General features: G+C 45.4%; 1 protein-coding gene across 6 annotated transcripts; it reads right to left on the bottom strand.

The window, feature by feature from the left end:
• Window positions 1–655: 655 nt before the first annotated feature.
• On the bottom strand, window positions 656–59,278 carry CABP1 (calcium binding protein 1). Of its 6 annotated transcripts, XM_038374038.2 has the most exons (8): window positions 33,117–33,240; window positions 16,126–16,244; window positions 10,494–10,670; window positions 6,348–6,378; window positions 5,622–5,765; window positions 3,870–3,979; window positions 3,174–3,321; window positions 656–2,357 (listed from the first exon to the last, which is right to left on the bottom strand). In XM_038374038.2, the coding sequence occupies exons 2-8, from the start codon at window positions 16,168–16,170 to the stop codon at window positions 2,332–2,334; spliced, it is 681 nt and encodes a 226-aa protein (XP_038229966.1). In that variant the 5' UTR covers window positions 16,171–16,244; window positions 33,117–33,240; the 3' UTR covers window positions 656–2,331. The 6 variants fall into 6 exon arrangements, with proteins under 6 accessions (XP_038229966.1, XP_043353934.1, XP_038229963.1 ...); XM_043497999.1 differs by lacking the exons at window positions 10,494–10,670; window positions 33,117–33,240 and adding an exon at window positions 59,195–59,278; XM_038374035.2 differs by lacking the exon at window positions 16,126–16,244 and having other exon boundaries at window positions 33,117–34,211.
• Between the last annotated feature and the right edge of the window lie 682 nt (window positions 59,279–59,960).

Genomic DNA, 59,960 nt, shown 5'->3' with positions numbered 1-59,960 from the left:
GAATGTGCCCAGTGAGTGAGATTATGCATTCTGGGGAATCCTGTGCAATTTGGACTCTATGCAACCTACATGAATGGGTTTATGTTTTTAAATAAATTAAGACAATGTCCCACCATCTGTCGCTGCAGGCAGAGGAGCCTCAGTGCAGAAACAGGCAGCCAAAGAGACAGTTACTGTGACTACTTTACTCATTCAGTGGCCACACGCATGCAAGCTCATTCCCATCATACACCCCCCCCCCCCGCAATGTTCCTATTGCTCAGTATACCACGTGCACGCACACTTACTCTTATCACACACACATGCATCAAGTTCCTATCACTTAACACCTGTGCAGGCATTCCCATCACATGCACACTCCCTCTCATCACTCACACATACACACGCTGTTCCATCACTTCACACATTCCCATTGTGCACACACAGAGAGGACATTCAAGCGCACATGCTCCCATTGCTTAGGGACATGCCTATACAAATACTCCCATGCACACATACACTCCCACCATACACATACCACACCCATATAACTAGCTAGGGTTCTGTGCTACGCTCATCACAGCAGTATCTGTGCACAGCACACACACATCACAGGCCTGCATGTTTGCTTGAGCATCATGTGCAACTATTTGTACATACGCTTTCCTTTCAGCTCTGGTGGGCATACGCTTTCCTTTCAGTTCTGGAGGGCATACCCACATACCTATAGCAGTATTGCGCGTGCACACACAGAGATCTCTCATGCAAATAGCCATGTGCCCACCCCCATGCATTCCCTACACACACACACACACACACACACCCTTCTGCCAACACCCTCCTTTCCAAATACTCTCATACACGCTCCCACTGCTGGAATGTCAATTACTGCCGCAGCCAGACTGACTGGCACAGCAACAAGCAAATGGAAGCAAGAGAACATCCTCATTCAGGACATTGTGCCTTTGGGACAGAGAAGAATAGCAACACTGGGCTAGTCGGAGGCTCTTGTGCCTCAGGTCCTATCCTGGGAAGAGGGACAGACAAGGAGAAGAAAATGCTCCCAGGAGACTTGAGAGAAATCCAGAGAGGGGACAATGCCCCTTGAACTGCAGGAGGAACTAGGCCCAGTGATCTAGTGAGTGACTGAAAGCCCCAGCCTAGAGAAATGGGGATGTGAATGGGGCAGCCCCAGCATCTGCCTGAGACACAGAGAATGAGGGGAGGACAGGAGAGTCCAAGGGAGAGCCTAGGATACAGAGAAGGAAAAAACAGAGGGGGTAGCACCTGATGCTATAAAAGAGGGATAGGAAGAGCCTGGGGGCCAGTATCATGGTACATACTGCAGAGTCACATGCTGCGTTCTAGGGTACACTTCTTAGTAGGCAACAGACAGTCTCTGTGTTCTGGATGACTGTACAGCCTCAGACACTGGGCCAAAGTAATCCCTGGTGCAAGTCCACTGACAAAGGGATTTCCAGCAAGGAGGAATTTGGCCCATTAAGTCTTTGGAACCTGGCAGTATGTATACCTTGTGTTTGTATTACGCTGTCTGTGGCTAGAATGGCTGGAGGTATCACTCACGCTGAACCACCTAGTCACCAATCCTGCAACAAGCAGCCTCTACCTCCCCTGGCTCCAGCTCGTCCCCCCAGCCACATCATGGGTCCCAAAGTAGTCTGGTTAGAGTGGATCGGTTGGCAGATGCTCCTCCCTCCAGCCCGCCCTTCACCTCACACAGAAAGGCCAGGGCTGCGCACAGCTTCAGTTTGCACATTTATCACCTTTTTTTTTTTTCTTCCAAACATGTATTTCTAGATGCTCTTGGTAAACGTAGCCACAGGAGACACGAGAATGTACCAGGGAGGCATAAATAACTCCAGACAGACACACAGCAAACACGGACACAGTTCACCAAGGGAATCCAACAGGTGCAGAGCACGACCTGCTGCAGCTACCAATCCCAGATGGCTTTGCTTTCATCCCCCAATCCAAAAGGGTCTCTCCTTCTCTTGCTTTGCAGCAGTTGGTAGGAGAATAAAAGCAGGAGGGGAGGAATCTAAAGTTGCAAACATCTCATGAAAAGATCGTGGCTTGTCCTGGCGCTGCAGTTTCCTGCTGTCGCCTTCTCGGAGGAACAGTTCCAGTTATAGGACGTTATGAGTCTTTCACAGTGTGAAAGGGTGGAGGGGTGTGGGGACCACTTTGGGGCAGGAGAGGCGGGTCATCTCGCACTGTCTCAAATGCATCCAGCCTATAAACCTTTGCATGGGAACATCAGGGCTAGATGCTCCACTCAGGTCTCTTCTGCCCTCACTGAGGTGCTGGTTCCTCTTCAGATGAGCGTAACCTTCAACGGGACATCATCCTAACAAACTCTGCAGCCATTGACAAACAGAGAGGCTAGAGGAGAACACACCAATGACACCAACACATTCCCATCCCACCTCTCATCATCCTGAGACACCATGCAGCCAACAGGAAAGACCCATCCCCACTGCTCACTGGTTTGGTTTCTTTACTGATCTTGGAGTGTTTACGCAACAAGGTACAGGATCCCACTAGCCAGGGCAGTTTATCATTTGGGACACCTGCGCTAAAACAAGGTAATATCTCATTTCCACACTAAACTCTTTGGTGGACACTGACACAGTATGTCTACACAGCAGCTGGAAGATGTGATTCCCAGCTTGAATAAATGTAAATGCACTAGCTCTACTCAGGCTAGCACACTAAAATAGCAGTGTGGCCACGGCAGCATGGGTAGCAGCTCAGGCTGGCCACCTGCATGTGTACCCAGGGGGTATCAGGGAGGAAACAGAAATCCACCATTGGGCTGCCCATGGCCACAGAGAGGTTTCTGCTCTGACACAGGGACAGTCTGTCCTAGTATGTGATTCATGGAGACAAAGTTAACACTGAAATGCATTGAGAAGAGTTGTACAGCCAGACACTACTAACCAGGAATTTCCTACACCATCCATCTCTCCCCTAATAGCCTTATCCTAACTAGGGAAAATCCCAGGAGATTCTGACCCAGCTGCCTCTCACCCCATTTCACAGATACCTTGACCTCTTAGAACATAGAGATCTTTTTCCTTCCTCCATTCCTGGAGCAGGGCAATGAGCCAGTCTCTGATCCAAAATCCTGCCTGACCCCCAGTGAAGATGGACAGTAGCGCATTCTCTCTCACCTTCAAAATCCACATGCCCATCTCCATTCAGGTCCACATCTCGGATGATCTCTTCAATATCCCGATGGCCCACCTGCTGCCCCAGCAGCTTCTTCATGGCCTCCCGCAGCTCGCTGGTGCTGATCTCTCCATCGCCATTGGTGTCAAACTGCAGGGAGGTAAACAACAACAACAGAAAGAGCACAGTCAGCTGGAGTGGACCCTGGATACCCACAGTCTCCAGACTTGGGTCCCATGTTTTCCCCTTTGGAGTGCACATATTTGTCTATGAGGTCCACTGAGTCCCTCTTGGCTCCCTCTTTCCTTCCTTAGGCATCTTCTCTCCTCCTGCTCTGGGGCCAGTCTGTTCCAGCAGGTCCTTTTCCTCTCCTCACAGACCCCATACATTATTACTGTTCTTGGCACATCTTCCCCCTTTGTTCCCTTTTGGGCCTTTGCTCTCCTTGTTTCTCTCCTTGTGCTCCTCTCCTTTCCATACTTGGTGTCTCTTCTTCCCTTCTTAGGGTTCTCTTTACTATATATGCTCGCTCCTCCTCCTCCTCATTCCCCCACTGGTCTTTTCTCTTTCCTGCCTTTGCTCTCCCCTTCTCTCCACTTTTACTACATGAGAGAGGGCGCTCACCTCTCTGAGGGGGTCCCGCAGCACAGGGGGCGCTCACCTCTCTGAGGGGGTCCCGCAGCACAGGGGGCGCTCACCTCTCTGAAGGCATCACGTAGCTCCTTTACACCAATCATATCTGCAGTTTCTGCCAAAAGCTTTGGTCCCATCAGCTCCACAAAATCTTCAAAATCCACATGGCCGCCCACTTGGGACCAAGGGGAAATTTGTGTGTGAGACATTAATACGCCCTTTTTCCTTAACTCAGCCGAGCACCCAGGGTAACACATCCACACATGGCTTCCACTAGAGATCAGCCACTCATGGGAGGCACAGCACAGAGAGTGCAGTTCAGGGGGAGGAGAAGCAAATGTGACTTTACACCATCTCTGCACCTTCTGGATTCTGGGCAGGGCTGAAAGGATCCCAGCTCCTCTAAATTACAGCAGCCCATCCCAGGCTGCCTTTGAGCTGCAGGCAGTTCAGAATCCCCACAGCACTGTGTGCTATGGATCTGCTCCCAGCATACACCATACCTCAGGACATGGCAGCCATGTGGATGTGTCTGAACAGAGGGAATTCTGCCTCAGCCAGTTGTATCTCTTATATGGGCCCTATACTGCACTGGAGCAGGGGAGAAAATCTGCCCCAGAAATTCAATTCCACAGCTGGACAAGCTATTTGTAACAAACAGTGTATTCAACAAATTAATGCATTTTCGTGTTTATGAAGTAGCTGCAATTGGTGAGTAGTTCCTCAAATTCCTACCTGTTTGTCAGATCACCAGCCTGTGGATCACCAGACAGCCTGACCTAATTATACAGCCAGTGGATCACCAGACCGCCTGACCTAATTATACAGCCTGTGGCTCACCAGACTGCTGATCTAATTATGCAGCCTGTGGATCACACAACCATCTGACCTAATTATACAGCCTGTGGATCACCAGACCACCTGACCTAATTATACAGCCTGTGGCTCACCAGACTGCCTGATCTAATTATACAGCCTGTGGATCACATGGCAACCAGTGCCCTGATTATCTACTATTTGTTATGTGTTATTCTCACATGGTACTGTTTCTGCTCCCTCTTTGGATGATTAATACTTTCTAGCCCAGGGAGTACAACAAATAATGCCTAGTGAATACTCCTGTGGGCACCATACAGCACTGCTGCAGACAGGTGTAAGGACAAAAAACTGATGATAGAAGGAAAGGGCACAAATACAGCCATATCCAATCACAGACATGTTTGTGAATACACTTCCCCATAATTCCACCTTTCGTGTGACAGCAGATGGACAGAGGGGAGCCCCTCAGCTCATCATTACCCACACACTAGAGCTATCTCCTCAATACACTCACACCTCAAGCCGAACACCCCAGCACTCTGCTCTGGCATAGCATCACCCTCACACCGAAGGATCTCCCTCCTCTTAGCAGCCAGTCTCCCTCCTCAGCACAGACCACCTAGAGAACAGGTTCCATATAACAACATGCAGCAGCTGGACAACAATGCCTTAAACATCCTTAAAAAGGCAACAGTTGACGGTACACACGCCAAGGGAAGTCCTATGTTGGTGTGTCTGTCTCAACATATTGTTCTTATTCCTCACTATCTACAAACCCAGATAGGTTGGTAGGTTGGAGACAAGCAAACTGACTGATGCCCAGAGAACTAGGAAAATAGACAGATGGACTAGCAGAGAGAGGGTGACAGACAGGCAGGCAGCCAGGACAACAAAGGAAGAGGAACAGATGAGAGCAAGAGACTGACAGCGAAAGCCCAATGCACGGAGGCAGAGAATGGCAGTGAGAGGGGAACATGCAAGTGAGGGGTCACACTCACAGTTCATGTTGATCTGCTGGGATAGCTCTATGAGCTCCATCTCGGTAGGCATGTAGCCCATGGTCCGCATGCAGTTCCCCAGGTCCCTGCAGTTGATAAACCCATCCTTGTCTTTATCAAACTCCTTGAAGGCTTCTCTTAACTCTGTCAGGGTGAATCCGATAAGGACAATGCTGTCAGTGATGGTGTTAGATACAGTTCCCAGAACACCCCCAACAAGGAGTCAGCAGCACTCTGGCATGCTAGGATCTCAGAGATGTTCTTCAGGAAGGTGCACATTCCCCCTGCAGATTCCCCGGAGAGAAGCTGGAACTGGAGGAGCTCTGAGCTCCACCACCACTAGCACTGCTGCACCATTCCCCACAGCAGTTCCTGCTCAGATTGCAGAGTCTCTGACTGGTCAGATGGTCAACACTCCTATATTATGTTCTACAGCCCTCCTGCAGGAGATGGAGTAAATGTGATCTCCCCCAAAATCATCACTCCAACACTACACTCTACAGCCCTTCTGTCAGGAGGTGGAGTGTATGTGACCTGTCCCAAAGTCAGCACTCCTGCACCAGTCTCTATAATGTCTTCGGCAGGGAGTGGCTAGCATGGGAACAGCTATGAGCTCATCTACCTAGTTTTACCCCAGATTTCTCCCCCCTGTGATCAGTCTGGCCAGCAGTATGTTTTCACTGAGCAGAGAGAAAGTGAGACATGGAGGAAGGGTCAAAGTTTTACCTTCAATTTCTTCTGGTCGCAGTTCTCTGTCCTGCAATGAAAGAACATCTCCTGTTAAACCCAACCATTTGATAGGAAAGTGGTCTCAGAATAGCACTCATGAATACAGGCAGGTCTGGGAGCATCATGCACAAGCAAGAAAGTGACAGAAGAAACAAGAAGGTGATGACATGTTTAATCCCATCTACCTGGCAAGGCTTTGACATCACTCCCTTTCCTATTAGGAGGGTGCCAGCAGCTGCCTGCACACTTTTCTGTGGAAGCCCATCTCCATTTCGCCTGCTGGCCAAGTGGCCAAATAGAAGTATTGTTCCATACCTCAGGTCCAGGGCAACACAGGCTTCTCAAACGGACTCCAGCACTCCACTCCAGATGGATGAGCTGGCACTGAGAGCCTCCACAGTGTGCCTGTATCATTCCCCTACAGAGACTCTGTGTGGCAGAGTCTGGCACTGCTGTAATTCGGAACTCCTCTGAAGCTCTTACCGTATTCCCTATGCAACTCCTGCTGGGAACATCTGGGTCTGGAAATAGCTGTGAGCTGCTTCACAACCAGCAAGTCTATAGTGATTGCTGTTGGGAGGGAGAGCAACCATGAGCTCTCCCAACCCTATTCCCTAGAGCCACTCCTGTAGGGAGGGACTGGAACTGTAGAAGCAGTGAGCTCACCCCAGATACAAACATTTCAAACCCAAAAAGAAAAGGAGTACTTGTGGAACCTTAGAGACTAACAAATTTATTTGAGCATAAGCTTTCGTGAGCTACAGCTCACTTCATCGGATGCATTCCGATGTAATGCATCTGATGAAGTGAGCTGTAGCTCACGAAAGCTTATGTTCAAATAAATTTGTTAGTCTCTAAGGTGCCACAAGTACCCCTTTTCTTTTTGCGAATACAGACTAACACGACCGCTACTCTGAAACATTTCAAACCCAGGAAGAGAAACAAAATATACAGCAGCAAGATCATCTACAAACAAAACAGGACAAGGATTCACCATGATCAGGAAACACTGCAACTTCAAACATCCAATTTGGGTGTCGTTTTTCAGAGAGGGGAGGGATGTAAAAGAGTATAGGAAAACTCCAGAGACTGCATCAAGAGGAAGAAAAGACAAGCATGGAAATGCACTGCTTTCTGGTTACTAAAAACCTCTTCTAACTCCACTCATGGCTCCCAGGCAAATCCAGAATATCTGAGAATTTGGAAATGGAGATGAAATTTCCCTTCTTGTGTGAGTCCTGGCTTCTCCCCTCATCTCCCAGGGGTCTGCAGCCTCACCACAGGGCCCTGGAGACTGTGCCCTTGATCTGTTTCATAAGGATGAGCTCTTGCTAATTAACCACACGCTTCTGTGGTAACTCTAGCGGCAGCTACCCGGAGAATACAGCAAAGTAGGACACGCACTGGTTTATGTCTGTGCAAACAGGGGCTGTGCCAGAGAAGTGATCAGCTTGTCATTCATAACCTTCCCAGAGGCATCTCTGTGCTGCATGGAACTTTCAGAGCGCTCTAGCTCTGCAGTTTCATCCTTCACAGATCTGGTAATTTCAAACATGTCATCCCATTTCTTCTGCTTTCATAGACACTGATTTGTAAAAGAGTTCACATTCTTTAAAGCAGGCAGAGGAGGCCTCATTGCCTTCCTCTCAATGGTATCATAATGAATTACAGAGACACATGATCAGTAACATAGTGCTTAATCTGTGCCAGGGCTGAGCCCCATCCCCTCTGAGCTTGGCAGTTCAAAGCCCCGTACCTCTGGGCTTGCCGCGTCAGTTATGAAAGTAAAAAAACTGCTTGAGCCCCGGCACCTCTTTCATTACACATTAAGCACTGTATGCATATCTCCGGCCAAGAGTCTCCAAACTCTTTTTGAACTTTAATGACCCTAGGAGTCCTTCTTGAGCACCACCAGTCTGATCAGGAATGTTCAAGATACAGAGGTATCATCATCAACTCCATTTTACAGAACAGTGAATTGACTCATGCCAGGTTACTCACTGCATCTGTGGCAGCACCTGGCTGAGAACGTAGATCTCCTGCCATCTAGGCCTGTGCTTTAACCACTAGACCAGGCTGTAGCACAGTAGATGTCTGAAACCCCATTATAGCCAGCATCATTAACACACCAGAATGTTCAAGAGGAAGTCTCAAGACTTTTTCAGCCTGGCCTCTATTTTTGCACATAGAGGCATTTCCATGTGCAGAGATGTGAGCACTTCTTTGTGTGTGCAGATTCTATCATTAGAGGGGGCCAATGACTGTATGTACAAAAGAAGAGGCCACTCCAGGTCCCTTGGAAAATCTAGCCCAAGCTGTAACTAGTGTTATGAGGAGATTTTCTGTTTTAAAGTCCAAGGAAGCTCCCTTAAAAATGATTAAATAGGAAAACATCTGCTTAAGAAGAAATCAGCTGAAGCAGTGTAAAGCTTTCTGAGGAGAACATATGGAAAAAGGGATACACCTGTTCAAAGAGCTCAGGTCCTAGAAATACACTAGAGGTGATCGTCAACCACTCCATCATAAGAAACTTTCTGGCATTAATTTATTTCTGTCCTATGCACACTAAATCCTGCTGGTCTAAAGAGTCAACGAGAAGAACAGCTGTTTTAAAATACATTCACTCTGCACCAGGGCTGTTATCAGAGATGTCTGTGCTCCTCTCTCTGGAGCCTCCTAGGATATTATGAATTTCCAGGCTCTGAACATGGTGGATATAGTCACCCTCAAGCTATTGACATTCTAAATGGAATTTGGATCCAGTTCTTTATATAAGCACATATGATTTGGTAGATGTGTGTGTGCACTTGCTTGAGAATATTTCTGCATGTGTTTTAATGTACTGGCTAATGGAATATGCTGTGAGCTGCTTCCCAACCAGCAAGCCTATAGTGATTGCTGTTGGGAGGGAGAGCAAGTGTCACTAGTGGTTGGAGGCTGCAGAGACTAAAAATTTACAGTGAGCAATAACTTGCCTTCAGCTCAAGTGGAAGGTGACTAGGTTTTGGAACTAAAGGTCCTTGATTCTATTCCAGATAAGGACAAGTGTGTCTTTGCATGTGAGTATATAGAGCAGAGATTTATTATGGAGGGATTCCTGACAACTGGATTTTAACTGCCACGAATCTCAGACTTTGAGGACGAGCTTTGTTTGACTGGAGGAGCATTTAATGTACTGGATGAGTATATGCAAGTGTGTACACTTAATCACATATATGCCTGTATGTGTGTTAATAATATGGTGTCTGTGTATATGTGTTTAAGTACGTTAGTATAGATATTAAATGTCTGGGGACAGGGATATGTGCTTTATGTTACTGTGAATGTACAGTATGTAAGCATGGCTCTATGTACATTTGACATGTCTGTGTATATTTGTGCATATTTTAAGGTTGTAGGAAGGATGTGTTTGTATGCATATATATGCTTGGAATGATGGAAATAGCGATATAGGTGTGTGCTGTATATTAGTGGGTGTATAGGCACTGGTACTTGTTTGTGCATTGCTATTTGAAGGTGTGTGAACAGGTAGCTATTTTGGGGTTTGCATGTATGTGTTCTCCTGTGCAGACATGAGAGTGTGCATGAATGTGTGTATGAATCTGAGCTTGTGTGTCAGAGTGAATGTGGATAGGTATGCATCTCAGGGTGCATTTGAATATGCTCATCTCCGTGTATTGATGGGCCCAGTTTTCAAATGTGGGCACGTTATGGGACAGTCAGATCCAGTGAAGCACATATAATGGCCATTTAGGCCCTACGTACTAATCTAAGTCTCTATGTATGGGATGTGGATGTCTCATTGGAGTGTCATATTTGAACACTGGAAGCCTCAGGTATATCTGCGTCCATATAACTGTATGAGTGTTTCAGTGTGCACTGATCTATCGATCTGTATACGTATTTCTACAATGCCTACTACCTAGGTGCCAGGGTATCTCCGCACATCTTCCAGTTCACATGCCTGAGCAGGTATGTGAGTCTGGAAGTCTGCATTTGCAGGTCTGAGGCTGTATGTTTGTGACCTGTGATTGGGGGATCTCAGAGTCCCATGTACATAGGCATATGTGTGGCTACACGTTTGTGGCAATGTGGGCATTGTGTTTTGTATGTTTCTCGCCCAGCAGGGTGTAACTTACGTACAGGCTGCCTGTTTTCTGCGAAGCCTTTCCTCAGGAAGATGCATGCTGGCCCCAGCAGGTTGTGCATGACGGCGCAGTTCTGGGCCAGCATCATGAGTGGACCTTGATACTCGCAGGCTGACGGCCCCTCTTCACTGGTCTGAACAGCCTTATAGCAGGTCTTCTCCTCATGACGAATCTTCCCAGCCAATCAGCAGCAAGTAAACAATACAACAGAGGAAGTTACCTCCCCATGTCTCTCAGTCTTTGATCTGATGTTTTACTGGGCTTGCTGACAGAGTAATTAGCCGTAAATTTCCTTCATCTTTCCATGCTGAGTCCCTCCCACCAGTCTATTACAGGCTTGTATAGAAGCAGTAGGTACAGGAAGTCACTGTCAACAGCTGATAAAAGTCCAGCCAACCAGGAAGATTTCACTTTGAAATGACATCAAACTTTCTCAAAGCTGCACACATCCCTCCAGCTACAGATGAAAGGGCCAGGATAGAAAATGAACATCTCCCGCCCCTCCCATCTCCAGCCCCAGAGTAAATGATTTCATGTGTGGCCTGCAGTCTGTGTGTGTACAGAAGGAGATTACTGAGACAGAAGCTTCTGTCAGGGACCTCCACTGAACAGCAGACACAGAACCTGCACAGAGAGACTAAGTTTGGCTTCAAGTCACTTTCAGGCAACACAGTTCAACAGCTTACAGCTCTGTATTAACACCTGTACCATAGTCATACTAAAACCATCAGACAGCCATTTACAGTGTCAGCGAGCTGAGTTCCAGACAACCACAATTCTAATGAGTTACAATAACTGACCGAGACTATGAGAATGTAGTCTGTTCAGGTCACTTACAATCCAAGTCCCTGCAGCCTTGTCTGCGCTGCATTTTCACAGACCATTCTCAAAGAGTCCACACATCCCAGCCAGTTGGGACTCCAGAATAGAATCTGAGGTTGGAGCTCCAGGCTCCACTGGGGAGTTACTGCTTTCCTATATAGAAATGCTTTCTCTGGCTCTGGCAGAAACGTCTCATCCTGGTATTCCCATGCAGCTATAAAAAGCCAGCACTACCCATAGGACCTTTGATTTTATACAATAAACATTAACAATCATATTTCTGCTTCAGGAATGAGCTCCTGCTTGTACCGATGGCATTCCCAGAGTTCATCTGGGAGGCTTTGTCCACAGCCATTGTCTTTTTATATTGACTCATCCCTTAAATCATGAACTTCTTTCAGGGCTGAGAAGCAGGCCACACTTGCTCCCCACTCACACTTGCTCACATTTATTGTAGCTATTTGCTGTGTCTACCATATGATACTGCATTGCACACATGCTTTGTAGTTTACATTTTTAAACACAGTCTTGAGACAATCTGCTCATGTATAATGTCATGTGACTATCCACCAAAAGCACCAAGACCAATATAACACAAAAAGAAACTCACAAAAGAAAGGAAATAGCATAACAGGGTTCTAATTGCAATCACAGATGGGAAGGAAACCCTTCACCTGATTATACATGGTGCATGGGGAATTTATCTTTACAAATAACAGACTAACATCAATCCACACCTGGCACATCACGGGCGCAGCTAATGGTCTTGACATTTGTGTGATAATGACATGAACATTTGTCACTTTGGTACAACATATTTTGTAAATCACCAGCTTTATTTCCCAGAGTCTTTTTCAATATATATGAGAGATTGAAAATATACACGTCAGGCCAAATCTGTTGCAGGGGTAATTCCACTGAAGCCAAATGAAAGGTGAAAGGTTCCAAAGCCTAGCCCAAATCCCTACCTGAGCCACCTAGTCTCTCGAGCTTATTATGAAGTCAGTGGAGTTCCACGAAGGATGAGATTAGCCTATTATTTTCCTATGTGGACAGAAATCACAAGTCTGAGGAGAGAATTGCCAGTGACACAGAACAGGCTGATCCATAGAACCACAGGTAGTGCAGGGAAAGGGAATGGGACTTCTCTGGCCTAGTGTGACACCATGTGAGTCTCCCCCCACCCCTCTGCCACTAGTGACCCAGGGTCATTTACAGGGCTCACGGAGAGCTGCCCTACAAAGCACTAGTTGCTGCTGCTGTCCATTTGCGCTGCCTCTTCCCCCCAATCTGGTGCTGGAAAGTCTCCCTTCCCGCATGTGTCCCAGAAACACATCAAGCCAAAGCAGAGGAGACAGCTCCTCCGCCAGAGGGATACAAGGCAAAATGAGGCCAGCCGCCTGCTAATGGCAGAAGCAGCAACATGCAGATCTGAGTACTGATGGCAGCAAGGAAGGCTCAAGCCCTTCTTCCCTCCCCTCCCTAATAAAACCCCACAGCCGCTCCTGGGGTGATAAAAGCACTTGGCCGGACTCCAACAGAGAGGTGGCTGTAGAGCTGGCAAAAGGTGCCAAACAGAGTGACTTGAAGAATGAAGCTTTCTATTCAGCCACTGTAGAGGCAGAAGCAGAGCCGGCTTCCCCCACATTCCCCTGCCAATGTGCCTCAGTCCTGACCCCGAGGGCCACTCCGAAGTACTGAAATTTATCCCATTTACACCTTGGTGCCTCTGCTGAGATGGTCAATTAGTGTTGTGACAGTGGTGTTTACTGCTGTGCGGACACTGATGCACTGTGCACTAAATAGGGGGCTACCAACAAGAGACTGAACGGGAATGAATTTCAATGACGATTAACTAGAGACAGATGTGAACCAGGGAGGCGGAGGTGAAAAGGTCATTACACCAGTCCCAAACCATATCCCCTGAGCCATCCCGTCCCTCCAGATTATTCTGAACTTTCTGTCCTGTCTGCCAGAGTTCAAAGTGAGCCCATTCCGGGCTCTCTCAGGATACTTCACATCCACCATTTCCAGGGCTTCCTCCTCTGTCTAAGCTACTCAGGGAAGTCTCAGTTTGTCTGTGTAGAGATCCTCTCTCATCATACACAGCTTCTTGTGCTGCCTCCACAATAAAGAGGGCTGGGAGCACTGCAGTGAGAGAGGGTTTGGGTGACAGATGATTATCTGTCACTGAAGCTCTGCTTGCCCCCTCGCCTCAATTTGAAATGATGCCCCCCCCCACAATGCTCAAAGAAGTGCAGAAGGCAGGATCTCTGTCATGCAAAATCCATCCTTCCTCTCCCTGAGGGAGGTTTATCGAAAGCAAGAGCCTCCAGGTTCCTAACCCTGTTCTCCTAGTCACGTTAAAGTCTCTATTTCCACTCGACAGGCTGCGTTTGGAAGGAACAAATGGAGGAGACCAGCAAGAAGAGGGCCCTGCTTGGCATCATTCTAGCCAAAGTGGTTCCTCAGTCTCAGAACAGGACATGAAAACTCAGTGGAGCTGGGGACAGTGGGAGAAATCTCCCTGACAAAGTCTATTTCAACCTATGTCCCATCTCTCCTTGCTCACTGAGTTTTCCCTTAGTCTGCCAATGTCAAAACCTGAGGAAGAGAGGAGGAATGTTATACAGAGTGGCAGTCTGAGGTTATGTCATGTAATGGTCTGATCCTGAAAGGTACTCAGTAACTCCAGGCTGCAAGGAGGTCAACAGCGGTGTAGGGGACTCAGCACCTCACAGCACTGGGCCCTGAGGCCTTAATATATGGGCCAAAGCAGAGCTTGCAGAGTTCTATAATGCGGCCTGTGGGCTTCCTCACCTTAACCCCCTTCATTCCTACTCTCTGGAACTATGTGCAGAATGCATCACTTAAAATGGCTCTTAAGAATGAAGAATTAAATACAAATAAAGGCAGGGCCTAAACAGGCTACAAGACCCAGACTGCACTGCTCCATTTTGATCTAAGCAGTCAGGGCCTACTGCATGCTGGGACCTGTATTCTCTGCAAACCACATCTCCACATGAGAGACGAGTGCAGGTACATTCTGTTCCATTTTATGTGCATTGGAGGCAGACTGCAAATAGCCAGAATGGTTCTTTCAGATGTGCAAAGTTTAGGCACCTCCAGCTGGCTGAACCCCAAGTGCCTCTGCTGCTTCTTCTCCAGGGTCACACTGACCAAAAGGGAGAGCTCAGCACTGTCTAGCTGCTTTGGATTACATACCCCTCATTACATACCCCATAAATCAGCTGGGTCTGCTGGGGTGGGCTCCCTCCCACACAGCAATGCTCTGGTCATTACCAAGAAACACTCCAGATTTAACTTACACTTGTGCCTTGTTTGTGGTAGCTGAGCTTGCAACCGTGAGCTGCCCCACAAAAGTGACAAATCCAAAGCCAGAAAAAATTCACTGCTAGCAAGGCCTCCGCACCGTGAGCGTCCTCGTGGCAGGGCCATTTCATGGCTAGCAAGGTACTCAGTGACTCCAGGCTGCAATGAGCATCCTTACAGCAGCACCATTTCACTGTGGGCGAGACCTCTGCACTGTGAGCTTCCTCATGGCAGTGCCACTTCATTGCTGGCGAGGCCCCCTCATCATCGCTTCCCCACAGCAATGCCATTTCACTGCCACTGAGGCCTCCATGCCGTGAGCTCCCGCAGTGCGGTGCACTGCCATTGCCTATTACAACCTTCCCCTTTGTAAGGAACAAGCAGAGCATTTTGTGGTGAATTATTATTTGGTTCAGCGTCCCCAAGTGAATTCCTTCCTCCAGCTGGCCTAATGGGTGCATTCTATCTCAACGCCTTCCTCATCCTGATACGCACACTGCCCAGGGAGTCCCATTGCCAATTCAGCCCATAGTGGCAGCACAGCTCCTAAATCTAATTAATCCTTGAACCATTCTGAGACCCAAGCACACAGCAGCCCACAGGTAAAATGCAAACAGACACACATGGCAGTACAGGTGGGCATGAATGTGTACACACATGGGGCATGCTTACACATGAGGGAAAGCATGAACACACATACCTGAGCAAACATGACCAAACACATGCACACACATACCACAGAAAGCAGGCACCCCCATATACATAAATACAGGCACAAACATGGATACATACAAATATGCAAATAAACAAATACTAAGATCCACACATATGTGAGGACACCCAAGAATAAATGCACACATGAAGACACAAATGCACACACACACACTTATACGTGTGGACAAACAACACACATATTCATGTGCTCATTTGCATACACATAGAGAGGGACATATGCTAACAAATTTGTGTGCTCCCACACTTTCACATGCACACACATAGAGAAACAACACAAATATCCACACCTTCACATGCACACACATTGATAGATACGACTTAACTTGCACACATGCATACCCACACAAATATGTGCACACGCTCACACGTGCATATATAACCAAATAATATGTGCACAAACACGTGCCCATATGCATGTGCACATACACGTGCACCACATGCAAGTGGACAAACACATGTATATGCACATACAAACACTTACACACATGATGGAAACATGCCTACTCACATACATACACACTTATTCACAGACCAGCTGTGGCGTTCATCATCGCAGGTTCTGAACAGTGCATTTGCATTAACAGCTCTTAGGAAAAGGACTTCTAGAGGGAGCTGAACCCTTTGCAGACAAGTCTGCATGTTCCTCCCACCTTCCCTTCCCATCTACCCACAACGTCACCCGTCCCCAGAAGCAGGGCTTGAAACACGCACAACGCACTTCGATTCAGGGAACATACCTTTTTCGAGAGGTTTCTCAGTGGAGACTTCACACAGTTGCCCATAATATGTTGAGTCTGCCTTTCCGATGAACTTGGTTATAAAGGAACCGAGGCAATTGATTCCATTAAAGGTATTCCTTGGGAGCAAAGCAAGAAAGGCAGCACCAGTCAAATCCAAAAAGTTATTGGCTGCTGGGGCTTCCCTCTTCAGGGAGTTTTTCTCTCTGCCTCTCTCTCTCTCTCTCTAAGTCTCCCTCTCCCTCTCTCTCTCTCTCTCTCTCTGTGTGTTTTTACTTTATGTTCACTTTCTTGAAAAGATGAAGTAGGACGAGAGGGAGGGGAGAGAAACAGAAAGAGAGCGAAAGAGGAAGAGAGAGAAGGAGGACAGAAAGAGGGAGGCAGAGGTATAATCTACATCAGATTAATGCTCAAATCCCTCCCACCCCCCTCAATCTGCAGTGAAGATTGTTTCACTCATGGGAGAGGGCTGATTCAGGGGAAATTAAAGCAGAGAGGCACCATAAGAAGTGATTTCAATGACGAGCCCAGGGAATCTGGCTACTTTGGGTCCACATAGCCAGTGAATATCTCATTCTGTATCTCCCCTGCTCCCCCACCCTGCCGCCATTTCCAACTTCTCTGAGCTTTTCAATTACCAAAGAGCCAGGCTAGTTGGAAGGCAATCCACTTAGAGGCTCTGAGCGGAGACCAAAGCTCAGACCAGCACAGCAATGGACTATTTATCTGGATGGGACCTGCTCCTGCTCCACAAACAATGGAAGACCTGGGAGCTGGCTCTTTTCCTGCTCTGACCAAAGCAAGTAGCTGAAGACAGCAACCCAGTGCCTCTAGACCCCGCTTCACCTCCAGAGAGTAAATTTTCATAATGAAGGAGAGATGAAGTGCCAGCCAAATGCCAGAGTCTCCCCTGCCTTCTGTAGTTAAAAAACAAGTGGTTGGCTTTTCCCTGCACACATGTGAGCAGAGATGGGCCCAACCAAACCCCTGACAGTGCCGGTACTAGCCCATTGGGAGCCCTAAGCAGGACACACACACACACAGATAATTAATATGGGATCCTCTTGAGCTGCTTGGGGCCCTAAGCAATTGCTTAGTCTGCTTAGGCCTAGTGCCGACTCTGCCACTGGATCCGGACTGACCCAAGTTCTGGGGATGTACTGGGAAAGAGTTCAAATTCCAGATCCAAATTTCATAGATCACTCCATATTTGCAGTGAGCTGAACCAAACACTCAGCTCCAAACACCCTGGAAATCTAAGGCCTCCACCACATATATCTGAATGTGAACTACCAGTCTCTCATTCTAAGGCACATGGAGGTAACAGAATCTTGCTCCTTCCCCATCACAGGGCAATGCAATACCCATCCCTGAAACAATCAGGATTTGAGTCCCAAAAAAATTTACTTCTGGCTTCAGACTTTGAGAAGGCTGAGAATGTTCAGTCTGAAGGGAGGTTCAAATTACAGAAAGGATCCCCCACCATCCCATGCAATAGGGCTTTGAATATAATGGTGGATGCATCCTTAGCTATGAAGCCAACATGGCTGCGGATCCACAAGAATAACTAGACCACGGAATGGAAAGCCGCTTCTATCTATAATTGCAAAGACAGGTGCTGCTGGAGCTTCAGCTGTACTTTAGAACATTCATTAATCTGCTAGGGGATTTAAGAGTTCCCACCTACAGCGGAACTGCTTTACGACATTGTTCACAAGTGTGGTTCCAACAACAACTGTTAAGGGATCCACCCCAGGATCTTAGCCCTTGTGCGGCTGTGCTGGAGACATAGGGTTATTCCCCTTTCATGAGTTCTCACCTGTAGGATTGTAAGAATGGAAAAGGATGAACTGTCAAGGCAACAGCAAAGAAATAATTTTTCTGCTTTCATACTATCCAGCTGTAGGAAATACTATAGGATCCCTGGGTGTTTTTCCACTGAATACATCCGACAAAGTGAGCTGTAGCTCGTGAAAGCTTATACTCAAATAAATTTGTTAGTCTCTAAGGTGCCATAAGTCCTCCTTTTCTTTCTGGGTGTGAAGAGAATTCACAAATATTCCACAACGCTGTGGTCTCTTCTACCAAGAGTCGCTTCAAGGATTGGTTTAGGAGCCCTGACTGTGATGGGAGCTGACAGCATCTCCAGTTCCAGTCCAGCAGGAATTACTCTTCATTCTGCTAGTATTACACAAAGGTGAAATCTCCACATGCTACAGCCAGCCTCTCAGTGCCCCTTGAGTCCCTTCTCCAGCGCATTCTCTGGGACAGATCCTGCGCATGGTTATACCAGCAGCATCTGAAAGACATACAGCCTCCAAGATGGAAAGTTCACTATGGAGGAGGTTCTGGTGGCAGAAATTGGCCAGAAACTGCCTACCATCCAGGGCAAATGGGTGTTATCTAACCCTGAAGAGGGGCTTGGGCAGGGAGGATGGGGAAGCACAGACCAGGGCATCCCTTGAGCAGACTCCATGGGCAGGGTCCCTATGGAGCCCTGATGGGAAATTTAGTATCTCTTGCCTCCACATTCCCAATCCCTGCAGAACCCCTCCAGGGAGCACAATGCTGGTATCACAGCCCACCTTCCCTTGGAGTAGAGGGGGATTAGGTCACACAAAGAGCTGTAATTCACCCCTCCCTGCAGCAGTGTCAGTGAATCAGATCTTTTTTCTGTTCTGTCATTTTGTGAACCACAGTTTGAGAACCACGGATGCAGGGGAAAACGCAGGACCATGTGCCTGTGAGGGAGTTTGCTCCAGTCCCAGCCTCACTCAGCAGGAGAGCTAGAGGAAGCACTAGCCATGGGAGAGCTCCCAGCTCCTCCTCTCCTGTGTATGTGGCTACTGATTCGACCCTGCACTGTTCAGAGATGCTAATGAAGTGCTATACTGGGCAAAGCTGTTGGCTGTTAATAATGTTCTTTGTCAGCTGGAACCATCCCTGGGCTCCTTGTTTATTGACAAAGTGCCTGTCTCCCTTGAGCAGAAGCTGCCACATAGCAAGTGTGGCATCTCGGCTCCTTCCAGAGACAAATTACTCCAATTCCAGAGAAAATCTACAAGAGAATCACATCCCTGCTGCTCATGAATCTCCCTGTGACAGGCAGCATAGTGGCCAGGAATGCCCTGCAATTGATAAATATCTGCCACCTGCATCGTCCGAGAGGGTTGGAAACGGAGCAATTTAACCAGACTTCTATTCCCAGAGATGGCACTGGCAAAAGGATTAATCAAATCATGCAAGCTGCTACAGGATAAAGTGGAAAGGCAGGGAACTGCAGGGGGGACAGGACAGAAGACAGACAGAGCATAGGGCAAGGGTAGTCAATAAGTGGACCAAGGGCCAAATCTGGACCACCCGATGCTTTTGAATGGACCATGAAATCTTTTATTTTCTCTGGAGTCTGGACCTTGACTATACCTTGACCAAGAAATTTGGACCTTGACAAAAAAACTGATTACCCCAGCATAGGGGAAGGGCCAAGAGAAGCACTTCCAGATCCAGAAGGGTGTGATGTGTCCGGGATTGGACCCATTTTACACTCACGTGTGCAACATGGGCATAATCCTAAATCGTCAACCCCTCCCTCTGTATATAGAGCTCCTCTAAAGTCAAAGAAACAGAGCACCTGTCCGGCAGGCTTCCAATTTAGGTAGTAGAGAACCTAAGCCAGTGATACTCAGATTGAGGCTCATGAGCCTCAAGTGGCTCTTTAATGTGTGTCCTGCAGCTCTTTGCAGCACATGATATTAAAGCACTGTATGATTTAATTATTAACCAATCTAAGTTATTAACCAGGATGCTTTTACTATGTTAAAAACCAATTGTAGTTGATAAAATAATAATACTTGGTCAGGCATTTTGCTGGCTCCTGAGGTCTGAGTATCACTGGACTAAGCACATCTACTGATGCACATCCTACGCAGCCGATTCATTTTACAGGCTGTAGTCCGATTCCTATTCCCATCCTCGGCATCTCTAGTGATGCGCAATGATATGTGGCATCAAAGCTGGCAGAAGGGGCATTAAGAAATCTGGAGGGAGGGAGCCAGAAATGCAAAAAGGCCAGTGAAATCTATCTTTACCCCTTCTCTACCTCTCAAGCTTCTGTACCTAGGAGGAAAAGAACCCTAGTCGTCAGCAGACGGATACGTGTGTACACAAGTGTTTTGTGTGGGTGCACTTCAGTGGATTGATTTATGTGTGTGTGGGTACAGGTAGATGTGTGCATATGTGTTTGCCCACACACATTAGGTTTTCTTTAGAAAAGTCTGGAATTGTTTCATAAAACTTTTTGAAACATTACTGGGCTTTTGTGAGATTCAACTCTCGCCTGGGTCCTTGCATCCCCACTAAGAATCCCAAGGATGGGACCTGGAACCTGGCTTGGATGGAGCCTGGCTTGGAGTTGGAATTTATCATGCAGGAAGGAGAAACTTGCTATGGAGACTGACCACGGCATAAAGCAGGAAGGAGCCTGGTATGAAGACTGGGATAGGCACAGAGTAGGGGGATGGACTAGATGACTGAATACTGTCATTTTTTCTATCTCTAGATTCTATGATCAGAAGCAATGTTGTTCTTGAGAGAGATGGAGACTAGTGAAGTAGGTTTTCACCTGTAATAGCAGCTATCTGTTATAAGATGCCTCTTCCTGCTAATGACGAAAACGTAACTGACACCTTACATATAGACATTAAAGAGGGTCTTCTTTCCAAAGAAAAATGTTGCTGTGTCCTTGTTCTGATTAGTTCAGAGACAGCTGCTAGGGCTACTTCCAGTAGCAGAGAATGCTGATAGCCCCAAGAAAGAGATCGAAAACCAACTCAGAAATCAAGGTCTGAGAAGGGAGGAGGTGAATTTGCTTTGTCAGATTGCAGCCTATCTTGGCAGCATAGAATAAAAGTGTTTCTACTGGGCAAGTAACAGTTTCCAGAGGACAAAGCATTCCTGTTCCTATCAAACTTCAGGTCCCTTACAATATGTCATCTTCTGGGACAATAGATCAGACCCCTGTTTGTAACTGGTATAACAACAATATTAGTGTGGTCGTTAATCTCTGGTGAGAATATATCTATGAGGGTCAAACTCATCCTAGTGGACCTCCACTGAAGTCAATGGAGCTACCTAAGGGACAGATTTGAACTATTGTGTACTAGGAAGGTTTCACTGTTTTTTTATCTTGAGAAACCCATCTGACTCCTGCCTGTTTAATTTATCCCACTCATACGTATGATTTCTACCTGCTCTGGTTCTGAATTCTTTCTCAACTTTGCCATGAGTTTGCATCTGGATTGTTAGCTTTCAACCTTGTTCCTACTCACCCTCCACGTGGTGGCTATATAACTCTGCAGAAATAAGAAATAATGCAGTCGTGTTTGTTGGATGACTTTCAATGAGCCAGTTGATTAGGATTTATTAACATCCTTGGAGCTACATTGTCATTGGTATCAGGGGTCCTTCTGTTACAGCTCCCAACCACTGGTACCAGCACTGGGCCTCCAAATATCTGAGACTGGTCATCTTCCCCCTTCTGTGTTAGGCCCTGGCATGTTATTGCTGCCCATTCAGTTGTGTGTTTCCAACCAGGAATAGAGCTTGGACTGTACTATGCTCCAGTCAGGCAAAAGCAGATACAACTGAATGCGGGGGCAGCAGCAGGCACAGGCTTGTACCGGGAAGGTCTTAGTCTAGCAGGCAAGTACAACTGCCTGAAGAGTTTGGGACCTTCTTTATTCTTAAGTGTCCATTGCTGACTCATGCTGACCATAACATTATATGAGTGTTTCTCTTCTACGTTACACTAATTGGATCAGATTCAAACACAATCAGAAAGTCTGTTAACAAAATTGAACTTCCACAGATATTTCCCATCCCTCCCAAGGTATAAGAACCATGACCTGCAATTGCTGCTCAGGACAGTTTTATCTCTAACTGTTCAAAGAAAAGCAGAGGGCCTGAATCTCAGTTACACACCGTAGAGTGGAAATGGCCTTCTAGTTTAAACAACCTTTCCCCTCAGTGCCCATCCTTGCCCTAAATTCAGGAATAGGGGAAATGTGAATCAGTTGCACTGTCTGGAAAAAAACATGACACTGCAGAAAGCACTACTTATCCTCTGATCCCAGGGTCAGCCTGGGTCTGTACCTGCTGAGACACTAAGTGCTGCAGTCAATGGTGCTGGTGACTAGACAGGTGGTGCTCTTCCCTTGGAGTCAACACTAAACCAATATCCCAGTGTGACATTGCAGATTGGTATGAGGCGAGAGGTATCATCATAAAACCAAGGTCCTGATCATATGCACTCATTAAAGATCCAATGACACATTTTGAAAGAGTCAAGGTGTTATCCCAGTGTGAGGTCTCCTGACCAAATTCCAACTTGGGTGATCATATTCTGCCTTCCTTAATTGCTCCTCCAGTTTTTTAAGTGAATACAGGTTTCTTCTTTACTTCCTGTTCTGGACAGTTGTGTCATGTTGCTGTGCAGTGTTACATAGCTGCCACATTCTACCCCAGAGTGGAGGCTGCATATCAGTGTGGGATGAAGTGATCCATGTATATCCCTTCCCAGGGTGGTTGCAAGAGGCTACACATGTGCAAAATATGTTAAGTAAGGGATAAGTAGCATAGAGATTAGAATATTTCAACACTTTTGATTTAATGGTGACTTCAGTCACAGGTGTATTGAGTTTGGTAGCCTCATCTTAGTACAGTAGGCTACTAAACAACTGCACAGGATCACACCAATTGTAACAGCTGTTTGCCTCTATTCCAAGAAGGGATCCTGAACTGGAATAGAAGGGTGATTCAGGTTTATGGATCCTGCTGACTATCTACAAGGTCACACGAATGTCACTGGATAATTAAAAGGGAGCCCAAAGTTAGCTAAGCATCTTTTACTGGATATACATCATACAGTTGCTTGTTATTGGAAATCAATACCACTCATGGCTCATCAGAGGAAAACAGCAACTGGAGCTGTGATGCCGGAAAGAACCACAGCTAATTTTGGTGACAAATACACAGGATCTGCGCTATACCTAGTGCCAAACTCTTCCCTGATTTACACCTCGTGAAAGCCCATTGACTCCAATGATATTTCATGAAACATAAGTCAAGGCAATACATAGTCCTTGGAACCTACATTGGGCTAATTTAGAGGGCAATTAATTTTTTTTCTCTCCCAAAAGATGAGCCTGATCCAGCCTGTAGGTTTGTGCATGTCAATAGGTTAGATATTTTGTTCTATATTTGATGAGCAGAGTAATGATGGATATTTGTTTAGCTTGGTTTTACTTTGATGTTTGTACCAAATCCTTAAAAAATAAAGATCTATTTTAAAAATATGTCACTAACAAAATTAGTGCTCCCTGGCAGAGGTGCTGTGCTCAGAAATCTTGCCCATTGCCCCTCAGTGCTTCTGTGTGCCTGGCTTCCATCCTTCAGGCTCTTTAGAAGCAATTAATGTGATAAATTCTTCCCCCTGTTGAGCAAAGCAGGGATGTGCTCAAGTCAAACCGCGTTTTTCTGTGTTCATAACACACAGAGGGCTCTGTGAATATACTCTGCATATCTCTAGGGCCTTCCAGTTGAGGAGCTGAAAGACATTAGTGAATTAAGCCTACAAACACAACTATGAGGTAGGTATTATCCCCACTGTACAGACAGGGAACAAAGGTACAAATAGGGTGACTTGCCCAAAGTCTTTAGCATAGCTAGAAGCAATGTGAATAGTCTGTCTCCCAATTCTGCATGTTAACCACAAGTCCCTCTTTCCTTTTCCAGTAGAAGATGTCAGTCAGTGGGTGCTCAGCACACCTGAAAATCAGGGTATTCTTCTTTAGGTGCCTATACATTTAGGTGCCCAACTTTAAGAACTAAAATTTGAAAATGTTAGCCTTTATATGCATAGATGTACATTCATGCAGGGGCATGTGCACATATATTGGATTGTAAGAAAACTGTATATTTGAAGTTGTGTGTGTATGTATATTTTTAAATAGAGGGAGTTGTGTTTTGTGTGTGTGTATCCTTCTAAGAGAGTTTTGTGTGTACATATATTTAAGTGTATTCATGGACAGTACTCTGTATGTAAACATATAGATGTTTGTGTATGTGTGTGTATGTGTGTACATATGTACATACATATATAAGGTTGTGTGTACACTACATAAAATGATTTGGTTACACAATGCAGGTTGTGTGGATACATTTAAAGAAGTCTATATACAAACATGTTGGAATTTATATGGGTATACGTGAATGTTTGGAAAGGATCTGTATGTGTGTGTATATACAGCTTGTCTTTGCACACAGGGATGCATGAGTGTGTGTACCCACACAAAGGAGTGTATATATGAAGGCTATATGTCTATATACAGGGGTGCCCATATGCAGGTTGTGTATATACATACAGGATTGCATGAATGTATGTTGACTGTATGTATACATACAGGATGTGTATGTGAGTGTGCACACAGGCATATACTTGTGTAGCAGTTGTGGCCATATGTGCTCTTCTTCTACCATGCAACATCTTCTGTACTAAATACCTGTTGGATGATGAGGGCAGAGAATTATCACAGCATCCTCTGTGCTCCTCGGAGGAAGGAGCTGTTGAACTTAAATACCTCCTGTCCTGTTGGGAAGTTGGGGAGGACTTGGGGGCCACATACGTCACAGCCTCCCACAATGCGTCACTGCCTTCCTGCTCCAGGACTATTCCGAACGGTTGGTGGGTGAATGTGTGAAAGCTTGGCAAGATGGGGTCAATAAGGGGAAGAGCCCTTGGAAGTTTGGGGGTGGGGACAAAGCTAGAACATAAAGAAGTCTGCTAAGGAGAAACCTACACTGAGACTGTAAAAGAACAGGAGTACTTGTGGCACCTTAGAGACTAACAAATTTATTTGAGCATAAGCTTTCATGGGCTACAGCTCACTTCATCGGATGCATAGAATGGGACATATAGTAAGAAGATATAGATATACACATACATACAGAGAACACAAAAAGGTGGAAGTTGCCATGCCAACTCTAAGATACTAATTAATTAAGATGAGCTATTATCAGAAGGAGAAAAAACTGTATTGACAGAGCCAGAAGAGTACCCAGAAGTCACTTCTACAGGACAGACCCAACAAAGAAAATAACAGAATGCCACTAGCCATCACCTTCAGCCCCCAACTAAAACCTCTCCAGTGCATCATCAAAGATCTACAACCTATCCTGAAAGACGATCCTTCACTCTCACAGATCTTGGGTGACAGACCAGTCCTCACTTACAGACAGCCTCCGAACCTGAAGCAAATACTCACCAGCAACCACAGATCACACAACAAAAACACTAACCCAGGAACCTATCCTTGCAACAAAGTCCGATGCCAACTCTGTCCACATATCTATTCAAGTGACACCATCATAGGACCTAATCCCATCAGCCATGCCATCAGGGGCTCGTTCCCCTGCACATCTACCAATATGATATATGCCATCATGTGCCAACAATGCCCCTCTGCCATGTACATTGGCCAAACTGGACAGTCTCTACGCAAAAGAATAAATGGACACAAAACTGACATCAGGAATCATAACATTCAAAAACCAGTAGGAGAACACTTCAACCTCTCTGGTCACTCAGTAACAGACTAAAAGGTGGCAATTTTGCAACAGAAAAGCTTCACAAACAGACTTCAAAGAGAAACTGCTGAATTGGAATTAATTTGCAAACTAGATACCATTAACTTGGGCTTGAATAGACACTGGGAGAGGCTGGGTTATTACATAAGTTGAATCTATTTCCCCATGTTAAGTATCCTCACACCTTCTTATCAACTGTCTGAAATGGGCCATCTTGATTATCACTACAAAAGTTTTTTTTTCGTCCTGCTGATAATAGCTCATCTTAATTAATTAGCCTCTTAGAGTTGGTATGGCAACTTCCACCTTTTCATGTTCTCTGTATGTATATATATCTTCTTACTATATGTTCCATTCTATGCATCTGCTGAAGTGGGCTGTAGCCCACGAAAGCTTATGCTCAAATAAATGTTAGTCTCTAAGGTGCCACATGTCCTCCTGCTCTTTTTGCGGATACAGACTAACAGGGTTGCTACTCTGAAATCTGCTACTGAGACTGTAGTGAATTCTGCTGGCCAACAGCAGAGGGCGCCTTGGTGACACTGACAGAGCAGAACCTCCCTCACTGGAAAGTCCCATAAAAGGCAGGGTCCCCTGGAAGGGAGTGGAAGGGTCCCGCAGGGACAGAAAGTAGGGAGGGTCCCAAGAGTGGAATGGGGCAGAGAGGAAATGTTTGGTGTAGGAAAATGAATCTGGAACAGGGTCCCTTGGTGTAGACCTTCCTCGGATCACAATCCTGACCCTTTCGCTGAAACCAGAGTCACAGCACTGGATTCATGCTGGATGTCTGTGTCAAAAACAGCTGTTTCCCTTCTGCAGGTTTGCTCTAGGCTAGCGGGACCTGCATTCTGGGCCTGGGATCCAACTCTTTCCTATCCTCTGATTCTGCACCAGGCACCCATGGTTAGGATCTCAGAGTTGTCTTTATACCAACATCCTGTTTCATTCCCTCTCCTCCATAGTTTAACATTCTGGTCTCAGAACTGATCTTTTCTCTGCATCTGGGTTCACTCTGGATACCCACTTCTATGTCTCAAACAGGACTTCACAGACACCACAATAAATACAGCAAGAATAATAGTCCAGTCAGAGAAAAGCAGCTGGAGAGGAAATTATGCTTCCCTCTTCTGTTTTATTCTGTGTTAAATTGTGCACCCAAGTTCAGTGTTTAATCAGCTAGGAAGAAGAAAAGGATAGGGCCTGAGCTTTCGTGAGCTACAGCTATAGCTCACGAAAGCTCATGCTCAAATAAATTTGTTAGTCTCTAAGGTGCCACAAGTCCTCCTTTTCTTTTTGCAGATACAGACTAACACGGCTGCTACTCTGAAACCTGTCAGGTAGGAAGGAGACTTAATGGAGTCGGTGCTAATGTGGGGACTGGACTATGACCCACTGAAGATATTCCCTGCCCCTCAAAAGATTATGTGAATCTAACATCCTAAATGTGCAGCTGTGAGAACTAGTCTCCTCAGTTCACCATAAACATTGAGACATGACTGCTCATCTCTGCTATACCACAGCCTAGGACTACATCCAAGAGACTATCACTGCAACACAATGACATCCCCTTTGCTATAGCACAACACATCATATAGGGACCTCCATCACTCATACACATCTGCGTAAGACAGTCTGGGATCCAGAAACTTCCATCACTGAAATATAAATGACTCTCTCTCTCTCATCATTCAGACTGAAGAGTATCCTTGTGTGTTTCTGCTTGGAGGGCTCGAAGTTGTGGGCCTGATGCAGCAGTTCTTAGTCAGGCAACACTCCCATTCAAATCAATAGGAACTCAGAGTTCCCAGTGATGTCAACGAGAGTTTTGCCTCAGTAAGGACCTCAGGATAACGTGGAGAACAGGGAGAAAGTGCTCACTCCTTCTCTGTGGGTTGCTGGGAAATATTCTCTTGCCTTGAAGTTTCAGGGCTAGTTCCCTTCACTCTGGTTTGATCCATGATGCACCCTGACTCCATTGCTCTTCTACTAGTAAACTCTGAAGAGATGGAAGAAGATGGACAAGGAAAGGGAAAGAAAAAGAAAAGAGGAGGCTGCAAACAAGATCTTTCTCCTCCTCCTGTTTAATGTTCATTGGGTCTCTAGAATTAAAACCTGATCCAGGAGTGGGACTGCAGACACCAAAAAGATAAAGCCTCTCATGGCCTCTGCAGATGGAAATACAACAGGCCCCTTGGCCCTGGGCACTTACAGACAGAGCCTGTAAATATTTGATAGGCTCTTATGGCTTTCTCTGACCCGCATGATCCCCAGGCTATTAGAAAGCAGTTGACAGAAAACTGTGTTGGGAAATCACTTCATTAAAAAATTTAACAGCCAGGCAGGGCGTGAAAGCAAAACAGCTCTGAAAACGGCCAGGTCTCACACGGCAGGATCACTTACAAATTAATATTGCATGGCAAACGCCAGGAAAGGCTCTGCTCAAAGGGCCAGTACTGTGGAGCCAACAGAACTAAACAAGAAAGAATTAGAGTTATGCTACAACCGAGCTCCTATCCTTGCCACCACACTATTACATTGCTATGCTACCAGGCTATTGCTGCACTGCTATCCAGCTGCCAGGCTACTTCTGCACTGCTGTCTTGCGAGCACACTACTACTGCATCACTATCCTTGTCATGCTACTGCTGCAACACTATCCCTGCTGACATGCTACTGCACTGCCGCTATCCTACTGAGATGTTACCCTTGACAGCTATCCCCACTGACACACAAATGATGTACCCCTTTCCCTGCCATCAGGCTACCCCTGGACTGCTATCCCTGCTGCCAAGCTACTGTTACACCTTATCCCTGCTGCCATGATATCCCTGCACCACTATCCCTGCTGCCACATTAACACTGCAGTGCTATCCCTTCTGCCATGTTACCCCTGCACCACTATCCCTGCTGCCACACTAACACTGCAGTGCTAAATGCATCCGATGAAGTGAGCTGTAGCTCACGAAAGCTTATGCTCAAATAAATTTGTTGGTCTCTAAGGTGCCACAAGTACTCCTTTTCTTGCTGCCACACCAACACTGCAGTGCTATCCCTTCTGCCCTGCTGTCCCTGAACCACTATCCCTACTGCCACACCAACACTGCAGTGCTATCCCTTCTGCCCTGCTATCCCTGAACCACTATTCCTGCTGCCATGCTAACGCTGCAGTGCTATCCCTCTGTCATGCTAATGCTGTACTGCTATCTCTCCTGCCACGCTGCCACTTTACTGCTGTACCAATATCACTGTGCCACGCTTCTATGCCACTGCAACATCCCATTGCCACGCTGCCATTCTACTGCACCACCATCCCTGCAACATGCTGCCACGCTGCTGCTCCAACATTGAAAACCAGGCTGCCATACTACTGCACCACTCTCCCACTTGCAAGCTGCTGCACCACTATCCATCTGTCACAATCATTCTTCCCCATCACTGCACCACTGCACTAGTATCCCTCCACCATCCAGCTGCATTATTGCACCACTGCACCAATATCTCACCACTACACTGTCACTCTAAGAAACTACTCCTGGACCATAACAACACTGCATTAAGTTCACTGTACAAAATTGTATTTCCATAATACTGCACTAATTCACATTAATCCTCCCCTCCAGCACTGTATTAACATCTCACTCACTGTTTTATGGTATTACAACACTGCACTGCCAGACTGGCACATCCCTGTGCTAACATCACACTGAATGCAATTGCCATGAGACTGGATATCATGCCTTTACAATATTATATTACTCCATCATTAGATTGCCAACTTGCTACACCACTGTGCTGCCAAGCTACAACACTATACAAATATCCCATCCTTGAACTGCCAAAATATGCACACGCTGCACCAGTATCACTTCCTTATACTGCCCCAGGACTGTGTTATTATATTACTGCATTGTCTGTACTGTACTATCAAGTCGCTCTGGTGCTGTACAACACCGAAGCATAAATACCACACTAAAATGCTCTTATAATATTATGTATTATTCCACAGAGCCAACACACTAATATGTCATTAGCCTAATGTGACACCATGGCTTATACTAATACAGTATTACAACACCCCACATCTGTTTATCCATGCACTACTGGACTACTACAGTATAGTATGATGCACTGAAATAGCACTATTGCTCTATATACAATATCAATGTACCTTGAGTGTAGTTAATAGAATACTTCTTTCTGCATTACCATACCCTGACAGTACCATGCCTTAGTATTAGCCTGTAGCATACACCATCAATGCGACACATAGCTGTGCTAGCACACCAGTTATATATTTATAGCACTTCTGTCCATGCTCTTGTTTCTTTCTGTACAGTTACACATCTATCTGCCTAAGACACAGCTCTGGAGTCCTGGGCTGCTATTTCACATGGCTACAGCAATAATGACATACTGTGTGAAGTCATCCCTGCAACGTTTTCTGCCGGTCTGATTGTACCACTGTAGTATTCTGCATACGCGGCCATATCATTGCATCACTCTGTAAGTACAGCAGGACGTTTTTCTTGTGTATCAAACACATACTGGTGCTCCTGGATCATGCTTTCTCATTGCTGTAAATCTGCAGCATTGTGCTCCCCGCTAATGTGTAACTGAAAATTTATTTTCCACTGAATGCATCCGATGAAGTGAGCTGTAGCTGACGAAAGCTTATGCTCAAATAAATTTGTTAGTCTCTAAGGTGCCACAAGTACTCCTTTTCTTTTTGAAAATTTATTTTAACTGCTTAACTCACTGTGTGATAACAACACAGTGGGCTGGGTGTGTTAGCTAAAAATTCCTGGACTAAAGAAACTGTTTACTCTATGGTGCTGTTGTTCTCTTCTAATGACAGCGTATAATAAATGGATGTTGCAGCTCCTGCAATGCTTACTGCAATCCTGGGCATTACTGCACCCCTGTGACACTGCATCTACCCATGATTGAAACGGGCTGCTATAGGTAGACTTTCCTGTCCTCCCCTACTACTGCAAACTCACATTTCTATCCAACTGCTAACATTCACTTCTCCACTCCTGGGACACAGCCTCCATCCCTTCTATTACCATGACAAAACTTGCACTTGCTGCTGTCTTAAGGTCTCCATCCATTCCTGAACTTTACAATTACAATTTTCTTTACTTTGTGCCTGTGCTCCTGCATCCAACTATTTCTGCATTCCATGCTGTAGCTATCAGGGCATTCCTGCACAGCTGTGTTCACCCATTCCCAAATGTTCCTACTACAACCCATGCCACACTCCTGTCTTACATTATCCATTGAATGGTCATTTCATCTAAATGCGTTCAGAGAAGGCAAGAGGCAGACAAACACAGATACAGAATGTCATGCTATGAAAGAAACATCTCTGTTTGTTCACAAGCACAGGGGCTATGCACTGGGTAAAAGAGCCAGAAACAGCATTTCATCTGTGCCCTTCTTTCTTGTAAGAAGCCAGCCTTATTGAACTGGGGGGACTAAATCTTGCAGAGTTTATGGCATGCAGTAGAAGATCGTGACACCTGAAAGTGGGTAGGCAACACTCATATAATAAAGAGCCCTTTCAGAGCCAGTTTCCATCAGTGGGAAAAGATCAATTCAAAACTAGGTAGACAATGGCTTTTGTGTTGGGGACCCCATCCCTGGCATGGATTTATTTTGTGGTTCTGATACTTTGATGCCATGCAGTGCTACAGAGCTAAAATTCACACTTGGTTACATCTCCACTGATGTCAGCCAGGTTGCAGAGATGTAACTGAACAGAATTTAGCCCATAGATTTCCAGATATGCTGGTGGCATATTGCTCTTTGTCACCTAATTTAGCACTGGCACTGACGAGGACCCTGAATGTTGCTACTGAAAGATTTTATCCCTGAGTTTTGATGTCCTGTTTGTGGGGCGGGGGAAAATACTAGTTCCGAGTCCACTGCAACAATAATATTCATATCCCAACAAATAAAGTATTGTTGATTATGCAAAGTCCTAGGAAAGGGGAACAGGTGAGGTTTGATTTTCTTCAGTGCAGTCAAGGTCATCAGAGATAGGCAGTACTTTCTGCCACTGAACTAAACAGACCTGGTGCACACTGTCCTTGCTCTTGACTACTAAGGTTCTGTTCCTCCCTTCCTCTCTCCACCACCCCAACTTGACTAGACATTTCTACACAACCTCCCAAGCCAACTTTGTCTATAAAAGATAACCACAAATCCTAATTCTGGTTTCATTGATCACTCCCTGTACTGGAATTTAGCACTTCAGGCTATTGGTTTATACCTACAGTTGTGCTTCTGGGAAATCCTAGTTACATTAATCTTCCTGGAGATTACATTTCCCAGTAACATCCCATAATGGCTCTAAATGAAAATTGGAAGTGAGGCTCCCTTTGCCTCTTCACTTTTAAAGAATAGCCCTGTAGGGGTCATTTCATTACCAGGTGCAGCTAAAAACAACAGCTTTATACAGAAAGAGCTTGCAAACACTGAAAGCATCTGTTCCTTCTCAACACACTGACTGTGAGGGTTTCAGAATTGGGTCAGAAGGATTTTTTGTCCCCCTCCCTTCTTCCCACAGCTCTGCCATCAGATTCATGATTCTCATTGCACATAAATGTACCCTAAGGAGAAGTAAACATATAAAGAAAAGAAAAGGTGAGAGAGAGAGAGAGAGAAAGACTAATATCTGCATTTCTTTTTCAGATCAGATTCTTTGACTCCCTCCCCCAAGACACAGCCACAATTTAGCCCAGGCAACTAGAGTGGATTTTCAGTGAACCAAGGAGAGAGGGGGATGGGGTGAGGGGTGGGATTCACTTTGGTGTTGGGATGAAATATAATTAAATTGCCTGATGTCTCTCAGAGCGCCACACGCCGCGCAGCACATGGAAGAGCCGACCAGAAAGAACCCTTTGTCACCCAGCAGACAGTGTCCGCCTCCCAACGGGGAATTCCTATAAGCCATTGACCTGAGGGGGTTTGTTCTTTCCGTAGGGAAGACCCAAAGTGCACAGATTCCACCCCCCGGCCGCCCTTTATCAATAGACACTCGCAAAGCCAGCTCCCAGCCCGCACACCGAAGCATATCCCATGCCCGTCCGCGGTACAAACCTTCCCGCTCCACACAAACACACGCACCCTCGTTCACAATTGCAAGGAAGACGCCCCTTTTAACTTTACACCACTGTGATGCAAATGGCTCAGAGAAGTTTTGCAGAGGCAGCCAGGAAGCAGTGCATTTATAGCTGCGAGCTTATCTCTAAAGCACAGGAGGGCTCCGAGCCGGCAAGCCAAAGATGCGTAAAGGGGCAGAAAGACGCGGGGGCTGGGCGGGTGTGAGACACTCTGGTCCTTACCTGGCCAAAGACGGAGCTGAGGATGGGGTGCAGCTGGTGGAAGAGGGGATCTGCCTCCCCGGACCTGTCGCTGCTGTTGGACTTGGTGGAGTACTTGCTGCTGGATTTGGACAGAGGTGACGAGCCTTCAGAGAGCTTTAGGGACTCTCTGCTAGACCCCTCTCTGTGACCAAAGAATAAGTCCTCCTCCCTCTCCTCCCCATCCCTCTGGGTGTGCCGCTGCTGTTGGTCCCGGCTGGGATGCTGCTGCTTAGAGTGGTGATGGTGCCTAGATGTCCTCGCTTGTTCCTTGCGGCTGCCTCTGCTTGGACCTCCTTCTGTTGGCTCCGGCTGGCTCTCGCCCTGTCCATGTGACTGCTTCTTGAGCCCCTTCACGCCATTCTCCTTGACTCCCGGGTGGCAAAGTGGCCTCCTGGAACTGGGGTCCCCATGGAGCTGCTCCTGGCGGCTCAGCTCCCTCGCTGGGTACCTGGGTTGTCCTTTCCCGTCCCGGGCATGGCTCTTCCTGGGCTGGGGCTCCGCTCCTGCCGCAGCCCTCCGGCTCCCCCCGGCCTGCAGCAGCGAAGTCTTGGATTCGCTCTTTGCAATGGGCGAGCTCATCTCGGGGAGGCTACAGGCGCATCGTAAAGCCCGCGGCGGCTGGTGTCTGGGGGAAGCTCTCCGCCCGGCAGTCCCCACGGGCTGGAGGAAGTGCTCGTGGCATGTCCTTCGGAAATCTGCTTAAATTCAGCACCACGGCCCATGTGACAGCTCAGACAATGGCCTGGGAAGGCACTGGCTGGGCCAGGGAGCAGGGGGCTGGAGGGCAGCAGCCTCCCCCTCCCCTGGCTGGCAGCCGCAGGTGCCGACGCGCAGCTCCTTCAGGTGAGGCGCTGAGTCTCCTCCTCCCCTCCCCAGCGAGAGGAGCCCACCCGGGGGCGCTGGGGGAGCAGGCGGGCGCGGAGAAGCCGGGAATAGGTGAATACTGGCGCTCCGCGGCTCCGCTCGGGTGGATGCGGAGGGCAGCAGCCATCTCCCACCCAGCCCGGGCTGCGCTGTCTGCAGCTCCCAGCAGGCGCGGGGAGGATGGAGATCGCTGCTACAGCTGCACGCATTTTTAACCGGGGATAGGGTGGTGCGTGAACGTGGAGGGGAGTCCGAGCGCCTGAAACCCGAATCCGTCCCTCTCACCCACCGGGAGGGGCTGAGGGAGCCGGTTCGGTGTCAGGCAGAAGATGAGCATCACCATAAACATCCAAGGACGCTTGACATTAGCCCCCTTCCCTTGTCTTGGTAACCGGCCCCCGCCTTGACTTGCAGGGGGGTCAACTTTCCAAGCAGCTTCGGCCCAGCTCTTCTGGGAGCAGGAACTTGAAGAGAGGAGAGCGGACAGCAGAAAGAGGATTAACTCAGGCTACGCATCAGAAATAAAGTTTGGCACTGCAGTGGGGAAGCTCACCCTGCAGAGGACAGGGACAGGGCACTGCTGTGGGGAAGCTCACTCTGCAGAGGACAGGGACAGGGCACTGCTGTGGGGAAGCTCACTCTGCAGAGGACAGGGACAGGGCTGGTCACTGCTGTGGGGAATCTCACACTGCAGAGGACAGAGCAGGGCACTGCTGTGGGGAAGCTCACACTGCAGCGGGCAAGGGCAGGGCCCTGCTGTGAGGAAGCTCACACAGCTGGCGTACTAGCTGAGTTGAACACACTGCTGTGAGAAAGCTCCTGTTGGTGTAGTGATGGCTTCCACTGGTGCATTGCTGTGAGGATGTCACAGCTATGAAAGTGGTGGTTAGCACTGCAATCAGGGACTCCACATTCCCCAGAGTTCTAGCAGGCACTTTTTGAGCACTGTTTTTAGGGAGCTTAAACTGCTTAAGTAATACATCCCTGGAATCTTAGACCAAACTTCTTACTGGTATAATGGACAGGAACAAATCCCTGGATCAAAACACTCCCAAAGGTGAAGATTCAGATTCCTGATCCAAATCCCAATGTTCTCGAAGTTCAGGAGGGCTGGAGTCAGTTCAGACTATTTTAGAGATAGCTTCTTCCTGTGAACTCAGATGCAAGCCTGGTAATGGATCTGGGGCCTTGGTTCAGGGCGATTATAAAAATAAAGAAATGTTTGTTTCTAAGAAATTGGTGCCTCAAGTGTTACTGTAATCAAACCCACAACATTATTCTCAAAGGGTGACAGGTTTGAAAAGGAGCTTTAAAATTTAAGCAGTTGTTGGACAAAGATAAGCGCTAAATGTTCCAGTCAGACACATGTTCTCAGTGAGTAAAGTCCACACTCTCTCCTTCCCCAACTTTTCCATGCTGTGTTTATATTTCATTAACAGTCTTGGAGTCTGAAGATGCTTAACTTAGCATGTTCAGCTGCAGTGCAAGATTCTCCCACAATATGCCTCAGGCCCTCTCAAGGGTCAAGAGAAGAGTCCAGGTTCTATGGCTAATTAGTGCCAGTTGAGATAGTAGTTATTGTAATAAGGACACTTGTCCAGTAGCAATTTCCTGCTCATATCTACACTGCCATTCTAGCTCTTAATTATAGCCCAGCTGCCCTTTTGTATAACTGGCTGTTCATATGTTATATTAAACTAGAACTGCACTCCAGAAGCAGTATGGTTATGTATGAGAGGCAGAGTCCTCGCTGGAACTACTGTAGCTGGAGAACTCATGGATACTGAAGAGACATTTCTGCAAGGAAGATCACACTAAACAGCACACTGGTATGATAATCCATAATGAGGAACTCATACAGACATTAGGTGGGCTTTGGAGAAGCCCATAGTACTGAAGTTCTGATATTGTCATGGTACTTGCTTTTAGAGAAGTTGGCATTCCTAGAGTCCCAGCTGGCACTGACCGCGCACGGCTGTGAGGAAGTTCACACCACTGGAGTCCTATTTGACATTGCTTGCTGTGAAGAAGCATGAAGTTCCTGGGGCTATTTCTGAGGACTGTGGTGATATCACTGCCAGCAGATGGGTTATAGTTCCCTGTCTCAATCAACTGAGCACTGCAGAATTTTGAGCAGATGCCTCATTTGTGGGAAGGGAGTCACTTACGCAGGTGTGTGATTCATCACTTTGGAGAGCATTTCAGGGATGAAGATAAGAAACAGCTCTACTAACTGAGTCAATAACAATGCAGCCTAAGAGCCACGTTATAGAACAGAGCAGCAAGGAAACAGGCAGCAGCTGAAGCAAGTGCAGAATGGGACAGATTAAGAGCATGGATCTAACACTTGTTGTTCACTAATCCAGGCGGGGTCTCAGCAGGGAAGGAACATGTTTGGAGAATCTGAAATAGACCCTCCTTTCAAATTTGCTTTTAAAGTTCTTCACTTATGTCCTCTTGCACTCACAGTTTAATCTTGGGATTTCAGGGTAAGGCAAGAGGCTGTGTGGCATCGACTGAATACTAAAGAGCTAGCTGATATGCAGGAGCCAAATGCCAAGGAACAACGGTGCCCAGTTACAGAGTGAACCACCATAAATCCAGCTGCTATATGTATATGAACATCTCTCCAGAGAGAATGGATATTCTATGCCAGCTGGCAATACAAAAGAAGACAGAACAGAATCCTTGAGACACTAAGATTATATTTCAGAGTAGCAGCCGTGTTAGTCTGTATTCGCAAAAAGAAAAGGAGTACTTGTGGCACCTTAGAGACTAACAAATTTATTAGAGCATAAGCTTTCGTGAGCTACAGCTCATCGGATGCTGTAGCTCACGAAAGCTTATGCTCTAATAAATTTGTTAGTCTCTAAGGTGCCACAAGTACTCCTTTTCTTTTTGCGAATACAGACTAACACGGCTGCTACTCTGAAACCTGTGATTATGCAAGGCACTGAATTTAGCCGTATAGAGTGGTAGGAATGCATCCGATGAAGTGAGCTGTAGCTCACGAAAGCTTATGCTCTAATAAATTTGTTAGTCTCTAAGGTGCCACAAGTACTCCTTTTCTTTTTAAGATTATATTACATACCATGCGCACTCACTGCTTCCTGAGATGGAACTAATGTCAAAGCTATCTGTGTAATTCAAAATCAGATACTAAACCAGAAAGGGGATGACATTCCATTCCTAAAGTCATAGGCATCTCAATGTCAGTAGGTGGCACGGAGGTGCCTGTCCCATTCCAGCAGGTAATTATGAATGCAGCACTGCCTGTAGGTGGTAAAAATCCTGCCCCATCTTTACAACGATTATCAAAAGCTCTTTGCTGTTGGGATCTGAATCTTTTTGTCTCTCCTTAGCACTAGTGAAAAGGGCCTGGAAGAAATGGAGCAGGATTCAAAGGAACCAGGGGTGTATTATCTGTCCTAAAGGAAACTCAAAAGAGCATATTTCAGTTTGTATTAAAGAGCATAGGGAGCAGGCCTGTTAAGGAACGGCTTGACAGTGAGATGAGTGAGAAATGCCCCAGGACAAGCTGAGAAGCCCCAGAATGCCTGAGGAAGGAGAGGCCATGGGCTTTGTGATTTGTTGGAATAGATCTTTCTGCAGTATTACATTTTCCTGGTCCTTGTCTTCCTTACACTTGCATTTGGAGAAACACTACCTTCTTCTATGAAAACTATAACACTCGGCTCTCCAGGAGCACCTCCATCTGAGCTTCTCAAAGTGCTTTACAAACACAACTACACATATGGGACAGGCAGGTCTCATCCTCATTTTACATGTGGAGAGCGTGAGGCACAGATAAATTAAAATTACTTTTACCCAAGGTCACATAGCTAGTCAATGACAGAGCTGGGAACAGAAGAGTCCTGACTCCCAGAAGCCCCTATTCTATCCTCTCTGAGCATTTCTTTTCTATCATTCTCCCACTCTCACATTCAGACCTTCTTCCATAGGGCTGCTTTAGCTTTGAACTCACTCACTCACCTTGTGCACTCAATGAATGCTCTCTTCTTATTAAGATCCCATCTTGCCCCGTGAAACCCATTAGTGGCATCCTGCCAGGGGATCAAGGGTAGGACATTACCTTAAACAAAGGGATAAATCACTGCTTGGATATCTGACAAGCAGTTATGGCATTATATATCCAAACTGTACTGGCTAGTTAATGTAGAGTGTAAGTTCCTTAGGTGCTCTGTAGAGTGCTGAACCCAGTACTGTTGCTCATGAAATAGCCTCTGAATCACTCCAAAACATGCTAGACCAACTCCTGGTCCCAGCCAAGCAAATGGGCATTTTGCCATTGATGTAGATGGAACCAGAATTTAGCTCATATGCTGCGATTGAAAAGGCGTTCTGAAATGATAATGGTAGAAAGATATATACTGAGGATTTTTGTGAACAAGGATTCCTTTCCTGAGGAAAGTGAGGTGAAACTGAACTTGTTTTAGTCTTGAAAAGCTGTTGCCTTTATGGGGATCTAACCATGATAAGAGTGTGTGAAAGGCTCCTACAGAGACCCATTTTGGTACAGGAAAGGGGTAGGAACTGAAGTTCAAGAAGTAGGGGATAGGATAGGAATTAGAAGAGATTTTTTTTCTTCCAGAAGGTCATTTTATTATGGAATCATCCATCAAAGGAAGAAGGAGTGAGAAGGATGAACAAACTGAAAGCAAAGGTGGACTAGGCAGAGCTGCTGGGTTGCTAGAGAGGAGACTTGTTCCATGGCAAAAGAAGGCCCATCACATCCTCTACCATGTCGCTGTCTCTGTCAAATGAAGATGCAGAATCACAGTGTGTTTCAATGGGAACAAGGGTGCCAAGTGTCTGCCTTCAGGGAAATTGCAGTTGGCCAAGCATGTGTCTGTCTCTAAAGGGAGTTACAGAACTGACAGCTGGAGGTTATGTTTGCTTGATGATGTGGCGTTGCTCTTCAGGTCTTACTCCATAGGAGAAGAATAATCCCCACAGCATTACAAAGGCATTATTGTTCTGGCTGTAATCCCTGTGCTCAGATCCACTCTGGCTACTTCACATGCAGTGTCACTGGGAACAGAAAGCTCACTTCAGCCAACACTAGATGAAGGGCAGCAAGCAGACAGGAGAGAACTGGGTTCTGCAATCAAATAACTCTGAAGAGGAAAGGAGCACAAGTGGCCCTATGGGGACTCTGGGGAGGGATAGGAAAGAGACAGGGGTTTAGCAATCTCAGTGGAGACAGAGATGGAAAGACAGAGACAGCAGCCTACAAGAGAGAAGAGAACCTACAGGAAACAGAGATAGTGTGAAAGAACCAAGAATGATTGAGAGAGAGGAGAGAAGAGGAGGAGGGGAAGTGACATTCTGTCTTGTCCTCTTAGCTATGGGGAGGTGGGGGGAGTGATGCTGCAGGGCCTGTCAGAGGTAGAATCAGGTTGTGCCTCTCTAGCAGGACAGTGGGGACATGGCAGATGGGAGCAATCTTCAATGGGGTGAAGGAGAAAGATACAGAGGCAAACAGCATTTCTTGTCATGATGATGGTAGGGAAAGATGCCGTCCTTTGCGTGACTAGGGCCCTTTGTTGCTAACATGATAGGCCACTAAGAGCAAGAGATATTGCACATGTCAGTTAACTTTAAAAATCTTTTCTGTTGGCCACACCAAGCAGAAAAGGAAATTTAAGAAATGCCCTGCCCCTCTAAAGGACAAATACAGCAGGGCTTCCCTGAGCCAAAGAGCAAGGCCTAACTTCACCCAAGCTCCAGAGAAGCAGCAGCCCACCCCAACTCAGTTCCATAACAAACCCAGGAATCTTCTTAGAGCTGCATCCTTCTGAGCTCCCTCTTACAGACCCAGCTCCAGCCCTAGATGCTGGGAAGAGAATTAACTCAGTCCTTAAAGCTGGTTTGGCCCTGCAGATCCATGCACTCTGCACTCAAAGTGGCCAACTGTGGTCCTTCCTCTAGCCAGACCCGTTCTCTATCAAACTGTGATCCACTTCACAGTGCACCTTGTCACAGAGTCCCCGGGCAATGCTTTGGAACTGCTCCCTATGAAGCCAGTCAGGACTCTGGTGAAGTCTCCTCTCTGTGAGCAGACTGTCTTCAGGGCAAAAAAGCTCACACGGCTTCCACCTTCCTGCGTCTGACCTCAGAGCATTCAGCATGCTCTTCCCCTCCATGCACTTCCCACAGCGAGTCCGCCCAGGCGGGGTCCTGGGGAAGCCAGAGGGTTCTGCACCCCAACTTCGCAGTCAGATGTGACTCTTAGCCACCCAGTAAAACAGAGGTTTATTAGATAACAAGAACATGGTCTAAAACAGAACTTGTAGGTACAGAGAACAGGACCCCTCAGCCAGGTCCATTTTGGGGGGCAGTGAGACAGACAACCACATCTGCACTTCACTCCTCATTCCCAGCCAGCCCAAACAGACTCTCTCCACCCCCTCCTCCTATGGGCTTTGTCCCTTTCTTGGGCCAGGAGGTCACCTGATTCCTTTGTTCTCCAGCCCTTTAGCTATCACGTTGCAGGGGGGAAGGGCCAAGGCCAACAGTTGCCAGGAGACAGAGACATTTATGTACACTGGCCCTTTGCTCTGCAAGAATTACACCCCCTTATCCCAACACCTAGAGACTTAAGAAATGCATAGGGGAAACTGAGGCACCCCTACAGCATTCAGAGGAAACATTAAGAACAGTCCCACTTCTTCATAACCTCCAACTAGCAGGGCTCTCTCTGGCGCTCGGGGAAGGGGAGGTACACCACACGGCAGCTGGGGCAGCACATTAAGGTGTAGATTTCTGAGTTCTTGTGTTAAAAAGAAGAATTATCCATGTAAAAAAATAAAAGCAGTGTTGACATGGCTATAGCAGGGACACCTGGTGCCAGCCTGTGGATGGCAAGGGGAAGTCCCAGGGCAAAAAAACGTGGTGCCAGGAGTTAATAGGAAAGGAAAGTTCTATCAATTGGCTCATCTTTAGCTCAAATTGAGCACAACAATTAACATGGGAGGAAAAGTTTTCATAAGAGACCTCTCAATACTCTCCTTCCAGATGAGCCCAGCTCTCTCAGGCATCTCACCTGGATGGGTACAAATCTTCCAGACACCCTGCTTCCTCTGGGAGCTCACAGAGCTGTGGGAGGGTGAGGCAGTCCCAAGGAATCAGGTCATGTGATGGGAGTGATCTCTTCCCTGCAGAAAGGGCTAAAACGGCACCTGGGTCACATGAGCAGTGCCCTCTTTTCAGAGACATAGGTGGACTCTTGAGCTGAACTGAGCAGAGGTGAATGTATCCCTGCCTATGTGGTAAATGTCTTCCATTTCTGCCTGCCTTGGCATATTTTTAATATGTGCCATCCATGAAAAATTTATCAGACCCTATTTACCAGACATTGAGGGGTTGCATTGGAGGGCTTCTTGAGGGATGGAGTAGGAGCAAGGATTTGCACTGGGGATGGACTGAGGCGATTGTTATTGCCTTTACTTATAGCCTAGCACGCTGATCTTTGCTGCAGCCTGTCCATCCTTGGTAGAGGACACCTTTCAACCTTATGATGGGAAAAGGCTCTTTTCTGCAACTCAGGATTCACTGGGAATGAAAAGGAGTACTTGTGGCACCTTAGAGACTAACAAATTTATTTGAGCATAGGCTTTCGTGAGCTTTTTGCGAATACAGACTAACACAACTGGGAATGAAGTGTCTATATGTGTGCCATTTGCAGATGATGACAGATTCTTGTGCCATTTCATCTTGCCACCCCCTGCCGGGTGTTTGGGAAATTAGGACACAAGCAGTTGCTCCTTTTCATCCATTGGTCTCTCCAATATAACAACTAAAACATGAGCGGCCATCATGACTCTGCAGAGGGGACTCAGTTATACAGCAAAAAAGCTAAGGGTGTAAAATAAATACTCTGAACTCAAACTCAGCTTGGATTGGCCAGAGTGATTCACTCATTATCTCCAGGCTCCGGGGCGGCTGTTCTCCCTTCATTGCAAAGATTTTACATAATGAACATAGCTAATGGTACAAAATCAACAAGGTGCCATTAGAACATAGCTCTGGAGAGACAATTTGGCACATACAGCCAATAAACAGAAATGAAAATATGAGTCTGAAAATATGGACATACACTGACCAGCTTCAGCTTAACCCCGTTCACTGTGGGGAGGAGGATAAACCACTATAGCTTGAAGCTTCATCACCTTAGGCTGGGATCTGATTAGGATCCTGATCCTTAAATTCTTGCAGGATCAGGACCTAATTCACATACACTAAGAAGGCTTAAGTCTGTTTAGAACTTGAGAGCTGTCTAAGGCAATCCCAGGGGATTGCAAGAGATGGTACTGGTGACTCAGGTCAAAACTATCAAACTTGGCTGTTAAAATGATATATGTAAAAATCTTGGCTAGGGCACCTAAGGAAAAGTGGCCTAATCTTCAGAGGCGCTGAGCACCTGCAATTCCTACAGAAATCAACACGAACTGCAGTAGCTCAGCACCTCTAAAAATCAGGTCACTTTTAATTAGGTACCTAAATATTAATTTAGGTTCCTAACTTTAGGCACCCAAACACAGAATCATAGAGTTCAAGGCCAGAAGGGACCACTAGATCATCAAGTCTGACCTCTTGTATAGCACAAGCCACCACCACCATCTGCACACTAAACCCAACAACCAGAATGAGACCAAAGTAAACGAGACCCATAAAAAACTGGACTCTTATGTTTCACAGGGAAAGAATAGGAGGGAATAGGAAAGACCGAGATAAACTAGTGCTTGAGGCCTCTGCAATGGCAAGGACATGATTAAATGAGATATACCCAGATAATCCTGGCAAGTGACCCACACCCACATGCTGCAGAGGAAGGCAAAAAAAAAAACCCCAAACGCTGGTCATAATATGAAAAGTTTAAGACCAGTAGATAGCCCTCTTTCCTCTGAGCCAATGCTGAACCAACACCCTACCACACTGTTAGGGGACACTACGCTGTTGGAGGCATCATCTTGTACCTGAAACATAACACAAAGGCACTGAGGATTCATAGTCACTAAAAGACCCAATAATATTTTTGCAAGAGTTTGAGTACTACCCTGATTTCCTAGGCAAATAATAGCTTGAACAGTTAATTAGCCCAGAATCTCAAAGTTATTTCAATATTTAATTACCATTAATTTCAATGACAGTTAGGCACCTAAATACCTTTGAGGATCAGCCATTCTGCCTAACTTTCCCTTCAGTTTCAACTGAAGTCATTGCTCACTTCTACAGTACCGTTATAAATGCAGAACGCTTATGGTGTCCCACCTCAAAGATGGCTGCATTTCAGTGGTGGGAGAAAGATCTCTAGATATACAGTGTGAAAAGAGAACTGGGATCTTTCAGGGTGAAAAGTGCTATAGAACTGGAAATTGTTATAATAATTAGTAGTGATGTTAATAGACTGAATCTTGTGATAGACAAATAAACCTGAATTTGGTATGAGATTTCCCTCATGCCATAGCTCTTATTTGGCTCCCTGTTCCCTGGGAATTTAAATCCCATGTCACTTAACTGAGCTTTCACTGAATCCTATATACTAGAGCACAAACTGAACAATAAAGAGGATTGCATTAAGAAATATTCCACACAGAGGGCAAAAACCAAAAAATCTTTTTTAGGGACTACAACCCAGATCTGAGTACTTACTACATCTTCCAGGATGGCAACACACTTTCCAAAAGAGGGTAAGAGTAATTATCCATATTTTACAGATGGGGAGACTGAGGCACGGGACGGTGACATGATTTATCCAGCAAATATACCAAGACAGCAAAGGAGCTGGTAAAAGACACTAGGTCTCCTGACTTACATCCCTGTGCACTAGGCATATTTTATGCCCCATCTGTAGGCCTAAAATAAATCTTGAACACCTGCTCATTCAGGTGGATTTTTTAAGGTGAAGAACAAGGAACCAGGTGTTAGTGCATTCTCAAATGTCACAAATTCACATACACAGCAGCACAGAGTGACTGTGCCAGCAGCTTATCAAAATGGATGAAAGTGGGGTGGTTACAAATCCTCGCAGGCAAAACAAAACCATAAAAAAGTTCACAAAGTATTGGTGTGAGGTATTTACATTTCTGATGGAAACTGCATGATACAGAAATGAAGTTCAACTTCCTAACATGCCTCTAGGGGGTTGGATTGGATTAGAATGAAGAACCCTAACTTTTATGGACAAGTCCTATAGAATTGAATAGAAAATAATAACCTTAGAATAGATTTTTTCTGAACCACCCTATGGAATTCTTTAGCAGGGATAGCATCCTCTATTAAATTCCACAGGATGATTAAAAAACCCTCCATTGTAAGATTGTCATTTTCTATTACATTTTATAGGGGAAACCAATTTTTATAGAACCTTACTAACTACCTAGAGAAATGTCTTGGTTTCATTGCTATTAAACTCTACAGTAGTTTTCCATAAGGCAAGGAGACAAATTTTTACAGGGGCAAATTAGCACATATGGAAAGAGTAGCTGTTTTATCTGGGACTGTATAGTAGATCATGTTTGAGATAAAAATACTACAAACAGGCCACATTTGATCTTAGTAAGAAGATAAGACACAGGTGCTCAAAGTTACCTGCAGTGGCAAAAATCACCTCCCTATTTTTTTCGAGGTAGCACAAATTAGTGGATACAGCACGGGGGCTGAAAGTCAGGACACCTGGGTTCTAGTCCCCTCTCTGATCTCCTGTGACCTTATCTGAGACAGTTGAGGCCAGATGCTGACATCTTTTCTCATACTGTGTGGCACCTGTAACAATCGGCCCCTTCACCTCATTGTGCCTTGGTTACTTTATATGTAAAGTAGGTAGTTACACTTATCCACTTTTCTGAAGTGTTTTGAAACCATTTGATTTCTATTTAAGTACAAAGTATTAAGTATTGAGGCTTCGGAAATGATTTTTTTCCTGTCTTCTTGGCCAGCATCCAAGCCAGATGCAAGAAACTAGGCTTCTTTTGTTTTGTTTTTTTGTGATCCTGACCCTAAAAATATAGGAATAGGTCCAGATCTATTCCCCCATCCTTTTCCAAGCTGGGATGAAGGAAGCAGTTCAGATTTGCTGTTCAAACTGACTTCTCTAATTTATCTAGTTATTAATAACACCAGTATATGAAAACTGAAATAATTTTCAAAATCTAATTTAGTATTAATGCTCTTTGTCTACTCTTTGCATTTCTTTCAGGCTGTACAATGAACTGAAAAGGGCAGTCACTTCGCTTTGGGTATCTAGTCAGTTTCAAGTCAGCTTCACTTTCAGTTTCTCATGTACTATCTCTATGCAGCAATGTTTGGATTGTGAACACAGGATGGTGTTGTTTATTTCTTTAAAAACCTCACAACACTGTTTCCACTGGACTTTACTTAATTTTTAGTGTAATAGAAACAAACAATTATCTTGGTTTCAGGTCTTATCAAAGTTTTTTTCCTCCCTACACACCACCTAGATTTGAGCCAAACTTAATCTGACAGCATCCTATCGAAAACAAGTTTCAGTGATGGAGTCTTTTGCTCAGAGGAAACAATAGCCTGGTTTTGAACTATTTAGTTTAAAAGGGAAGGAGGCTCTGCAATGACATAGAAGTGTCCCCCATAGACTAATAATGGGAAAACATCAAAAGATTAAAAGGCCTGATACTGATCTCACAACAACTTGCTTCCAATGACTTCCACAGAGTTACTCATGATTTTCACCAGTGTGACTGCGAGAAGGATCAAACTCTTGGAGTTCAAGTCTAGTTTCCCTACACACCCAAATATTCAGATGCTTTACAGAAGCTCATGCAAACAAGTTAAGCCTGCAGAATTTGGCCACAAATCTGGTAAGAACAGATTTTCAGTCAAAGATACCAGCTGCTGCTGTTATTCAACTATGCTGAGGTAAGGAATGTTTGAAAGTGCTCTGGGCCTGTCTCCTAAAAAAGTCTCCCAATCAGCTACAGCAAAGTTCACATCAGTGAATAGGCCAGTACTGGGTTTTAAAGACTACTTCAAGCACTCACTAAAAGATGCAAACATTGCAATTGACATTTGGAAAAGGATGGCAGCTAACTGAACCAATTAGAGTCAGTACTGTAGTCAGGAAAGGAATAATTATCTTCAGGGAGTTCACAGCAGACCTAAGAACTTTACACTAAACAAGGCTCATTATGACTCTGGACCACTTAGGATCCTTTCCCCCTTTCCCTGGCTCAGTGCCTTGCTGGAATATCTATAAAAATAAGTGAGTTATTGGTTCCTGGTCCCCAGGATCCCTAACTCTCTAAAAAAGAAAAGGAGTACTTGTGGCATCTTAGAGACTAAACACATTTATTTGAGCATAAGCTTTCGTGAGCTACAGCTCACTTCATCGGATGCATTCAGTGGAAAATACAGTAGGGGGACTTTATACACAGAGAACATGAAACAATGGGTGTTACCATACACACTGTAACAAGAGTGATCAGGTAAGGTGAGCTATTACCAGCAGAAGAGGGAAAAAAAAAAAACAACACCTTTTGTAGTGATAATCAAGGTGGGCCATTTCCAGCAGTTGACAAGAACATGTGAGGAACAGTAGGGGGAAAAAATAAACATGGGGAAATAGTTTTACTTTGTGTAAAAAGAAAAGGAGTACTTGTGGCACCTTAGAGACTAACAAATTTATTAGAGAATAAGCTTTCGTGAGCTACAGCTCACTTCATCGGATGCATTTGGTGGAAAAAACAGAGGAGAGATTTATATACACACAAGCTGTAGCTCACGAAAGCTTATGCTCTAATAAATTTGTTAGTCTCTAAGGTGCCACAAGTACTCCTTTTCTTTTTGCGAATACAGACTAACACGGCTGCTACTCTGAATACTTTGTGTAATGACACATCCACTCCCAGTCGTTATTCAAGCTGTTTGCAAATTAATTCCAATTCAGCAGTCTCTCATTGGAGTCTGTTTTTGAAGTTTTTTTGTTGTAATATTGCCACTTTTAGGTCTGTAATCGAGTGACCAGAGAGACTGAAGAATTCTCCAACCGGTTTTTGAATGTTATAATTCTTGACGTCTGATTTGTGTCCATTTAAAAGTCCTAGGTTCTCTATCACTTACTCCCATTCCCAAGAGCTGTTGCATATAGAAAGTTAGCAACACTCAGGACTTTGTGAAAAATCTTCTATATCATAGTTTTTTATAGCATACTTCACAGTATCTGAAGTCTTCCCAGGTGAATTACATCTGCATAACAAGACCCCTAGAAGACTTTATGGAGTCTTCCACTCTACTCCTGTTGCTGACTGCTGCAGCACTTAAGTGCAAACATGACAGCAAATTACACTCCACATAATACAGTAGGATTTTTTTTAAAATATACATTAACTGAGCTTAAACACTTGAAATGTATTGTATGTTTTTAATGACTTTGTGCATTAAAGGCACAAGGACTAATGACAGAACGGGGAGATCAAAAGAGAGAGGGAGTTATTTCCTGGCACTCCAAATCTGAAGGACTCAAGTGTGAATAAGGACATTACATAAGACAGATTTTCAGATGTCACTAAAATGGTTTATAATTAGGAATGAATATTAATAAATGATTTAAACTGAAAACCTCCAGCTATTAAAAGGATTATGGCTTTGCACTGCTGTAGGGAATGCGCATAATGTCAGAGCCATCTGCAAGGCTGTGATCAAAGGCAAATGAGGTGGTGGGAAGTGATATCTTTGGCAGGGCGGAGGGGGAGAAATCTCAAGCATCAATGCAAAAACCTCTGTAGAGGTCATGAGACAGAGCAACAAAAAAGAGGAGAAACTAGGAGAGGAGAGGAGACTAGGACGTCTTCCTTCTCTTAGGCATGTGCACTCTGTGGTCATTTTATTTACTCTCTCTCTCTCCATATATAAAAGAAAAGAAAGAAAATCTTCCACAGAGTGTTCGAATGAGCAGACGATCATCTCCCTAGAGACCAGGCCATCTCTCCTGTCACTGTCCAGGAAACAGCCCCTCTGATGGCCTCAGCTTGTCGTTATTACCAGAGAAATGCCACTCTGTTTCATGTTATAATTGGGCAAATACTTCTGATTTCATTTTGAAAATGTATTTTACTCACCCAACAGATGCCTTATAGAATATTAGTGTTGGAAGGGACCTCAGGAGGTCATCTAGTCCAACCCCCTGCTCAAAGCAGGACCAATCCCCAACTAAATCATCCCAGCCAGGGCTTTGTCAAGCCTAACCTTAAAAACCTCTAAGGAAGGAGATTCCACCACCTCCCTAGTTAACCCATTCCAGTGCTTCATCACCTTCCTAGTGAAAGAGGTTTTTCCTAATATCCAACCTAAACCTCCCCCACTGAACTTGAGACCATTACTTCTTGTTCCGTCATCTGCTACCACTGAGAACAGTCTAGATCCATCCTCTTTGGAATCCCCTTTCAGGTAGTTGAAAGCAGCTATCAAATCCCCCCTCATTCTTCTCTTCTGCTGACTAAATAATCCCAGTTCCCTCAGCTTCTCCTCATGAGTCGTGTGCTCCAGCCCCCTAATCATGCTTGTTCCCCTCTGCTGAACTCTTTCCAATTTTTCCACGTCCTTCTTGTAATGTGGGGCCCAAAACTGGACACAGTACTCCAGATGAGGCGTCACCAATGCTGAATAGAGGGGAATGATCACGTCCCTCGATCTGATGGCAATGCTCCTACTTATACAGCCCAAAATGATGTTAGCCTTCTTGGCAACAAGGGCACACTGTTGACTCATATCTATCTTCTCGTCCACTGAAACCCCTAGGTCCTTCTCTGCAGAACTACCGCCTAGCCTCTAGGTCACTAGTCTGTAGCAGTGCTCGGGATTCTTCTGTCCTAAATGAAGGACTCTGCAATTGTCCTTGTTGAACCTGATCAGATTTCTTTTGGCCCAATCCTCTAATTTGTCTAGGGCCCTCTGTATTCTATCCCTACCCTCCAGCGTATCTACCATTCCCCCAGTTTAATGTCACCTTCTGGGAGACACTGGGACTGGAGAAGCTCTGATCTTCTCCATAGCCTTTGTGGCTATACAATTCCTTAGAGAGCCTCCTGCTGGGAAAGTCTGGGCCTGGAACAAGTTGTCTCACAGGTAGTGCCCCTTCATCGTTCCCTACAGTGACTTTTGTTGATGGGAGAACCTGGGACTGGAATATATAACAATACTTTCCCCTTCTATAGTCCCACGCATCTGAGGATCTCAAAATACTTTAGAAGCATGGATTAATTTTCACAACCACTGCTCCTGCTGTGAGACAGACATCACGATCCCTATTTTACAGTAAGAGAAACTTAGGCACAGGAGAGGACATGACCTGCCCATGGTCACATAGTGAGTCAATGGCAGAAATAGGAATAGAACTCAGCTAAGGTGATGCCATGTACCAGGCTGTAACTGCTAGTCTCATAACCAGTGCTACTTCCCCGTTCCCTGCAAAGAGTCCTGTTATGAGAGGCAAAGGCTGTGGAAGATGCACATGTCCAACCAAGCCAACCACCACTCCAGCGCCATTCCTGGAGCACATCCTGATGGTTATTTTATTTTTGTAGAAATTTGTACTAGAACTACTGGTGTGGAGCAGAGGAAAGGGACACTGATTTGCCCGTGAAATGGCAGCTCTTCTATGGGCACTGCTGTGATCTAAGAGCCAGAAAGACAGCATGAGAGGGATCATCAGTAAGACGCTCCTACATGAAGAAAAGAACTGCATTTCCCTTGGAGAGGGGGCTTATCGGAATGTAACAAAAACAAGTTCCAGCCCTCCTCCCCTGCATACACACACACACACACACACACACACACACACACACCCCCTAGAGGCTTTTGCAAAGCCACAGTAACAGAAATAATTTAGTTTGAATCCATCAAGCATTAAAATCCTTTCACTGAGGGATTGAAATGAAAAATGAGCCGTAGACGGGAATTAGAAGCTCTCCGCCCAGGCTGTCAAAAGGGATTTTCCTGATAGAAAACAAGCAATTGGAATTGCAGGAAGGTAAATCCCTCCTGAGCCTCTGAAATGCACACACTCTTGATGTCCCCTCCGTGGCCCTGACAACTCTGGGATCCTGGAGACTGACCAGGGGCAGCTCACACTTGGCACTTAGATCATGGCCTCTTGGGCTTGGAGGGGGTAGTTGTCAACTCCTGAGCTTTCCTGAAGAGTGTCATCATCCCTAAGTCAAAGAGAAGATTGTGAGATATGCAGGGAGTACTTGGTCTGAACAGGTGAGGTAAGTGCCAGCTCATGTCCAGGGCAGCAAAGGGGAAATGGGCAAGACAGCTGGAAAGGATAATCCTGCGACCATGGGCCAAGGACAGCTCCAGGTACCATCTCATGGCCTATGCAAGATGAGTTGAGAAATGAAATAGCTAATAGTGTTGACATTTAATTTATCATCACTAGTCATCTGAGTTAACACTTCACTGAAATGAATGGTTCAGTTCCCATCTATCAGAGATATTGTCCCAACCTCTCTGCAGGCTCCTATAAACACCTCTGCATCAATTACTTATTTCACATTTTTTAGTTTCTCTTTACAACCATCACAGACAGAGACTGAGGCTGGGTCTACACTAGCAATTTATGTTGCTATAACTACACCCCTGAGCAATGCCGTTATACCAACCTAACTCCTGGTGCAGATAGCACTTAGGCTAGAATTACACTATAGCCTATGTCGGCAAAATTTATGTCACTCAGGGGTGTGATTATTCCACATAAGCAACGTAAATTAAACCAACATAAGCATTCGTGTGCACAGCTCTATATTGGCGAGAGAGTTTTCCCACAGACAAAGCTTATGTCACTTGCAGAGGTAGGTTTTTTATGCTGAAGGGAGAGCTCTCTCCCGTTGGCAAAGAACGTCTTCGCTGAAGTGCTACAGTGGTGCAGCTGCATCGGTGCAGCTCTGCTGCTGCAGCATTTTAAGTGTAGACAAAGCCCTGATTTTTTTAAAAAGCAAAAGCTGAGATTTGGAAGAAGATAGCAGCTTGAGAGATGTGCTGATCTGCCATACCACTGCCCATCAGCCCAATGCAAGCCCTGGTCTCCCACTGAAGAATACAAGGGTTTTTTTTTTTAACATTTACTGGTCTCAGCCAGAAACTTCATAGTTGGACACTGGGAAAGTAATGATTCCTGCAGCATCACTGCTTGGCTATTTTATAAGTGTGTGCTATTCATATAGTTAACTGATAGGAAAATAGGGACAAGTCAGTTATTTATTTTATGGCTTCAGGGCCTAGACTATTAATGAAATGACACTGCTAATAGGGCCAATAAGCCCAGAAGGTTGAGGGTGCAATGATTTAAGGCAGCCAGGTAAGGTAAGGGAGCAGCAGTGAAGGGAGTTGGGCAGCCGGGGGAACTCTGAAGAGCAGATGGCCTGCTGGTATAGATTTAGCAGCTGTGGATGTGCCAGATAGTCTATATAGGCACTGGCACTATATAATGGCCATAGACAATGAAGGAGCAGTGGTCTTGTTGGTGGGAATGGACATGAGAAACAAAGAGGTGAGAATAGGAAAAGAGAGGAGGCCCATGGTGAAGTGATTCTGCAGAGCCAGCTGAAAAGTGCAGAATCTGTGGGAAGGGGTTCCAGAATGATGCGAGCCATGCAGCTCTTTGATCTCTGAATTGTTCCCAATATGCATGTTGGTTTAAGAGTATGGTAAGGAACACACACTAAATATCAAGGCAAAAGGAGCTCACTGGGTTGTTGCAGACTTGACTTCAAAAGCATCTTAAAGAATAGACAAATCAAAACCATTTATTTTAACATAAAATTCAGAATCCTGAAACATGCTCAGAATCTCCATGATGCATGCCACAGAAGTATTTAGATCTAGACAGGTAGATGCTTATAGAAAATATTTCTCTTGAACATGCTGTCCCCTGCTATTATGTGATGTGATTTCTTATTAGTCTGTGCCCCTTTCTCTGGTAATAACAACAACATGGGGGTGCTTTTCATCCATAGATCTCAATATGTTAAACAAAGATGGGTATCATTGTCCCCATTTAACATATAGAGAAATTGAGTCTGTGGCAGGGTCAGGAAAATAACTCAGGAATCCCATAAATTACAGCATTAGCTCCTATACAAGGGACACTCTAGGATTGCCAACAGTCCTTTATTACAAGGGACATCCAATCTTGTTGTACAGAGATGAAAAAATATGGGGAGTTGCTGAGTGCTGCAAAAAGCAGCAAGAAATACCCATGGTAAATGTAAGTGAGTATGTTATGCTATACAAAGCACACAGTATCTTTTATAAGAGAGAAGGCAAATATGCCATATTTATTGAAAATACAACAGTTAGCATATGCTTTTCAGTCACACACACACACATCATGCACACAGTCCTGCCAGTTGATGTTTTTATAGTTACCAATCTGTTGTAGCTCAAGTCAATCTAATGGCCAGTTAGATTGAACACGAGTGAGGAGCTGGGTTCTGTTGGATGCGATCAGATGCTCCGAGGTTTTGCAGGACTGAACTCAGAGTTCCATGGCAAAACACCCCATCTTTATAGTTGTAAATTCCCAGTTGAGTCCAAGCATTTTGCAATGTCATCCTGTAATCATTAGTCCTTAAGTGGTGTTAATCTTGGAGTTTCTGCTGTTATCATTTGATGGTTATTGTCAGGCTTCCCATCGTTATCTCGCCTTCGGGGGTGCCTGCCTCACCTCTGAGGTCGTCAATGCTGCTAACATGTTTAGCCTCGGATACAATGGATATTTCTGATTGTCTCCTGGTGTTTCCAAGTCTCTCACTTTTTCTTGACCATTTGTGATGGCTTTCACACCTTATCTTTTCCTGATGCATGCATTCCTCATTTACACAAACAGTCTCTCACAGAAATCTTCATAGGTATGCAGAATACATTGTAAGTTAAGTCTTGCTAAATCTTATAACTAAAACAATTCACATTGGGGCTTCAGGCCCTCAACATTTCTCTAATCTATTTATCATAGACAATACAAAATCCTGTCTTTTATTCACTAAACCTTAAAACAAAGAAATGTATAAATAACTAGAGTGCCTAATTTGTAATACATATAGGAAACTATAATAGACATTATTACTTATCCTAAAATAAAAGGGTGACCATAATTAGTCATAAGGATTGTTCTGGTCTGTCCCTGCCTTAACATCAGTACAGGCACTGGCAGTCTGTCAGATGCATTCCTACCAGTGTCCCAGAGGGTCATTCTTAAAATGAAATCAAGACATACATTAGTACCTCTATTCTTATAGTACAATTATAAAATCCTTCTCCTACAAGAACTGCTTATTAATTATTTTTAATAAATAGTAATAAATAATAATAATATCGGGAGGAGGGGTGGGGCGGGTATGCTAAGAAAACAGTTCCTCGTTTTTTAAATACAAAGTTGGCAACCCTACCTCAGAGGGTTTTAGATGGAGTTTCCTGTTGGTATGATGATTGTTTGAGACCATCCGGGAAGAAACTTGCTTCAATGACAAGACAGACAGAGTGAGGTGAGTTTGCTAGGATCACTGACAGGCAGAATGGGTGACAGCTAGACTAATGGCAAGAGTCTGTGTTTTGTACACATGGGTTATGGGCAGAGCCCAAGGTGGGACAAGAACACATGCAGAGAGCTGGGCAAAGGGACTGGGATAGAGGACTGGCTGAGGTCAGCTGCTCACTGGGTGCCTCTGGAGGCACTGTAGTGTTTATATTTGTAACTGAAAAATCCCCTCCCTTTCCCTGTGTTGAAGATGCTGCTGCACTGAACCTGAACGGCTGGTTATAAATAGCTTCTCCCTGCAGCTCCTGAATGAGCCATTGAGGCAGAATGAGTCATCCCTGCCTGCTCTGTGGCTCCCACCAAACCAACTGTGTCAGGTTGAGTGTGGCTGCCAGGAGCAAAGAACACAGTGTTCTCTCTCAAAGGGCAGTAGCCTGGGGACAGGGAGGCTAAACAAACAAGTCCCTACCCCTTACCCACATGCACTCAAAAAAGTCCATCTCTGTGTGAGCTAGAATAATGCGTATTTCAGAGAAACTCAAGAGGATCGAGAAACAGAGACACTGGTGCCCTGAGCCTCTTTTGTCCATACAATCTTCCTTGCCTGCTTGGCTTTTGATGTGAGCTTGTGGCCCATTAGTTGATGTGTGATGGAGATGATAGTGTCCCCTTATAGGGGCAAGTCCTTCGGTCTCCCTGCAGGAAATTTCTGCTATCCAAACCCTGATAATGGGTAGGTCAGGAACCAGGAGACCTGCCATGTACTTTTTTTTCCAAGCACTACCTCTACCTCCCCAGAAGAGAGACTGGAGACAGAAGCAGGGAATGACAATAGGAGACAAAGCCACTCTTGTGCTTTGCAGGTGCCCAAACTGCTAGAATGGGGAAATCTGGCCATGAGTTGCCCCCTTTTTTGGTGAGAGGAAAAGATGGGGTTGACGGTGAGCCGACACCTCTTTCTCCGATCCTGCTGCTGGAGAGGAAGATAAGGGATATCTCAGTTGAGTTCCAGAACTCGCGTGGGATGTGAGGCCTTGTCATAAATATAAAGGGAAGGGTAACCATCTTTCTGTATACAGTGCTATAAAATCCCTCCTGGCTAGAGGCAAAACCCTTTCACCTGTAAAGGGTTAAGAAACTAAGATAACCTAGCTGGCACCTGACCCAAAATGACCAATGAGAGGACAAGATTCTTTCAAATCTGGAGGGCGGGGAAACAAAGGGTCAGTCTGTCTTGCGACGCTTTTGCTGGGAACAGATCAGGAATGCGGACTTACAACTCCTGTTAAGTAAGTAAGTAATCTAGATAGAAATGCGTTAGATTTCCTTTTGTTTTTCCTCAGTCTCATATCTGGCTAATTTCAACTTCTGTTGAACAGTGCAGTCTGTCATCCTAACCTCTCTGTTTTTAACTAACTTTACACCCGAGAATTAGAAAGAAAACAAACAAACAACAAAAAAACTGGCTTGTAAAATTTTGCTGTGCTGTAACCTGATAGCTGTTCTCAGCCTACAGAAAAATCCTTTTGTTATGCCTGCTGCTCTGTTCCCCAGGCAGAGAGACAGAATCTACAGCTGCAATCACCTTTTCAAATCCTGCTGTGCTTCTGGTTCAAAACGATCCCACCACTCTGCAACCATATCAAGGTTCCTTCCCCACTCTGAACTCTAGGGTACAGATATGGGGGACCTGCATGAAAGACCCCCTAAGCTTATTCTTACCAACTTAGGTTAAAAACTTCCCCAAGGTACAAACTTTGCCTTATCCTTGAACCCTATGCTGCCACCACCAAGCGTTTTAAACAAAGAACAGGGAAGAGCCCACTTGGAGACGTCTTCCCTCAAAATATCCCCCCAAGCCCTACACCCTCTTTCCTGGGGAAGGCTTGATAAGAATCCTCACCAACTGGTACAGGTGAGGACGGACCCAAACCCTTGATTTTTCATTGTTCTTAAGATCCAATCAGGTTTATAAAAGAAGAAGAATTTTAAATTAAAGAAAAGGTAAAAAAACCACCTCTGTAAAATCAAGATGGTAAATACCTTACAGGGTAATCAGATTCAAAACATAGAGAATCCCTCTAGGCAAAACCTTAAGTTACAAAAAGACACAAAAACAGGAATATACATTCCCTCCAGCACAGCTTATTTTACCAGCCATTAAACAAAAGGAAATCTAATGCATTTCTAGCTAGATTACTTACTAATTTAACAGGAGTTGTAAGTCTGCATTCCTGATCTGTTCCCGGCAAAAGCATCACACAGACAGACTGACCCTTCCCCCTCCCCCCCCAACTCCAGATTTGAAAGAATCTTGTCCTCTCATTGGTCATTCTGGATCAGATGCCAGCTAGGTTACCTTAGCTTCTTAAGCCTTTACAGGTGAAAGGGTTTTGCCTCTGGCCAGGAGGGATTTTATAGTACTGTATACAGAAATGTGGTTACCCTTCCCTTTATATTTATGACAGGCCTCCAAAAGAGAGGTTCCAGAAGCAACTTGCTTTGCTTGTGTGGGCCTTGTTAGTGGACAAACAGACCCTCACTAAGGAAGGGCCTACCCCAAACACAAGATAACAGGGGATAATACCCTCTGAATTGCAGGAAAACAAGCATGTGAGAGCCCTCGCTTAGAGAAATGGGGCTGTGTGAATGGGGCAGCCCCAGTGTCTGCCTGCGACGTGATGAGCGATGGGGGAATTTAACAGCAGGGCCAGGAGTCAGGGGAAGAGTCAGGATTAAAGAGAAGAAAAGAACAACAGGGAGAGAGGGAGTATGAATCTGATGCTGTAGGAGAGAGACAGGCAAGGTCTGGGAAGCAGGTCTCCTTGGTGTGCAAGAAGCAGGACTGTGGGGAAGAAAATGAGGGTATCATTTGATGCTGGACTCCTGAAATGGAGTGTTTCAGGAAACATGAACTAAGGAAACTTGTTCTTCTGTTTCTCACAAATTACCCTGGATGATAGTGATAGATCTCATGAGTGACATCTGGGAAAGCGAGCTCTGTGTAACAGTGAGTGAGGCCAATGGGACAACCTGGCAGTTCTCTTCAGTAATATCTGGTGAGAGAACTGAAGCCATGGTTTTGCTGGTGGTTCACAAGGGGAGCTATACCTGTGAATAAAAGAGGGAAAACACGTGGGTGGCAATGGTTTGAAAAGAAATAAAATCCAGCAGGAACAATGAGGCTCATGATGGAATCAGAATAGTCAGGGTCTCAGCTCATTCAGTTTCTCAAAACTCAGTCATTCAATACTTTGGCTAAAATACAGCAGAGATCACCCACTCACTGCAAGTGGCTCCCTGATGCTGTACAGTGCTATAGCAGAGGTGATGCAGTCATGTCTTGGTGATGAAGGCTCCTGGGTACTGTGCTGTGATACAGAAGAGGTGGTGGATGTTTTTCTAACAGAAAAAGTGATGTAGTCATGTCTCAGTGATGGAGAGTCCTGAGTAATGCAGTCATGACAGGGTGATACAATAATCCTGTTGGAATGTTTCCCACTTAGTTTTATATCAACTGCCTTTGCATTTATTCCTCCAGTTTTTAATTTACCACCAGAACAAGAAAGCCTCCTCTGTGATATGTTAATGTCTTTATTCTCATATAGCTTAAAACTTGACCTACTTCTGAGTTTTCCAAGTTCATCATGAGCAGCCTCATCATTCAACTGTTCTAAATTCATGTTGCCTGGCAGCATTTTGTCTTGAAGAGATTTTTTTTCTCTAAACAGAAGAGAGGCTTTCCAAAGAAGAAGCACCTTGAAAAGTCCCCTATCCTCCCTCTACCCTTGCTCTTTAGTGCCTTGAAAAGTTACTCCAGCTCTCCACCCATGAGCTTTGGAAAGCCAACTCTCCTTCCCATTCCCACTTCTGACTTCTCCGTCTCATTATCACTTCTTCTCCCCTCCCTTCACAAGAATTGCAGTGGAGAGACTGGTTTCAGAGTAGCAGCCGTGTTAGTCTGTATTCTCAAAAAGAAAAGGAGTACTTGTGGCACCTTAGAGACTAACAAATTTATTAGAGCATAAGCTTTCGTGAGCTACAGCTCACTTCATCGGATGTCTCTCTTGCCTTGCTTCTATGTCAATGCCTGAAAACTAAAAACCCCATTCCCTCCCTTCCACAACCCCAACACCTACACAAGACAGATTCACCATCCCTTCCCTCCTCTATCAACCCAGCACTTGAAAAGGACCTATCTGCATTACCATAGTCCTTTATATTCCTTACAGAATTTATGGGGTATCCAACCTGTGATGGGTTGGATCACAGAAACCCCCTGGGAGCTGCCACCTGATGTGCCAAGACTATTTCTGCCCCTGCTTTCCTGCCCTGGCAGCTTAGGACTTCAGTGCCCTGCCTGGTTTGAGCCAGGCCCATTAGCTTGGTGTAAACCCAGAGCCAGGTCTGAACCACGTCCCCTAACCGCTGTAGGCTTAACTGAAAGCAGCTTACAGAAGTGTTCCTGTCCTTGACACTCAGATGCTCAACTCCCAATGGGGTCCAAACCCCAAATAAATCCGTTTTATCCTATATAAAGCTTATACAAGGTAAACTCATACATTGTTCGCCCTCTATAACACTGATAGAGAGATATGCACAGCTGTTTGCCCCCAGTATTAATACATACTCTGGGTTAACTAATAAGTAAAAAGTGATTGTATTAAATATAGAAAGTAGGATTTAAGTGATTCCAAGTAGTAACAGACAGAACAAAGCGAATTACCAAGCAAAATCAAATAAAACACGCAAGTCTATGTCTAATCAAACTGAATACAGATAAAATTCTTACCAGTTCCAGTAAGCTCTTTTACAGACTAGTCTATTTCTAGTCTGGGTCCAACAATCACTCACACCCCTTGTAGTTACTGTCCTTTGTTCCAGTTTCTTTCAGGTATCCTTGCGGGTGGAAAGACTACCTCCTTAGCTAGCTGAAGACAAAATGGAGGGGTCTCCCATGGGCTTAAATAGACTTTCTCTTGTGGGTGGAGACCCCCTCCTCTCTCCTATGCAAAGTCCAGCTCCAAGATGGAGTTCTGGAGTCATCTGGGCCAGTCACATGTCCATGCATGACTCACAGTTTTTACAGGCAGCAGCCATTGCCCACATGGTACCTTGAATGTCTCCAGGAAGACTTCTTATGTGGATTGGAGCCTTCCAAGACGCATTGTTCCTTAAGCGCTTCTTGATTGGGCACTTAACTTTGAGAATTCCTTTCTCCAGGAACTGACCAAATGCTCTACTAAGGTTATTTAGATATCAAGCCAGTACATGGCCAATATTCATAACTTCGAATACAAAAATGATACATGCATACAAATAGGATTAATAGATTCAGTAGATCATAACCTTTACATAGATATGTTACATGGCATATGTAGCATAGAACATATTCCAGTTATGTCATATATATTCATAAGCATATTTCCATAAAGCCTTACCGTCACACAACCCATTCCATCTTATTTCCTTTTTACACTGACAAAAACCTTGGTTAATGCAGAGTTAAGGTTTTCCAGCAGAATGTTGAGTTTAGCAAAACTCAAACTTGTGAAAACTAGGAAATTAAGGTATTTCTAACTCACTTCTGAAATCCAGGAAAACCAGAGTTAACAACCTTAACTCTGCTCCGCTGAAGCTGTCAGTAACCAGTGGGAATTACCTGTATGCATTCCAGCTGCATTCACTGTATTAAGTGTAGTGCAGAAGAGCTGTGATTGTGCTAGGAGATGATTTGAGGGGCTGTGGCCCTCTGGGGTGTATGTGAGCCCCTCTCCCTGATCCTTGGCTGTGTCAAAGGATCAAAGGAAAGAGATATAGGCTTGAGAGATATAGTATGCCTCATTTCAGTGCTGCATTATGTAAGCTGTGTCAGCAGTAGGAAACAGGGGATTGACTGCAGTTAGGTAAAATTCAGCAGATGTGTTCTTTCTATGGCGTAGGCTAAGTGCTGAATTTAAGACAGGTGTAAGTAGCTCCTATTCAGTACAGCACAAAGGCAGGGTGTGCGTATGTGTTATGGGTGAATTGGGGCATTGCTTAAAGTGGGCAGAGTCTGCTATAACAAAGGTTGTGTTACAACTGGTTAGGTGCATCCCAGGAGTGTATTTCCTATGGCTGTATGCACGTCCCAATCCCTGCTGAAATGTGCTATGATGGCTGAGCAAATGAATTTCGTGGGTCAATTCCACAGCATCTGTTCCAAGCCCAGGTCTCTATTTAATAGTGGAAGAGGGGCAGATTAGTCAAATCCCTGGTACCTGATGAATTCCTTAGCAACATTTTCTCACATTTCTAATTAAGGGGATTTTATTTAAAATCTTGAAAAATATTCCCTCTCCTACTTTATTTATAAAATGACAAATTTAGCACTTTGCTCCTTTTGTTCTATTTGGAGGCTGGTGCAATTTATTTTAGATGTAGCTCAG

Source organism: Dermochelys coriacea, chromosome 15 (assembly GCF_009764565.3).
Source record: "Dermochelys coriacea isolate rDerCor1 chromosome 15, rDerCor1.pri.v4, whole genome shotgun sequence".
Taxonomy (NCBI): domain Eukaryota; kingdom Metazoa; phylum Chordata; order Testudines; family Dermochelyidae; genus Dermochelys; species Dermochelys coriacea.
This window is presented reverse-complemented; position numbering and strand designations above follow the sequence as displayed.

Coding starts and splice junctions, on each gene's coding strand:
- CABP1 (XM_038374034.2), bottom strand. CDS start 33,716: ATGAGCTCGCCCATTGCAAAGAGCGAATCCAAGACTTCGCTGCTGCAG. Junction 10,671..33,116: donor TCAGCTCCGTCTTTGGCCAG/GTAAGGACCAGA, acceptor TTGGCTGGGAAG/ATTCGTCATGAGGAGAAGAC. Junction 5,766..6,347: donor GCGACCAGAAGAAATTGAAG/GTAAAACTTTGA, acceptor TCACCCTGACAG/AGTTAAGAGAAGCCTTCAAG.